At 41.0% G+C, this 61,200-nt stretch overlaps 2 protein-coding genes across 2 annotated transcripts; one reads left to right on the forward strand and one right to left on the reverse strand.

Moving 5' to 3' along the window:
* Window positions 1-23,490: 23,490 nt before the first annotated feature.
* Window positions 23,491-56,371, forward strand: LOC111236008 (visinin-like protein 1). Its single transcript, XM_022764596.1, has 4 exons — window positions 23,491-23,760; window positions 31,123-31,289; window positions 52,661-52,876; window positions 54,062-56,371. The coding sequence occupies exons 2-4, from the start codon at window positions 31,128-31,130 to the stop codon at window positions 54,257-54,259; spliced, it is 576 nt and encodes a 191-aa protein (XP_022620317.1). The 5' UTR covers window positions 23,491-23,760; window positions 31,123-31,127; the 3' UTR covers window positions 54,260-56,371.
* A 1,509-nt stretch (window positions 56,372-57,880) lies between these two features.
* sf3b6 (splicing factor 3b subunit 6) lies at window positions 57,881-60,161 on the reverse strand. Its single transcript, XM_022764607.1, has 4 exons — window positions 60,025-60,161; window positions 59,215-59,333; window positions 58,509-58,647; window positions 57,881-58,322 (listed from the first exon to the last, which is right to left on the reverse strand). Exons 1-4 carry the CDS (start codon window positions 60,052-60,054, stop codon window positions 58,233-58,235), a joined length of 378 nt encoding a protein of 125 aa, XP_022620328.1. The 5' UTR covers window positions 60,055-60,161; the 3' UTR covers window positions 57,881-58,232.
* Between the last annotated feature and the right edge of the window lie 1,039 nt (window positions 60,162-61,200).

Consider the following 61,200-nt stretch of genomic DNA (forward strand, 5'->3'; position numbering starts at 1 on the left):
ACTGTACAGCAGGACAATTGAGCTGTAGCTCCTTCTGAATTATATTACATTGAAAAATTATTTACAAAATCCATTTCATATAATTTCCCTGATGAATCTTTCAAATAAAACGCAGACATTAAATTCTTTTACTAGAATCACCCCCACTGGTGATTCACACCAAAACAAAAAGAATAAAGCTTTAGATCTTAGAGCTTGTTTTGATCTTACGACAATATGGAGGTGGACATGGACAGCTGCGGGCACCGCTGGACCTCTACACTTACTAGAATTAAGGGTCTTCAACAACAAGAAAAAAGCCTTGGACCTCTGTTTGTTGTATATGGCTGAACAGCACAACAAAGGCAAAAAAAAAATAAACACAGCTTAACGCTTTACGAGAACAGGACCAAAGGATGGCAAGCATGCAGTTTGCTTCTCTAACACATGTGCAGTCGGCACACCGGTGTGCAAACCTCCACATAAAATTTACATCATGCAGAACCTTGTGGCCGTGTGGATGTTGCAGCCATGATCTGGCTTTAACAGACGGTATTGATCAGCAGCACTGAACCCTTTGCTGTGCATCAGCCACCAGTGTCTTTCTAGCCTGTCGCTCTCCTGTTTTTTCTGGGAGCATTTTAGCATCTCTCGGCTCAGTCTTTCGGTTTTACAGCCTTAACTTAACTCTTTTTTGGTTCACTTTTTTCCACTCCCCTATTTCAGCAAAAAAACGATTGTACACAAACCTACCCATCACCACTCTGCAACGTTAGCACCTAGCTAGTGAACACAGTAAAGCCTCAGTTATACTGGCTTGCGGAGGTGTACACGGACAGCTGCGGACACCATGGACGCATAGTTGTTTTCATTCATTCTCCACTTGGAGGACACGTTCCATACATGCAGTAGATCCTCCTCAATATATCCTGTGCATGCGCACTACGAATCAAATAAAACTGGCGACATCCATGCAAGAAGAAGCTTCCATCTTTCTTTTGGTACCCTTGTAGCGTGCAGACATTAAGATATTGGTGGGTATGTGGACATCCACACCAGAACCTCGCAGACAGCCTCTGATGACAAAATTTATGCCACACTGAAACTAACAGACCCTTACGGCAGTACAACACTGGCTTAATGCATTCAGCAAATAAAGAGCCAGATGTTATTCTTGGCAGCGAGCGGAGAACAAAACACTGAGTATACAGTATGTCAGAATTACATCAGGTGAGGTCAGAGTTGCCTCGGAGTAGGCGCTGCCTTGAAGGCTAAAGTTGGGGAATACACAACAACCACCACGGATTCATGAGAAATTGTGAAATGATCGGCTGCAGTCTTGCTCTGGAAGATGCACAGCGATGCATATACAGTATGTGGCTATATTGATATAGGTATATGATAAATTCCCTCCTGCAGAGATGTGTATACACTGCATACCTGTTTATACACACACCATTACAACTCTGAGCTTTTCTCTTCTCTGCTCTCCATCACGGCGTGCCCCGCTGCCACAGAGAGCGCTGAACGAGGAGAGAATTATTGACTATCTCTGTGTGGCACATGGAGGCACAGCAGCCTCAGCTGACTGAGGTCAAGGAAAGAGTAACTGATTTTGACACGCAGCCAAATTCTCCCACCCTCCCGACTGCTGGATGTGTCAGTCTGGTTCAGGAAGAGGAGGTTATTTGGCGTCGTTAGCAAACTCAAATGTTTGTGAACCGAGGCTTGAGAGGCAGAACGTCACTGCCGAGTCGGTTTTTCACATATGAGGAATCAGCTTTGGTGTTTTGGTGCATAACAATAAACGTAGTGATAAGAAACAAATATAAAGAAAGATAAAGACAGGTAGACGGGTTGGAAAATAAAGAACAGAGGTAGCCTATCTTTCTGCTCAGTGATCATCATGGCAGATCAGGCTAATAACTGCTAATATTAAGCTGAAGCTAAGGTCTGGGATTCAGAATATCATTCTTATTGTGTATATGTATCTTTGAAGGAACTTCATTTACATACTCTAGGTAATTCTGCTTTATTTTTTTTATGTAACACAACTTACAGCGTGAGGTACTATGAGGAAAAACAAAATTATGCTGTGTACTGTATATTTTCCTTATCTTCTCTGTACAGTAAGTCAGACATTTTTTTTTTTTTGGCTGAGCCATGAGTCTAAGAAGCAGTTTTTGTATAAGTTTGTATAATTTGTATGCACAGTACATTTGAAAGCTGTGGAGGAGTGTGGACGTGCAATACCTCTGGATGAATACAATAGGTGACAGACATAAAGGTGCGTTATCACATATGAACCTTGACGGGAACAAAGAACAACCTTGATCTGTACCTCAGCTCAGGCTGTACTTTACGTCAGCTCAACAGAGCACTGAGTTGAAATTGTGTCCAGCTCAATTCTGTGTGTTAATAATGGTCTTTTCAGTGAACTCCTGCGGTACAGCCATTGTGTTTTTTCCAATCAGTTCCTTGAATTGATGGAAAAATTGAAGATACATGATTACATGAAGTGGACAAGTGGATTTAGTAATCATTTTTAAATCAATAACAATCTAAAAAAGATTCTTCTTCCAATCTCCTCATTTAGCATGAGTATTTATTTTAATGTCTGACCACAGTCAATCAGAGGGAAGGCAAAGTGAAAATGAGAAAGAGAAACAAGGGAGAGGCTACGTCTTGCAATCACAAACACTTAACAGATTCTCGCGATTTGCTTTGCTGCATTGCAGCAGTGGTTCCCTCATGGCCCTTTCTCTGGAAAGGAGGGAGAGTTGAAAAAAAACAAAACATGGCAGTCTAAATCTCAGTTCAACTCCTCGCATTAAAACACGCCACGCCAACACATTATCGTCTAACCTGGATTTATCTGTTGTTCTCATTGTGAATTCATACAAATGTTGAGATGATCCTGTAGCTTTTGTTTTTGCCAGTTTCTTGCAAAAGAGGCCGTTTTATCTGCTCATCTATGAACTGTCGTATCCAGCCAAGCTTTTTTTTTTTTTTTTTTCTCTTTCTTTCATCTTTCTAATTCATTATTGTCACGGTTCTGAAAAAAGGGACCAAGAGCATGACTCAGGAGGCAGATGTCAAAGAGTCTTTACCTAGAAAAAAACAAAACAAGGATGCAAAAATCCAAGCAGACAAAGTTTGAGCTGAGCAAAAATCAAAAGAAAAAAAAGAGCTGGGCAGCATGGCGCAAAGACAATCTGGCAGAGCAAGTGGAAACAGACCTGTGTTTGTACTAGGGAGCTGATGAGGAAACAGGGAACAGGTGAGTGAGGAGGAGGGTGAGGTCAGGTGATACTACTGGCAGGAAAAGCAGGCAGGTGGCAGAGGATGAACGTGCATAAACAACTGGACTGAATGAATGAAAGGATGAATGAGCAGACTGAAACTCAAAACCATGACAATAGTACTTATCCCCCCCAATCCACCATATTATGTCATCAGTAGCACTAACACCCCTATTTTCCCTGGCATTTCATTCTCCATCCAGGTCATAGCTCTTTATTAGCTTCTATGCCGACACAGACATCAATTCCAAAACCATCAATATTATTCTGTGGAAGGTGTTCCCTGCTTCTCAATGATTTAGACATATTTGCCAATTTTTTTCTGTGATAAATCAGGTAATCCCTGAAGAGACGGCTGATTGAAGAGGCGTGATCCTGGGTCGGAGTATTGACATTCCCCCCCCTGCAGCGGTCAAACCTTTTCACACTATACTGGAGTACAGACCTCATGACAGGACGTCCTGCGGGGGGGCGTGAGGATGGAGGAAAAGGAGGAAAAAGCAGAATATGAAACTGAGGAGAACGCAGGTTATTCTATTTACCTGCACAAGCCAAGATATCGTGCCACTAAGAGTAAAAACGTTCTAAGACCAAGACAGATTCTCCCTAGGTGTTCTGACATGCTCAAAACACCTAGGGAGGCTGTGATTGTGGTGGCTGAAGCTACTGAAGAAAGTAGTTGTTGTTGTCCATCTGAAATCGGCTCCAGCACTTTCAAAACATATAATCATACTGAAGGTGCACTGGCGCAGCTGTGGCATTTATCCCATCCCTGATTGGTACAATCAATGAATGATCTGTTTGAATGAGAGAGTGATGGGAAATCATCATCATCCTCAACCTTTATTCATTTTCTCATTGAGGGGTGACCCTCATTTTCAATGACGCAGAGATTATGTAAACAAACCAAACAGCAGAAATTCAAAAATCAATTCCTAATCAAAACAGTTACATTCAAAGACATTTAAAAGCTTATTTCTAAATTGTTATCAGGGAATCAATGTTTGATGCGTTGTAGGTTATTCCATGAGTCCGGACCACACAATCTAAAAGCAGTGTTTCCATGTTGACCGGAGGATCCTGCAGTGTGATCCCGTCCTGAGAGCAGCTTTAATAAGCACCTACACTGAGGCCTTTTAGTGAAGTAATTCACTTACTTTATTTATTTAAGAGTGCTTTGTAAATAAATATATACCAGTGTTGATCTCGTCTGACAGAGAGAGAGGACCATTTCATAGAGAGTGCAACGACGGGTACTGGAGGCATCCCCAGTAATAAATCTAAGAGCAGAGTGGTATACAGCATCTGACCGCTTCAGGGTGGTAACAGCAGCGTGTCTATATATTACATCACCATGCAGGACAGAAAGAAATACAGCTTCAACTATTTTTCTACCATACATGAAAGCCTGTAAAGACGATAAAGGTTTCATCTCGCTTGTATAAATGTGAAACACCATGGACAGCATGTAGATCAGGAAAACCAAAAATGAATCGCCATCAAATGGTTAAATGGTTCAATAATTGTATTAGTGAGACCTTTAAGATAGTAGCTCATATTTAAGAAAACTGTGACTGCTGGTAACACATGGGCCAACAATGAGCCAACAAGTTGCACCTGTGACTGTTGTTGTATTAGCTGTTACTTATGTTTGTTTTCTGTCTGTCTACCTGCTGAGTTCTGCCACAGTCTGATGAACCAACAACATCATTTCTTCATGTGGAACAGGAATAATCGTTTTCTACCAAGGAATTATTTGCAACCCGGTCTCGTCGATGTTTATATAATACTAATGTGCAACAGCAAATATGTTTTGACATTAATATAATACAGTTTGATCAAAACTAAATAAGAATATGCCACATGTCAGACATGTTCTACATCTCCTTCTCTATGCAGGTGCCCCCTCCAACAGCCCCAGTCTTTAGATGCCCAGATGTCTGGTGTTGGTTCTAAGCTGTGAAATGCTTTGTCATTAAGTTGGAGACAGACTGGGTCAGACCATTCAGAACAGCTTAAACCTTTGGTATTTTAGTGAAACAGGCTGGTTCTGTAGCAGAAGTGTTTCCCAGCGGGGCGGCCCAAAGATTAAAGAGTCTCTCTCTCAAATAAAAGTCAGTTTGTGCAGCAGCCGGAGATAACGCTTCAGTTATAAATTGTGAAGTGAAGTCTATGCATAGAGTTATTTTTGGTGGACGATGACAAAAACTGTCCAGCATTAAATTTCCCAGACTGATGCAACACGGCGGCGATGTTCCTATTCTTACTTGTAATCAGTCATTTTCACCTCTCCGCACTATCTCATCTGTCTCTGCTTGCTATCTCCACGGAAATGACAGTGTATGGGAAAAAAACTGCAGTATGTATATATCCATCATTACCGTGTGTTCTCACAAAAAAGCAGGCAGCAGCAACAATTGCAGCAAGTGTCCAGAGATGTTTCATCATGACTGTGGTGGAACAGCACCCTGGAGATCAATGAGGGAATAGACGTCACGTGGTGAATCAGGGGGGGTCTGTGTGAAATGAGAATAATCTGAAGGATCAATGCACTATAAACAATTTCACGGACTACACCCTCACACCCTCCCTCCGCTCCCCCTCCGCTCCCCCTCTGCTCCCCCTCTCTCCCACAGCTGAAATAAATACACCTAATTAAGTACCATGGGGAATGCTGACTCCAAGGCCTCCAGCCAGTCAAATTAAAACAGAGCAACAGATACTGTATAATGTAGCTCTGAACAAATCAAACATCATTGATCAAGATCAGGATCTATACTGCTGCGCTGCTTAGCGCATGTTTCTTAATGGTGCCACCTCAGCAACTTTTGCATCGGCAGGGATGCGACTGAAAATCAGGGGACGGAGCTTTTCTTTGATGTGACTCATGCAGCGACACTGATCTCAGAACAAAATCTAGTCTGTCTCCGCTGGTAACAATAAACAGCCTGCCTGGTCAGCCTATCAGCAGAGGCTTCATCTGGAGACATTATGAAACACTTTTACGGTCAGTCGCCCCTCTGATTTAATATGTCTGTGCCTCCAGGTTTTGATTTCCTATTTATACATTGGATGATTTCATATATATATATATATATAATGATATATATACCAAAACTCTGAATACAGAACATTTTCTTTCTCAACAAACATCTTCTTTCTACCTGCATTTGCCTGGATATCAGTCATGTCATAAGAGGAAAAACACAGGTGTTTCTAATAACATTAATGCTGGCTCGTTTGTATTCAAGAGTCATGACAGTGTGACAATGAGCACAACACGAGAACTCTGAAACTCAAGCAGCTAAACGGAATTCAATCATCATTTTTATTGTTTACACCTGGATTTTGGCTTTGCATTAAACGCAGACTGTAAATAAAGATGGACGTCGCCTCAGTGACGTCATGCATAGGAAGAGTGGTTTTGAAGCTCAGAGTGGGCTGCACTGCTGTCGCCATCTTGGCAGTGTCTGACTCCGCCTATCTTCCTGCTAATCCAAAAATGGGCAAAGAGATGGGGAGTGAGTGGAGCAGATACACTGGTGTATGCTGGGTTAATAACTGTAACAAGCATACACTCCCATTAGCATCTTTAGCACAGCTGAGTGTCTTGATCGAAAGCTAACCCAAGGCAAATTCATTTGTTGGCTAATTATCTAGTTAACGAGCCAAGCTAACAAGCCAGATATGATGAGTGAGGACAACAATACCTGCTAGTGGACTGTGATAGCACCCACTTGTCACTCAAAGTGGTTCTGTCTCTGCCTGCACCCTTAAGCTTCTGCTCTGCAGTGTTTCCTCACTGGTGAACCAAGTCACAAAACTACAATAAACAGATTGCCCATTTAACTGGTACAGTGAAATGGCAGCCATGAAATATTTGATAATGCTGTCTTGGAAACGTTCATCGCTGCAGCACATGAGAATCAGAGAGCTGGCATATCTGCTTAGAAAAAGCATCAATATTCTGTTCAGTCTGGTCACAGCTGTGCTGAACCCTCCGGCTTTATCAAGCAGTTTCCCCAGAAGAAGAGAAGCTCATCCCATTTTAAAACATCATCAAATTTCTATGGCAATCAGTGCAAAGGAGCTGCTCTAAGATAGACTGACTCCCCAGGATGTGCCCTGACTGTTTTACCTCAAAGTGACTTCTCTTCTTTAATATCATTAAATATTAGCAGCTCATTAAAGTAGGTGTTGTTTTTAAAACAGATTAACAAAACCGCATTTATCTAAAAAGGAGGGAACAAATTCCCAAGCTCGTCCTCGGCAGATTAGTGCCCTCTCCCATCATGCCTGTGGGGTTAGCTGAGAGGCAGACAGCGATTAGTCACTGGGTTCAGCAAATTTATGACAGCCCCTCTTTTTCATGTCAGCTCAGTGACTGTGCTTCAGCGCTAACGCACACTTTGAATATCTTCTTGTTTAATCAGCCCAACGTGATTGTGTTATAACATCTGCACTGAGTTTGCAGACCTCCGTCTGCCAATCAAAGTCATGAAATCCTTCTCAGATCCTCGCATATTCTAATGTATAACAGCATGATGATTATTATTAATTTTATTTTTTTTACATTTTGCATATCTGAAGAGCAATGTACAGCATTTAGCTTCAAGCCTGAACTCAACTCTGGAGACAGCTGGGATACAAAAGGCCAGTGTTCAGAGTGTGGGTGGATTAAAATGGTACTGGAGCATGTACGTAATGAAGTACCATAATGGAATTATGAGAGATTTTGGCACTTGTTAATTCAGGCCATTACTAAATTGCCCCACCTACATTCTTTTAGCTGATAGGCCCTGGCCCTGATTCAGGCTCCACACACTCATCTGGACTTCGCCTCACTAAAATAACCATCCGCCTCATCGTTCGGCAGCAGATTCTTCTGATGCCCACAATGGCACTCGATGTTATGGAGCCTAATGATGATTTATTGTATGGCAGAGACTGTCCTGTGTTCTGACCTACAAAGCCAAAGCAGTGTAACTGTGAGAAATATCATAATTTAGCTCCATCCATCCAAAACCACCTCTGAGGTAGGTAGAGTATATGACTTAATAGAAGTTATAGCTGTTACTTTAGCTGTACAAAAGAAAATGTTAACACTACTCACGACCTTTTGACATTTAAACCACTCCAGCAGTTAGTTGCATAAAGAAGCAGTATACTGTAGGTTTACCAGGTGTGAACAGAGAACTAATGGACGTCCTTCAGATGCAACCTCTCAGCTAAAACTAGATGAATTATCGTAATTGTAATCAACTGCAACTGCTTATATAACTGACAACCTTTGGGCTAACCCTAACTTAAAGTGCAGATCAGGAGTACTCACTAAGTGCTTTAAGTAGGAAAGTGACATGACTTAACATAATATTGGAGCTAATATTATTACCAGATTCCTACTTATTAATAGTATTCTTACATTTAATTACCAATGGAAATTCACATTTTCTGAAAACTCTGATATATCAGACTTGGAGCTTGATAACACAGAAGTTCCTGAAAAACAAAAATGAATGCCTTACATCAGCAGCATGCTGTCAAAGTAATCAAACCCAAATTTAATGGATATAGTATCATATTGTCAGTTCACAGAACGTGGTAAACATGGGAGTCATTCATATTATACCATCAAACCCATATGTCGTGAACGCAGCATTAACAATACGTTTTTTGAGCAAGGTTTCAGACAGCACTCTTCATCACCATCTATCAAAACACCAATGAGTGGATACTTTTTGAAACAGGTTCCAGAGGCTTGAAGTAAATGTAACAAAATCATGATCTCCTACTATGACCCAAATTATCCAATCAAAATACCACATGAAATGACACATTTTCCAAACCTAGAGAGATGCACTAGTTGAAGTTGCAAAGTGATGACATGTCTCTGCTTGCACCTATTTACAATGCAGAGCTACAATTCAACAGGAGTCTTAACATGCCTCAAAAGTGATATATTCTGGCACAGACTGCCACCAAGACTCTATTAGAGCCATTTCCCACAGGGTGACATGCTATGAACTTGTAAGACTGCTTATAGGCACCTTGAGACTCTTTATAAAGTTTTTTACTTTCATTTGTATGTTTTGTGACTCTCTTGCTGTGTCTCAAATTGCATACTTTCATAGTCACACTTGCTGTTTTGAATGTGTTCACATTGTTAAGTAGCAGCAACATGCAGTGCACGTACCTGGATGGTGCACTCAAAACGGTCAAATAACTGAGTGTGGAATGCTGGACACTTCTTACCTTCGCCATCATGGCGATTTAGCAAAAAGGGAGGGACCACTGTATTTTTAAACCTGTGGAAACTGCGACTGAGGAAGGACGACACATCGTTGGCGCCAGTGGTGGCCAAATTTCCTTGCTGCATAACAAAGGGGGCACACACAGGACAGTGAAACGTTTATTTTCAAGTCAAGTGAGCAAATCAGGCGGCGGAAATTTTGGCAATATTACCACTGACGAAATGCATGCACTACGCCTGTGACTGTACTGAGTGCACAAGTTGGATATAGTATCATATTGTCAGTTCACAGAACGTGGTAAACATGGGAGTCATTCATTCAGTCAGTCATTCAGTACTAACCGAAGTAACAGATTTAAGACACAGCACCTGTTTACTGCATAGTGCACTATATTTGCAAACCGCCATTTTAAATACTTTAATCTCTATGCTCCGTTTAATACTTTCAAAATTTCCCACATGGAAAACAATAGTTGTGTACATGACACGGACTTCTTTATAACAATCCCACAATGCAACACATCATGTTTTACATGTAAAAAAAAAAAAAAAAAATTCCATTGTGGGTCGTAGCATCTGTCAGTGATGCTGAGCGAGTACTGCTCACTACAGAGTGAGCTACTCAGTGTCTTTTTATACAGGGAGTAATGAACGAGCAAACAAAGGTTAAGTAAACTCTTAAATCCTTGGGCATCACCGTGTAAACAAACAAATTTGTCTGCATTGGCATGTTTGACTTTGTTCTCGACCGTTCGCTGTGCAGACCTTTAACAACACTTCAGGACAGCTCTTCTAGTCACAACCTCATCCCACCCCCCAACCCCGACCAGGGACTCTGTAGTTGAGCTTCGCTCTGTCATGAGTCACTGAGGATCCTGTTTATTCTACCAACACTGCTGTTTGTCGCGCTCAAACAGGTCTCCTGTCCAGTCAACGCCAATTTAATTAAAGCTTTCCAGGAGCGGGCAAAACAATAACGCAAAGTTGTGTCATAACACTCGAGTGTGAAATCCTCTTATTGTCCTTCCTCTTGGCCCGCTACTCTTCATTCTGCTCCGCACCAAAGCAGCAGAGATTACTGTGCAGGCAGACCGGAAACAGCAGTTGGGATATATTTCAAGTGTTCAAAAATGGAGCACTTTTGAGGCTTGGGTGAGATAAATCAAGTGTGATTTGACAACTTTAAATTTGAGCCCCCCTTACTGAGCACTATTTTTGTCACGGTCCACTTAAGGCTCTCTGTCAGAGCTGCTTTTAAGTGATATCCCATCAGACTAAAAATGAAGTGTATCACTTATGAGAAAAAGCACCCATTAAATGACATTTGTGGAATTAGAAGTGTGTAGTTGTGGTCACTTTAGTAGCATTACAGTCCAGCAGTGAACTCAGTAGTGTACAGGGGCAATGGATATTCCAGTGTATTTTTAGTCTCCAAGTCGATCATCTGATTCTGCTACTGTGGCCCAGTGATTGCTATTGATTTGTAAAAGGCAGCAAATACATGCAGGCTTAGTCTGTGTGAGTGAGTGAGTGAGTAAGTGAGTGAGTATACATACAGTGCTGTAATGTGTGTGAGTGTGTGTTTGCTTTGGAAAGATGCTGTAGTCTGCAGCAGACGGTTTGATATCGCAGCTCCTCCTGTGATAATAATGCATCAGCTACTGTACTGAAGCACTCAACAAACTAAACAACCTTTTGATACAGACGGATACCTTAGGGCCCCAATGTGTACTCAAAATGACAGTGGAGAAGATAAAGCTGTAGTGTTTTTCCTTGCACAGGAAAAACAAGCCCTTATTTTCATGTTTGATGAACAGTTTTTCCTTGTTAATGACTAAATCCCTCACATTTTCTCTTTATTCCCTATTTGCAAGTATCCTGGGCCAAAGACAAATCAGACATTCACAGCCATGTAATGACTGCTTTTGCTAGCCACTGAAATATTGAAGACATATCGGCTGATTCCTATTAATTATCCTCTAACTTTCCAAGGTTTCTAAGTATAGGCCTTGGTGGTTCTTCCTACACAGAGGGGCCATGCACATGATTCAATGGGCGTAAAGGGAGGAGGAGGTGTGTGTAGTCTCCATCTTCAAGGTCTCTCCACCAGCATAATAATGTTACTTGGACTCTCATGCTGGGATAATGTCTGTCTTTTCTTTCGCTAATGAAAATAAACAAATGTGTTCATTCCTAATCCCTTTAATTTTGGTGGTGGGGAGGAAAATTAAAAAATACAGAAATGTAAATCACTGTCAGGATTCATTTGTGGTATTGTTATACATTTTGGATCCCTGGGTTATGCTACGATCTTGGTAAGTGAATTATACAGTGAGGCTTTTGTGTGAAGTGGGAGGAGTAATTCTGTAAGATCTTAAAAAGAAGAAAGAGATAACTTCTGGCTCCACTGGAGTCTTTGAAGTCTCTGCTGTTTCTAAAGCTGTGATGTCTCTTTCATGTTACATAGAGAGGCAGCACTTTAAAAGAAACCTAATATCACATCTAATGTAAAAGGGAATGTTTTAAAGTGGAAAAAAATCCCCCTTTCTTTTTTTTAAATTGGGGTCTACTGATAATGTATTTAATGCACATGATAATGTATTTTATAATTAATGGGCATGATATATGTAGGTTAACGACTCAGCCCTGGGATAGACTGGCGACCTGTCCAGGAATACCACGCCCTCGCCCAATGTCAGCTGGGATTGGCTACATCATAATAAATATATGGAACCGTCTTAATGACACCCGAACTGCACAGTGTTGCCTTCAGGTAACAGACGGAGAATAACAGTTAAGTAAAAATCAAATATGTCTGAAAACCATCAGTCCCGCCCCCCCCATAGTTACTGTTGCTATGGCGGTCACGCATTCTGTTCTTGCAAGATACATGATTCTGCCACAGTGATAACAGTGGCAGATTTATCATCGAAACACTGTTGTATCATGCCAAAAGACTGAGGCTGAAGCTGCATGTCCCAGACAGTCATCCTCACCAGATGATCGTTCAGGCAGAAGACAACATTTAAGCAGTGTAGAGCTACTTAGCTAGTTAGCCCAGGTATAATAAGGAAAAATGTAAGATCATTCTAATGTAATTCTCTTCACAGATTTCAATGTATAAACATGAAAATATCTATAAATAGGAGGGTTTGCGGGTCATTTCTGCTGCCTCAGGGTAACAATATGAAGTAGGTGAAAAACATTTGAAGCTTTGCTCGTTAGGCAGTGGAAAGGACATTAACATGTTATAATAATATGCTATAAAAATCTAAACTTTCTAATAACAGTCATTCGGGTGAACTTGTGATTTATTTTGCTTATTACTGTGATTCTTTAATGGACAAACTTTTTATCTGCAAGCTGCAGCAGCTGGTGTATTTTCCAATTCACAAACGTCTACTTTCAAATTTACCAACAGTATGTAGGGAAAATAATTTTTGGAATAGAACAGACTTTTAATAATAATAATAATCTGGTTCATTAACTATAAAACTGTCTAAAATTAATTTCCCACTCTCATGAAAATGCATGTGGCAGCACCTCATCATGCTTTAATTTTGAAATGTGACAGTTATGTAAGAGAAGTGCATAGGTAACACACTCCACTGCACTTCAAGTGAAGTGTTACTAAAGGCAGAGGATTACTGGCTTGTGTGTAATCAATAAGAAATAACAATAGATGAAATGCTGCTGTTTTCGCAGCTGGAAATGGAAATCTGAATTCATTAAAGACAATTAATGGAACATTAAGTTATTATAATAATATAAATTGATATATGAATAATGTATTAAGAAGTTGGCAGTTTGCAGGAATAAAAAACTGTCATTATGAGTCGAATAAGTTTTCAGCTAAAAGGGGGAAAATATCCACATCTATGTGAAGATTAAGCCCTGCAACAAATCAGCAAACAAATAGGGCCAACAGCATTCAGACACAAGTAGCACTGAAAAAGTCATTATCAACCAAAATAAAATCTAATTCAACACCCCCAGCCATCACAGACTCTGCCTGATTAAAAAGGCAGATTGAATGTGTAGCGCCTGAATCCAATTATTTTTGGAAAGCTATACTGTGGCGTTGTCTCTTTTTGATTTGCACTTACCTATCTGCCAGCTGAGGCACCTTGCACATTGAAACAAAACTCTCATATTTACTGAAAAAATCCTTCTTTCTTGATTCAGAGATGTGATCAGGTCATGATAAGAATCTTATTCCTAAAGTCCTGAAAAACATCAGTGAATACAACAAATTGTCTTGATAAAATACACTGAGGAGACTCCTGCTAACATCAAATGAGCTGGTTTTAAGAGAAAAAGTCAAAAAACAAAGTCAAAACAAAATGTGGCATGTAATTTATACTTTTTCATTTTGCTCCTAATTACAAAGACAAATTCAAGGCAATGAACAAAAGATCATCAAACAGAGCAGTGGGCAGGTTTAATGAGGAGGCCACTGGCAACTGAAGACTAAAACAAATTGTCTTTTATTCTGTTTTAACTTCTAGCTGACCAATTTGGAGCAGGGCTGCCCAATTATGAAAAGGAAGCACTGATAATATGCTAATATGGTATTAATTTAAATAGGTGCAGTCATTGAATCTGCTGCCAACCTGTCCTCCATGTGTGAGAAAACACAGCCTGACTTAAGAATAAGAAGAAACCTGTTGTGATCTGTGAGTGGCAGGTAAACAAACCCAAACTGCACTCTTGATATTATTGTTATAACTTGAAATGTCACTTTGTCTGCCTACAGCTGACTCCATCAGTTCAGTATCTCTGTACCTGTTGTATCTTGAAACCAGTTCAGCTTTAAGTGAGGTATACTGTGTTTCTATGACACTATCAGCTTTTCAGCACCCACTTTAGTCTTATCAGAGTTTAAAGATCTGGAAGAATTAATTTAAAATCCGTTTGTTATGCTGAGCTTCAATAGTGGCAGGAAGTTATTTGGATGCTCAGAAAAAGAGTGAATTTAATTATGAGATAAAAGGTGTATCTTTCAAAGAACAAACAATCATTTTTGCTTATGATGACAGGAAATGTAGCCCACAGCTGAGAAACATTCACTGTCTTTCCTAACTGATCGAACAACATCAAAAAAGTGAGAAAATGCTCCCTGTTTATCAAACTAATTAGCTTAGAGCTATGTTTAGATCAAGATGGAGTCATATATACATATACAGTATATATAGTGTGAACATAAAAAACGCATTTTATATTATATCATTTATTTCTTAGGGCAAACATTTTTTGAAATTCAACTCCAGCTAACCTCCCACAGAACTGCTGAAGGATGTTTTACAACGGCTACATGTGAACCCATTTAATTGTACAGTAACAGAACACACTCAGCTCATTTACCAGGACTAAATACACCCACACATGACAGGAACAAGTAGCACATTGTAACAATACTCCAAGAATAAAACACATAAGGACCAATTTATGTAACAGACCTGACTATAATTGTGAAGGTATTTTATACAGTGCGAAATAAGTAAATAGTGTTTCATAAAAACATATAATTGGTATATAAAACATATTCGATAATAAGCTAATGAATAAATAAATAAATAAATAAATGAATGAATAAATAAATATTGGGAAAATGTTTAAAACCAGCATATTATTACAGCTGGAGAAAACAGCAGCAAACTGGGATTGTATGGGAGGGTGCATGTGAATGTGCACATGTGAAACATTTTGTGTAGTTAACCTTCTCTAAATAAAGTTGCAGTTAAACTCTACAGGAACCAGAACCACTCACAAAAACTGAGAGTAGAGGTACATGAAAACCATGAACAATACACTGTAAATCAGAGAACAACATCTAAGCCACTGAACATGGCAACAAAAGAGGCTTTTAAGAGCTTCATTAACATTCATGCACACATCACCTTGATTGCATTTCCAATGTTCATTTGTAAGGGTGGGGGCGGTGTAGGTGTTTGGTCTTGGCTCTCTTTGAAAGTCCAACCCGGATCGGCCGTGTGCATGTTCTCAGAGGCTCCAGTCTCCTGGGCGGCTCTGGTGGTCCTGCAAAACGAAAACACCACATAAATACAACAGCACAGCATGAATCAGTCATGCATGCCTTCCAACACTGAAGCTTGTGGTCTGTAACTCACAGCAGCATCATTAGCGACTTCATCCTGTACTCTACACTGAACATTGGGTATGGATTTGTTTAGGCCCAAAGGCCCCACGGGGCATTCAGGCTTTTCTTTTCTGTTAATGGTTCATCACATTTAACAACAAAAAATGGACATCCTGTTTTTCCTGATGCTCTTTTCCCCAAGATTACCATAATGCTTCTCTCTTTGCAGACAGAGTAGTCAAGCTATTAGACAGATGTTTTCCCCTCAAACTGACAAGGGGAACACATTGCACATCCAGGTTGTTAGACTGACTCTCCTCTGAAATATTCATCCCAGTTTACTCCCAGGAGACACACTCGGATTTATAAGCAGAGACCAGCAGAATGAGGAGGAGATTGGAAGAAGCAGGCTAATGTGCTACACTGTGTACTTCAATGCTTATATTGTTTCTGTCTCTTTTTGATACTTTTTTAAATTTATTTCTTTATTTTAATGTCCCTATATAGTAAAAAATTAAGTCAAAATGATCAGTCTTACTGACTGATCTATACATTAACCCACAAGTTAGTACAAAATATAAAGATATTATTAATAATGTTGAAAACCTCTCAAATGATTCTGTACGGTGCTTTTTTTTAATTTTTATATATCCAAAGAAAACCAGCCATTTTATCAACAAAATGCTCAGAGGCTTTTCAGTCTTGTCCACCATTACAACAAGAAACTCACTGAGGCTCAGTTCTCCCAAGAATGGTGGACACATGAAGGATGGAGACCACATTTTCCTCCTCTGCTCCATCTCCTGAGGCTCTGAAAGTAACATATTGACAGTCAGCGAGAGAGCCAGAGAGGAGTGGCTAATTCTGTCTTATTTGTTGCTCTGTTTACCCTTAAACAATGTTTTTGCATTCAAGGCGGTGTTATCATTCCACTGCAGCGTATTGAGAAAGGGAAATGAATATTTGAACATTCATGAGAGGAAGCTGTGTCAATTTGAAAAGAAATCAATAAAAGTAATTGTATTTCCTCACTGAATTAACCTGGCAGACCCTGTAAAGCCTATAACCTAACAACACTCTGGTAAAACAGTGTTTTAACTATACAAGACTGAAAACAATGGAATAAAAGAACAGTTAGCTTTAATTAAATTTTTATTTAATGTGTTTCAGACTTGTCATTGAAGAAATAGAAATTTTCTGGGTGACCAAACCACTATCTTACTTTAAATTTAGTTTCAACTTTGTTAATTGCTTCTTTTGCTCCTGAAGATTCAACAGGTTTATTTGTGTTTTCCTTTTATTGTTTGAACAATGGACAAATATACTGAATTAAAGTAAACTTTCTGAACCTCTGTGTTTCTCTGCAGTGGACTCGGGTGTCTCCTGGCACATGTGGCTGCCAACAGGCACCTCTTGCTCGCTGTCACAGCTGCCAGTGCTACAAGAAACCACTGGATTACCGCCACACATTTCTAGACAGTCTTCATCAGCACCATCTAGACAACAGACATGGAACAAGATATTTTCCTGGCATTATTATTTGAATATAATCATGGTGTCAATAAAGAAGGTTAATAAAAACTGACAGCTTGGTCTTCAGCTTCATTTTCCACTTTTCAGAAATTAGTAGAAAACTGCTAAATTGACTGAATTTCATGTGCACTGTTTTTCATAGTAGCAAGGTGTAGCGATACATCAGTTTAAATAGTTACAAAATGTGACATTTTGGAAATATGCTTGTTCACTTTCATGCTGAGAGTTGGATGAGAAGATTGACACCACTCTCTGGCCTTTATGCTAAATATGATGCTACAGCTAGCTGCTGATTAGCTTATCTTAGCATTTAGACCGGAAGCAGGTTAAAACAGCCTCCTTGTGTCTGTCCACAGTGAAAAAGGATCTGCCCTCCAACACCTCTAGGGTTGAGTAGTGAACATGTTATATCTTATTTTTTTAGTGCCTACAATAAAACTAAGTGTAAAAACAGCAAGCTATGGTTTTATAGGAGGTTATCTGCTAGAATATTTGACCAGGCTCTGTGACTTGTTATCACTGCAGCAGAGACTCTTATTTCAAGATTTGTTCAAGGAAATATTTCACTTTCACTATCTACTGCTCTGTGGATTTTCTACATGCACACTGAGACAACTTATTTTTTAAAACTACATTTGAATGATTTGTATATATTTATATATTGTATACTGACATTACATTTGTCTAGTGGTGAAGGGAACTACTGCTCAGGTTGTAATAATATTTAGTTGTTTTATTTTATTTATGTATGTATGTATGTATGTATGTATGTATTTATTCTCTCTCCCTCCTTTACTTATTGTGATTGTTGTTTGTATCAGGATAGACTAGTCAGCAGCAGCAAGAAAATAATGTATTTTAATAATATTTAAGTACAAATTGTTTCAAATTTGTCATGGTAATTAAATAGTGAATAGACAATAAATATAACTGATTTTTGTAAATTATGAAACATTGATAGTCAATTAATCTGAATGGCCAAAGAAATATTTCTAATGGTGCTTACTGCTTCAACTTCCCTTGTGGGAGCTTTTAATATTACTAGAACCAGTCCAATGAAGTGACTAAATTTATTCATTATATAATGTACAGTAAAGGTGAATCTCATTATTTGTAATTACCTGAGGGTGTGTCTCTGTGGTGTCCCAGCTCTGGGCTGCTGATATGTTCTTTGCAGTTTGAGGCATCGCCCACCAACACTTCAGCTGTATCACTACACTGCTCTGGTGTCGATGCTCTACTGTCGCTTGAAAACTCATTTATACTGATATCAAAATACAAGTTCAGCTCTTTCAGGACCATGTCGAATTGCTTTTTCATCTCAAACTGAGGGCAGCCGTTCACATCAGATGGACTGTCACTGTCAGTGGAAACAGTGGAGGTCACCGACTGAGGGTTGAATTCATCCTCAATGTGCTCACCAGAATCACAGGCTGATTTACACTGAAGCTGTTGCTCTGGCCATGCGAAAGCAATAATATCTGCTTCTGAGATAAAGTTTGGCATTTCATTACAAGTGGAATCAGTGCTCAAAATTTCATTTACCATGTTCTCAATGTGACACTCCAATCTTTCCACCTCCTCCTTCGCGTCTTTCTCCTCTTCCTCCTCTTCCTCCTCTCCTGGTATCTCATCGTACTTGTCACTCTCTGCCCCTGGCATGGAGTGGGAAAGTTGTCGCTCTGATGTTTTCAACAGCTGCCCGGGCAAGCTGGTGAGGAGAGGCTTGTTGCCCAGGCCAGCAGCATCGTCATCATCATCACCGTCTGGTGAGAGCTGGATTTTTTCGAAAGTGTCAAAACCCCCCGGCACCCCATCATAGAAAGTGAAGGCAGATGGCACTGGGGAAAATCTGTCATTACAGTTAAGGGCTGTGGGGTTCTTGTTAACATTTTGTGAATGGCTGAGATCATGCTGGCATGGCACAACTGCATCACTTGTTGGAGGAATGGTGAAAACTAAAAGTTCATCTTTATTTTCATCCATAAATGTCTTAGCTCTTTTTTGGTAATCAGGGAAACGGCTGAGTTTATCTCCTTGTTCAAGTTGACTAACTTGGCTTACTTCGCTGTCCTCTGTCCATTCACTGACAGATCCCACATGTGAGACTTCAGTCATGTCTGTTTTGTGTTCATTTCGTTGCTGCAGATCATTGTCTATTTTCACCAAAATATTCTTCTCCACACCAATATTTTCTTGCCCATCAGTTTTCATTTCTTCTCCAACATTTGTCACTTCTTTTCCTTCCTTTTCTTCAGTTTTTGCTTCATCTTCTGTAAGAGTTAACCGGTTGTTGCATTCACTAGTTTCTCCCTCTGTCCAGTCACCGATGTATTCCCCGGTTGATATTTCGTTTGTGTTTTCTTTGTTTTTTTCATTTTGTTGCAGAAGTTCTTCCTCTGACTCCTTTGCTTTCTCCAAGTTCCAAAGTTCATCAGCTTTTATTTGTTCCACAAAACTTGTCACATCCTCTCTTTCTTTTATCTTAGTTGTCTCAGTCTGTGAATATTCAACCTTGTGTGTCTTCAGGTGGTCAGGGCTGACAGGAAAACAGCTGGATTGATCCTGCTCTTTCAACTCATGTCTCACAGAACTGTGGCTTTCGTGTCTACCGACCCCAGTAGGAGGAGGCTTCGTGGGCCCGTGTGGACTGCTGCTGGGACTAGATTTCCAATGACAGCTGCTTTCATTGCCAGTCATGTTGTATGTTTCATTGATGGGGATGGAACAAGCCTGTGGTTCTGTGCATGACTGACATAAATCCTCTTTTTCATCTTTGCACTGCTGTGTTGTGCTTTGCTGATTAAACTGCCTGGTCTGGCCGGGAGATGAAACCACATGTGATGGCCTGACGTCAGAACACAGTGAAAGAAGCATTTCCGTCTCGCAGACTTTTACTGATGGAGATAATTCTACACCTGCACTACTCTCAGAGTTACAGCGTTTCTCTTCACCCTCCCTGTCAGTTTCACTCCAGATTGCAGGGTCAATTACACCGAAAGGGCCTGGATCATTATCTCCTTCAGCGGGCTCTTGACTGATTCTTGCAGGCATTGGAGTCTCTGTTGTGTGATCAGCCGTCTCACTCCAAGCTTTGGCTATCATATTGCCAGCAGCATTCTCTCCCTCTGCTCCACAGAAGTCATCAACTTCAACACTCACATTTACAGCTGCAATATTTCTGGCTAATACCACATCATAAGAAACAGTTGATCCTTCAGCACATTCAGCAACAGTAGGGATCGAATTTTTGCTCATGCCATTCTCATTAACGTTGCCTTTTGTTTCCCCATCACAGTTGGCAACATTTTCATCCTCACAAATCTGCAGTTCTGATATTTTTTCCTCATTTTTTACACCTTCTGCCAAGTTCCCAGACTCTTCTGGGTTAGAGTAAAATGATTTTGAGTCTGCATAATCACTGGGAGATATATGACTGTTACCCTCTTCCTCTTCTTTGCTGAAAAGGATATTCTCACTAAATACCGGCTTGTTCTTCTTCTGATTACTTGCTTGATCTTCAGCAGATTGGCTCCATATATTACAGAAACCTGCGTCATGCAGGGCATCTTCATAAGTGCAATCAGACGGACATTTGACCTCTTCATCACTTAAACTAAGGGTGAATGCTTGGATTTGATTGACATTATTTTGCACCTGTCTCCCATCTTCGTCATCTCCAACAGGAAAACAGCAACCACCAGGGGGCTCGTCTTCAAGTGATTTCCCCAGCCATTTGCAATCAGGATGACTGGACGTGTCAGCGCTGGCGTCGTTTGAAGTGTGAGACTCTGCTAATGCCCCACCTGCATCATCAGGCGGGTATGAGCTGAGCTTGTCAGTTTCAGTAAGTGGAGGCTGCTCATCTTTCCCCAGATGTAGGAGGTGTCTCTCAGCAGTGATAAAACAGACTTCAGACAATCCTATGTGTACATCATCTGTGAGTGCAGTAATAGGGGTGACAATAAATTTAGTGTCTTGTGGTTGCTCATAAAGGTTTTCATTTTGAATGTCTTCACTTTCTGCTGTGCATACTCGTACCACATTCTTCTGTAGGGTATTTTTTGATGATGGGGAGCCAATCATTTTCCGAAATGTCAAAAGCTCAGGAAAGTCAATGCTTCTTTTCCCACACTGGTTGTTTGTCACTGTACAATCCGTCCTTGGCCGTTTTGGAGAGAGTGGTGAAGTTAGCTCTCCCTCTCTTTGTGGACTGGTGTCTTTGTGTGTGATTTTATCCATTTTCTTCTATCTGCTAAACCAAAAATAGAAACAGCTTGAGTATGAACAGCATCAGAAAGCCACGCTGCTCAGATCAATAAACGTTACTGTATTAAAAGAAAGCATTCATGTCAAAAATGTAGATAACATACAAACAATTCCACTTTTGAAGAAGACTATTCAGACCAGAAAAGAAAAAAAGGCTGGTGGGTGATGGTCTTGCAAACTTCAGCCTGTACTGTAGTCTACATACCCATCTGCATTTCCACAATAGCGAATATGCTTTGTTGTATAATAGCTACAGTAACTCACCTCGCAACAAACCTGCAGCTCAAGTCACATTGAAGTAATCTCACAGTGAACCTCTGAAAGGACATAACAACGTAATATGCAGTGAGAGGATTTCCTATACCAGAACAGCTTGTAACACAGCATGACACTGATTCACTGTACAGAATACAGAAATGGCTCTATAGCACTGTCATTGTTCTGATGCTTCCCTACTTAAAACAACCCCCATCAGTTCCTGACAATGTTAGCTTTGTTACCATAAACACAATAGGCCTTTTTCACAGCAAACATTTTGACTTTTCATAGTGGGAAAAGCACAGGTGTTATTAATAACATTAACAGCAGCTCTGTTCTATTTAAGTGTACCAGTAAACCAGGACAGTATGACAGTGAGCCACGCAACATGAACAATACCTGAAACCAAAGTAATTCAGCCCTCACTAATTTTATGATTTACTCCTGTGCTTTCCCTACATGTTAAAATGTCTTCAGTAGAAAACACTTCTCATACTCATGCAAATTAATGAACTGTTAGAAAGAAAAATTTTAGGACACCAGGGTATGGGCATCAAACATGTGATGCATCTGTTACCTGGCAGACCAGCCTGTCACACACAGGCACATTTACGGATGTTAAAACACAAGAGGGTATTTTTATTTGTTGTATAAGTTTCTGCACCTATTTTCTCAAGCACTCTAAAATGTTATAACAAAAAATAAATAAAATGATAATGCTCCTGCTGCCATATCCATGCTTTGTAGCAAAATGAACTTTAAAATACCACATGATATTCTACAACCACTCAACATTACACAACAATTCATACCAACAGGCCATCTCTTTGTGGGATAAAAAAAACTTATTCTAAACTGATTATTTGCTGTTTGGGCTGATTTGTGTCACCCACGTTACCTAGAAAAGCTTTCGCTTCCTTTTAGCTAGCTAAATTTTGCAAGAGAAAATCTTTTGAAGCTAGCTCGATGCTAACATTAGCTTCTGTTTATACTTGACTTTCTATGATAGCTAATAGCTTTGGCCAGTTAGCTAGCTAAAGCAAGAGTAAAAATGGCTATACAAAGATGAGCTGCTTTTTCAGACGTCGGTTTTAATTTCCTTCAACTACCAACTATACTACAGGCCATTTACAGTATGTTAAATAAAACGACTTTAGCATTACGAATCGCACAAGCTAGCTTACCGAGGTATTAAGATAAGTAAACCCTCCATTAGCTACACCGTACTTCCGGCTATTGCCTATGACATTATCTGAAGCTAGAGGTATATTTTACGTCTTTATCCATCTATTAATTGTTATTCACGTTACTAACCTTTATGAATTAGTTTGTTACGCATTAAAGTTGACACACCCAGCCAAGTAACTTGGGTTAAGTAAACTGGTTAGCTAATGTGACTGTGGTTTTCCTGTTATCTTCGGTGTGGCGCGAAACTATTGCGGATGATAAGCCAAACAGATGGCTTCTAGTGGTTTAGCTAATTTGAACATTGTGGGGATTTTCCTCTCATCTTCAACAGATTAGAGCAGCAGTTTGCCTTATTTTTAGCGCTGGACGGCACCGAAAGGTTATGAAATAGCTTAACTTTAAATATGAAAACTCGTGCTTGTGTTTGACATTTCTGGTTGTCTTTATTTTTCTTAATTCGTGGCAGCATCATCCGAGAGTCAACGACCACACATATAGTGAGTGGCAGCGGGAGAGGCAGAGATGTACCGCTCACTCTCTCTCTCTCTCTCTCTCTCTCTCTCTCTCTCCCTCCCTTTCAGTATCTGTCTCCTCCTCTCTGTTCACTGGCAGCAGTGTGTGTGCAGCAGCATCATCCTACGGACCTGCGCCGCTTACTTTCAGTCGAGGCTGACTTTTCTCCCGCACAAAAATAAAAAATAAAATAGAATCATCACAGAATTAAAAAAAAACACACTAAAGAAATATTAAGCTACAAGTGGCTCGACAGAGGAGCATTTTTAGTCGTCTGAATCGCTTGTTTTTTTTCCGTCTTCGCAGGTTTTTGTGACCACTCCAGACATCACACCGGACTTCTCCCGTTCACTCCGCACTCTCGCAAGGTAGGATGGATGCTGTGGATAAGATATTGAATGATGCATGGAAAAAACAATTTTTTTCATCATTGATAACTCAGTTTTTATGCATATTGGCATGATCCAACCCGGTGCGTCATCCTTTTGGTTTCATAAGTCTAATTTATGTATTTATTGACGTGTTAAGTCCATATAAATGAGACGCAAATTACAATAAGGACATATATAATTTATCAATAGAGCATCGGCAGTTGTTTTATTCATCCCTGGTGCTATTTGCACGTTTTGCACGCAAACACTTATCAACATTAAGATGATGTGGGTTTGTCTTGCTTGGGCTTTACTCTCACTGCCTACACACACACACACACACACACACACACGTCAGGCTTTTATTCATCAACAAAGTGAAGACAGACAAACCAGCATCGGTCAGACTATTTGATTTTGGTCGATTATAATTAGCCTCTGCATGGATTGGCTTCTACAACATGGCACTATGTGGTGTGATATATCCTGTTGGTAGTTTGGCACTGGTGCTGATGTTGCAAGGGTGTGTGTGTGTGTGTGTGTGTGTGTGTGTGTGTGTATGTGTGTGTGTGTGTGCAGGAGGAAGGTGGGGGTGTGGTGTGTCTCCTTAACCCACATCATCCTCATTGGGAGGCTGCTTTTTTGCAAATCAATGCAGGCATGACCACATCTCATCCACCAGCGCCTCTCCTGCACACACGCACACACACACGCGCACACACACACACACACACACACACACACACACACGCACACACACATAGAGCACACACACATATATATTTTTAGACAATAAGGAGAGCAGGATTACACAGAAATCTACCAGATTTACCAGAATCAGACCCCTGCCATGTTCCTATCAGATGGTGCCTCTGGGCCGGGGCTCTGCCTGCCTCTCAAGGTCATCCCCTGTTGGCAAATGATGGTAAAGGGACGGTGTTATGTAATAGCCCATCGCCTGGCTCAGAGGCAGGTCTGCTGCTTGTTACAGGACCGTAAAATTACTCATCTGACAATATATCTTTGCGTCAGTCTACACCTGTCTGCTCATGTGTAACTACATCCATGTTTTTTTCTTTCTTTTCTGGCTGTGCCAAAGTCCCAATGGACTGGGAGATACAGGGCTATGACTCAGGTTTGGAGTCAGCATGGTGCTCTGCTCTGCATAGCGCTGCAGACTGACCCAGAATGTCTCGTCCCAGACTCAATGTCTCGTCCAGCTTAAAGAAAAGCACTGACATTTTTCAATTATGCACCAGCTGTCTGTAGATGTGAGTAACTGGTGCAAAACATTGCCATGCATAACATTAAGAGCTAACAGGGGGGGCGGGGTGTGTTCAGTGTTTCGTGCTAACAAGAGTCATGCCTCTGCATCCGTCTCCAATCACACCCTGATTACTTTCATCTCACTTTCCTTGCATGAATCCTTTACCTCCTCTTTTCCCTGTTTGCTGCTGGTGCACTTTTCTCCCGTGTTTATCTGGTGAAAATGTAACAGAGTGAGCTGGAGAACGTGGAAAAAAATGTCATCATTATCACATTTGTTGGCTGCTGACGAGCGATCGATCTGAGTGGAGACATTTTGTCCAGTTATCTCACATTTAAAGATAGTTTTGAGTCCATTCCTCATTTGTTGCTCAGCCAGGCTGATGGTGAATGGAGACAGGGCTCATTGGCAGCTTTGAAAAATTACAGTGGAGATGACTGTCTTTAAAAAGGATATTTAAAACTGTGAAGGAAGATGTTCCAACATATCATGTTGCCACTTGCGTCACTTCAAAGGTCGTGCAGTTACAGGTTTTACAAAAAGTGAGCTGAGGGGGGCGGTATTAAAAATGTGTGATTTATTTAAGTGTCAGATAGTCTTTTTGTACACCATAAATTAATCACTCAAGGATTAAAAGTAATTGCATTTTGTCATATACAGTATAAGCTATTTTTTGGCAGTAAGGCCCAGATGTGACTGTATGATATGGCCCCCCCCAGCAGCACGCTGACACAATACAGATGCAGATCCTGCTCTGCTGCTTGTTGCATGAATGAAGGTAGACAGAGTCATGAGTAACACCTGCATTATGATGCAGTTCCCAAGAACATTGGGAACATATTGGAAGTGAATGAACATTTAGTACCACACCAGAAGCTTGTAGCTGTAGTGTTCACTCCTCAGAGGTTTTCTGTATTGTGTGTGTGCTGCAGCATCACCTATGCTGACAGTATGCTCATAATGCGCTTGATGATTCGTGTTGTCCCAGGATGCAAAGTGCACACACATTCACAAACATGCTCAATCTGTAAAGATAAGTCTTAAAGACAATGTGCACATATTTGAGTTATGGGTTGGAGATATATTGTATATATATAAGAACACACACACACACACACACCCACACACACCCACCCACCCACCTACACAGTGACATAACAGCCAGGCTGTCACACATCTTGTGCTCTCATCTTTCCCGGGACACATCTATCTCCTGCTGCAGCTGCCGTCTTCAGGTTCAGCCCATCTTGTCTCGCAGCCCATATTGTAACAGAAAAGTGTTGGCAACGTGATGTCACGGTGCACTGCCTCCTCAGTTCTACTGCAGTACTGAGAGAAGGAGAGGGTAGTTTTCATTTGAGACATTTGGACATAATTGAGTTAAGTTGCTGCCTACATAAACTGATAACACACTATACTGTGTGCTGTGCAGGACTGTTTGGATTTTTATTAAACGAGCAGTTGCAGTTCAGTCGAAATTTATAAAGCATCAGATCCACTTATTGATCATACTGAATCCCTAATTGAATGTATTTGAGTAGGTAGTCTGTTTGGGAGGAGATCACTTCGTTGTGATCTGGTGCTATAACAAAATATCTTTAACGGAAAGTTAAGTTTGAAATATCTGAATATTTAAAAACTAAAACTCAAGTATAATTTACCAAGAAGTAAGACTGGTAATTTGCTGGCTGAATAACAACCTAAATATTTGGTATATGGCTTGTACAGAAAGAGAGAGGAGAGAGAGAGAAAGAGGGTAGCTTATCTTGTCAAATATGAAAACATGCATTCTTTGCAGCAGCATCAGCATTTTTCAACAAGACTAATAAAACCTAATCTTCACAGAGCCCATACCACTCTGGCTCAGTCCTTGCCATTCAAATCCAGCCCGGGTCCTTTGCTGAAACATTAAAGGCAAAAACTGCCCAAAAAATAACTACTAAATCTTCTTTGGAAAGATGGATTGCATTATGGAAAAATAGGTTCCAGTGTTTTTGAATTTTGACCCATATTAGGGAATAATGTCAGGATATCTCAGCCTCTGCTGTTTTGATTCTATTTTTAATCTGTCTCTCACAAGTCTCTTAACTTTATGGACATGCAGTACTAAATCACTGGATTACCCTTTTAATGAATCCAGCTCTTTTACTTCCTTGGATCCAATCCAAATATCAGTGCACAACCCTGCTAAAAAACAAATTCACGTAGAACCAAAAAGGAAAATTGTCATCCATTATTCCTGGAGCAATAAAACTGAAATGAGAAGCATTCATGCGAGGCTCTGCAATGAATGCTGTAGCATAATTTTCACTTATCACCAAGACTTATTGTGAATGCTACATGAGTCAGACGGATATGAGTTTGTGTTTTGAAGGAAAAAGCTGCAGTTTTGCTGATCCACTGCTACTGTGATTATAGTTGCTGCCAAAAATATCAGGAGACAAATTTAGTTGATTTTCACAATGAAACTGCAGTTGATGGATCACAGGGTCAGTTGTGAATGAGAAAATAGTACAACTTCCTCTCGTTTTCAGAAGCAGCTGAATGCACTGAGAACGCCCAGCGGGTCATGTTCACATGAGGGTGTTTTTCTGTGCTCTTGAAAAGCTCCTATTTGAGCGATGGACACTTTTTTGTGCTCATATTGTGTAATCTGTGTCATAACAGCCGGACACAATATGGCCTCCTCACACACAGACCATGGTAGTAGATGACCTGCCGCTCCAGGGCTACAAATGTAGGGGAAAAGTTTGGATGAATGGGATGTTGTGGTGCTGTGGCTTTGTGTCCCGGCTCCGTAAATGATCCATAATTCTTAGCTGAACTCCCGTATTTGGGAGTCAAAAAGCAAAAAGAATAGGGTCTTGATTTGTGCAAATGCAGGTCATCAAAAGCCTCTTGAAAATTAATGACGGCTAGTTGAGTTGATTTTCAGCCATGCTCACATACAGCTTGAAAATGTGGCTTTTCCCTTATTAATTCATCAAAGATCAGCTTGAAGTGATGTTTGTTGGTGGGCAGCGGCTTCATCAGGGGCTCAGCTGATAGTGAGAGCTTCTTCCAGTGCGATATTTGGTCCCGAGGGAAGAGACTTTTTAGTCGCATGAGTCTTTTCCAAAGGGAAATACACAATAGAGCAATAGATAAGTCAACCAGGTTGATATGTTGGCAATATAAGTTTATTGCCAATATATTAGTATCAGCGTATATGTCAGCCCAACCTTCAAGAAACTGGAGCACAGAGATGCTGAGCTAGATTTGAGCCACATTATATAACAGAGTGTGTCAACAAATGTATTTTTACACTATAAAATCAAGTTTGTTTCTTGATCACAATAAAAATGAAATAACATTTGAAAATAGTGTAAGGTACCCGTATCAAGATTTTAGTTTATGTTATGTTTATGTTTAAAAGACATTATTATCAGCTAATATATCGTTATTCTTAACCTCCCAATTATTGATATTAATATCAGCCCTAAAAATCCTGTATTGGTTGGGGTATAATGGATAATACAGTTTTTTTCATACCTGCAGCTGTTTAAGTTGTAATAAGTTCATTTATTTGCTGTGTTGCCCATTTGGTTCACAGGCGGTGAAGAGCCATGATTAGTCATTACATAACTTCAGTTTTGTGCATTATTAATCCAGAGTTCCTCTTCAAACCTGGTTCCTGCTGTGCCTGGCTGAAAGCATTTTTCAGAAGTGAATTTGGGGGCAGAGTATATCCCTCTTCCGTAGACAAATGGTTTCCAGATTGTGTCCCAGGGGCCGTCTGAGCTGCTTGCGAAGGTTCCAGAGGTTCTTATGGAATGAGGAATTAATTTCATTTTTTTCTACATTGGCTGAGGCTAACTTTTCTGATCTGACGTGTCACTCCCTCCACTGCTCCCGCTCTCTGTCAACAACAACCAAATTAGATGCATATACCCACAGTACACACACACACACACACACACACACACACACATACTCACACACACACACACACTCTCATATCTATATGCTAAATATGATGCTACAGCTGGTTAAATTAGCTTAGCATAAAGTCTGGAAACAGGTGAAAGCGGCTTCAGACCCAGTCCACAGGTAACAAACTCCTGTGTTATCGTCATTGTGAGGTTGCCAGGCAACCGGTGCACACTCCAGGAAGTCCATGTTCCCAGCCCCAGTTATACTCCGACCTCTAAAAGTCACATTAGTTATCGTTGTTTTTAGGCTTTCTTTTCTGAAAAGAAAAAAATGGACAGGCCCTTTGGCCAGGCCATTGGTTTCCCTTAGTTTTCAGTCTTATTGCTATGCTAAGCTAACTGGATGCTTACTGCTTCAATTTTAACATACAGACATGAGAGTGCTAACGATCTTCTCATCAGAAAGAGAGCTACCGCATGTTTTTCCTAAAATGTCCAACTATTCCTTTAAAGTAGCACAGTGTTTGATATGTTTTAGCCGATTATGCTGCCTTCCATTGAACTGTTCATTACAGTAAGAACTTAAACTTGCAGAGGCTTGCATAAGATAATGTATCACAGAGGACCTTTCTACTTTATTGTTATGGTGTAGTTATGTTATTGACCTGATGGAGCTGTCAGCAGGGACCGTTTTGGAAACAGTGTTCGTGTTCGTGCGCAGCGCAGCGCCGTGACAAACTCAAACTCAAACGATGATCAGCAAGCGAGCCTGGGTGCTGTGTTAATTTAGTCATTTCTTGCAGTAACAAGGTTGCTGTTTGGCAGCCAACTTCAGAGTTGGATGTTGGAGCGTCTTTGAATGCACCACAGGGAGCATGTTTAAAACGGGCTCTGCACTCAGTGTCATTGCAACACAACAGTAATGAGACGCTGGTGTTAAAAACAGGCTGCAAAATGATGCTCTACCGATCTCAAGTGAATTTTAGCTGTGTTGATTTTTTTAGCATATCGAAATAAAAACTTAGGACGCGACCATAAGGAAATGGAGCTTAGTAAAAACCAATACATAATGGCAGGCCGCAGCAAATGACTGCAGCAACTCTTGGATGTTTGCCTGACTCTCCCCTCCTCGCGCCTGTGCATGCAGAGACAGATTGGCACCACACATACTGTTGCTGCCTCATATCTCCTTTGGTCTTTTCAAGCTAAAGAGGTTTAATAAACCATCTCAGCAAAGAGAGCAAGAGTAGAACATGTTCCAAAACTCTTAACCATCTTTTGCAAATTATGATAATTAGGAGGTTGGCTGATGAACTAATCGAGGCCATAAAGTGGCAGCATTAGCACAAACAGCGAGACACAGAGGCAGCTGGGTGCAAACAGCTGCAGTGGAGAAATTAAGGGACATTAAACAGCAAAACACACTTGAGTTCCTCTCAAAAGTCACAGCGGGCCAACTACTTTAAGATGTCATTATAACCCATTTCAAAATGCAGAGATGCTCGCCAAAGGCAACAACAGGAAACCGCAAAAGGTTTGATTGGGGAAAAAAAAAAATCACATTACAATACGCTGGGGCTTGTAATATTGAAAAAATGAAGGAAGCGGCCAATCACTTTTCCTCACAACAAACTGATTGAAATTATTGGGCTGAAAACCTAGTTCTATTACTCAGCCCTCAGGCTATTTTATTTTGGAATGAAAATTAAAAATATACAATTCCACTCATGTTTTATAAAAGAATTTAATGTAAAAACTCAGATTGGATTTAAAAGGTTCAGAGTTCCCCTAAAACTAAAACAGCAACAAACAATCAAAACTAGGAAAGGCAGCCGCTCCAAGAACGACAGAGAAAGAAAGTTGCATGTTTTGTTAATAGGACTAATTTCCCACGTGACACTATTCCTGTGCTTCATGTTACAGTCCATTTGTTTTAAAGTGTATGTTTAGAAGGAGCATTGGTTTTCACAGTTCCCATCCCATAGAAATCTGTTTTTTAGCTTTGATGAATCACTCTTCCGATCACCCACCAGACTTTTACTGTAGGTTCATATCAAGTAGAGGCACTTTGTGTTCTGTATGAATTGAAAAATTTCTAACATGAATTATTTTCTGCATGTGTGTGTCTGTGTGTGTGTGTGTGTGTGTGTGTGTGTGTCCGCTGCTATCCCCCGTTTGCAGGCAAAATGGGGAAACAGAACAGCAAGCTGACCCCTGAAGTGATGGAGGATCTGGTGAAGAACACAGAGTTTAACGAACACGAGCTGAAGCAGTGGTACAAGGGATTCCTGAAGGACTGTCCCACCGGCCGACTCAACCTGGAGGAGTTCCAGCAGCTCTATGTCAAGGTGAAGCTCCACTGACTCACTTTTCAGGCCGGCGACAGACTTGATGGATTAACACACGTATGCCTTGACAATCGTTTTCATGTGCTCACACACACAGAGACTGTGAGCATATAGATCTGACTTGAGTTCAGAAAAGTCACTGGAAAGTTCAGCCACAATAACAGGGTCCAGTCCAGTACGACTAGACTGTTCGCTGGACGGTTTATCAGACTTCAGCTGAGAATAACATATTGTATATGTAAAACATGGTCAGGGAATGAATATATTAGCTACATAATATTAGCTGTGAATATATATATATTTTTATTATATTAATGATAAGTGAATGGTTTATTTTTGAAGACAAAGCTAAAAATAGAAGTTGTACAAACTTGTAGTATAGTTAATTTCTATAAAGATAATTGGTTCAGTTTGCTGTCAAACTTTTTGGGTTAAGGTTCAATAATTTTTGTCAAAGCAGCATTGATTGAAGTTTTTTCTGGGGGGTGGTGGACACTGACAGATCATCACCATATAGTTGTAATGGTTAGCGTGTTAGCGTGTTAGCGATGAGAGTCAACAAAAAAATTAAAGTTTCAGGTAAATTCAGGTTTAATGTGTCATTTGTTATGTTAATGGTTAGGTTTTGATAAAGTGTTTCTGAATTTAATGTAAAACGGGCCAGGTTGAGTCTGTAATGTCGTTTGGATTTTTTTGAATTGAATAATTCACTTGTAGTACAAATTAGTACAAATTTCCCATGAGGTGAAACGGTCATAGTTGCAGTAACAGTTGTAGAATAGTATCGTTTCATTAGCAGACGCATCAGTGTGTGTTTTGAGCTGAGTGTTTTTTTTCCCACAGTTGGTATTAACAGGGTTAACAGGGTTTGTTTGGGGCCACAAGAACACACTCTGAATCACCACACAAACCACTGAGGGAAAATTTAATTCCCATTATAAACCCTGCTAGATTTCAGCCAGCATCCTGCCACGTTCCCACTTTCACCCCTCCTGTATCTGGGCAGAAAACCAGCAGAGAGGCAGATATCAGAGGCGCTCAGATGATTATCTTCCCATGCTAATATGTAGCCTAGCGTATCTCATTACCTCTGACAGAGCAGTGTGAATTTATGCCATGATTTATTCATTTAGTCTTATGAAAGAGAAGAGGAACACACTCACAGAAACAATGATGATCTCATAATGAAAGAGAAATGAGAATAAAATGGCTTCAAGTATAGACTTAAACAAATATTCCCCACTGTTAGGAGTTCTTCTTCAGCTATTACTAATACCACTGTCTGCTCCTGATAATACAAATGAATAAAGAGGGGTTTCCTGGCTCAAAATGAGGCACATCTGAAAGCTCAGCTGAACCTTCATTTATTTATTGATATGTTATAGAAAAATATATTTACACATGTGGCAGGTCCTAAACAGATGCACGAGGAAGCCCTGACTGTGACTTATAATATACTATTACATTATTAAATGAATAAAAGGAATATGAAGCAGCCACATTCAACTTTGAACAACAACAAAAAGAAGAATACAAATGATTTATAGTCCATTAGTGTATTATATTATAACACAGTGTGAGTAATAAACTTGCAAAACAACGGTAAACTCATGCACTTATCTGTAATGTTAAGTTGCTTTAATCAGTTCAATCACACTCATAATACTGTATAGAGTAATACTGTATATGCCTGTCTTGCATTTGCACCAAGTGTTCTCATGGAAGGAAGTGCTCTGAGTAATGTAAGAATAGGTATTAATCTTTTATCACTGGTGCCAGGAAATGCCTCATAACCGGAGGGGGCTGTGGTTACATAAGGCATGCTTGGGCACTGGGGGTCATGGGTGCACTTCCTGTAAATGCCATTGGATCTCATGCGTCATCCGTACCCAGAGGAGACAAAAAAAAAACATTAAAAAAAGAGAAGGTATGGCTGAAGTGATTTTTTTGGAATGTGAAGAAAGCACATCTGTCATCGCCGGGAATGAAGTTTTCCATTTTTGATCAATTTGTCTCATTAAAACCTACTGGAAGGCATCAAAATACTTTTAAAATTGAACTACTAAAATAACCTGGACTCCTGGGAAATAAGAGCAAGTTGGCAGCTGTGATAGAGAGACACAAACACAACAGAGATCAGATGGAATATCCCCTCAAATCTCTTTACAGCACAATATGACAGTAGGCAGGCAACTGTGGCAGGGAAATCTGCAGCTGCACAGAGGGGGCAACATGGCTCACATCTAAAGGGGTCTTGTAGGTTTCTAGCGGGTAAATCCTGATATTGATGCATCCTATTGTGTTTCTAGGCAACAGTGTATCAGTGATAGTGCTTTATTTAAATCCAGAGGGCTGATAAGTGGAAAAACGGTCTGCCATGACCTCACATTAACGGGACAGATTGTTCCTGTGAAGAGTGAGTGTGTGTGTCTGTAAGTGTGTGTGCGTGTGTGTGTGTGTATGTGTGTGCGCGTGTGTGTGTGTGTGTGTGTGTGGTAGGGGGGGTTGTATGTTTAGTAGGAGGGAGAGGGAGCCAGAACAGTGTGTTTGTGTCAGTGGAAAGTGAGAAGCAGAGATGGGAAAAGTAGGCAAGTTGAACAAAGTGTGTATACATTATTTATTAGTCATTAGCTCCAACAGAGTCGTGCGACAGAGTGTTGAAATGTACGAGATGAGTGTGTGTGTGTGTGTGTGTGTGTGTGTGTGTGTGTGTGTGTGTGTGTGTGTGTGTGTGAGAGTCTGTGTCCTCGCTGTGCATGCATGCATGAGATAGGCTACTTTCAGTTTACACCTGTGCACCCACCCGCCCCTGCACCTTCGCCCACGTTTGCACAGATCTGCACCTGTGACATTCGTCCAGCAGCCGTCCCCGCCACGGCGCTAAACGCAGTGTTACCTCCACTCGGCTGCCTGCCTGCAGTTAGTGTATTGTTTTTGCTTGGACATATAGACACGCTGTTCTCTCGCTTTTTTTTTTTTCCTTCCTTCTTCTGTGCTCTGTCTCTCACAGCTTTAATTCTCACTGCCTTGGTGGAGGTAATTATCTCTTAGGTTGTGAGAAGCGAGAGAGAGGAAAGGAAACTGATAAAGGAGAGGCATCAGAGAACAGGAAGAGAGGAAGAAACAGGAGGGAGAGAAAACAGGTGTAGCATGTCGGCTGGAAATAATGAGCGCTCGTGTCTGAGGGCAGTCTGTGATATTCATGTGTGATACAGTGTTGTAGCAGTCTGCAGTTTTTCTTTGTGTGCTTTAACCAGTACCATCACAGTTTCATTTGATCAGGGCTCGGGGCTCATGAATGACTTGGTATATCATTATAAAAGAAGTCATTAAAAGGAAAAGAGTTCAGGTCCTTCAAACAGTCAGATTGCAAATATACATGTTGTAAGAATTACTTTATGATGTGCTGCATTCAGAGGTTTGGTTAAACAGATGCATTAAGACTTTAGATTGAATTTTGATGGTTTCCAAATGATAATCACACAATTTGATTGGCCATTAATATGGAAAATTCATAGGGAATAGCTTATTAAATGGATGGATGGATGGATGGATGGATGGATGGATGGATCCTCTGGCATTTTATTCTTGGTATTTCACTCACTTTCAGTTATGGAGTAGACAAACGCTTCTCACTTGGTGAGAAGAACTGGTGTAAATTTACTTTGTCCCCACAAGTGAATCCACTGAAATGAACTGATTTAGCAACATTAGCAACCAAGGCTGTTGTGACCGGGCCTTTATAGGGCTACAATCCACATTTTTCCAATATATATTGATCTATTGATATTTTTTCTGATTAATAAATTGTGTTTATATTAGTGTCAATGAACAATCAATAGTGACAGCACAGTGTAACATTTTCTGATGGCTTGTTTTGGTCTAAAAACCAAAAGATATTTTGTTTACAGTGATATAAAACAGATCAAACTTTACCCTCAAGTATGAAATTTCTTCATTTTCTGTGTATCAGCTATTTGAGTAATGAACTAATTGTCTCCGGACTAGTCTTTAATGTCATGATGAGACTTTATCTGAGCTGTACCACTGACGATGAATCAGTAACTGACTGCTTGGACTGTGTGGACTAATGTCATCATGATACCAAGAGTTCAGAGCGAGAAAACGATCCTCTACAGGTTAAAAACATTCCTCTACACTCTCAATATACACCTAGAGCGTTAGTGTGATGACACCTTTCTCTGTCTTGGTTTTCGGTTTTCCAAGAGGAGCGTCGCTATTCATAAATCCTGGTCAGGCCGTCCAGGATCATTAAACAGATTTTTGTTTCCTGGGGGATTTTCACTTTAAGTGGCGTTGCCAATGCCAGACAGTCACATAAAAATGGAAGAGTGGCTTCCGTGACGATTTGCACTCAAGCTCCTGCATGGCACAGTGTGTGAGATTTCTCATCCCTGACACGCCAGCCGCTCTGGGAGCCATTTGTAACAGGATAACGACACCCCCTGAAATGTTAAGGTGATAGATTTTGTCACAAGATTTTTTTTCTCTAGTTTGATGCATGCAGAGATAGCAGCCACACACACTCACACACACACACACACATTTACCAGTGATCCATGGGCATCCACAAAACATTCATTCCTTTGTTTAAAACAGGAAAATGCTAGTGAATTTCAGTGCTTGCATCCTGTTGTATATGTTGTGTGTCTCTCTATAGAGTGTGTTAGTATGTTGACAGTTACATGAAATGAGCATCAATACTGTTGGTCTCCTGCCAGCTGGTGTTGTGTTGTTATTGTGATGAGGTGATGAGTCAGTACAGTGGACTTCATTATGGTTTCTGCTACACACAGCAACTCTGTGTCTCTTCTCCTCACGTCACTGGTATTGTTTCAGTGGAGAACACACACACACACACACACACACACACACACACACACACACACACACACACACACACTGACATACCGGGAAAGAGAAAGCAGGTTTATATGTTGACTTGCAGTCGTTGTCATGGTTTCTGTGCAGGTTGGAAAGGCTCTGGAGGTCATAGGTGATAGTTTGTAGAATTTGACATCTTGAAATGAGAATTGTGAACATTTAACTCCAGGTTTGTTGCTTTAGATGAGATGCGATATAAAGGGGGGAGAAGAAGGGCTTGCTGTAAGTTGGAAGTTGTGACACTAGCCCACACACACACACACACACACACACGCACACGCATACAAACACAAACACAAACACAGACACACAGATGCTGACCCGAATATAGATGTATGGATGGATTCCGCTCTGTTGCATCTCGCTTGCAAGGCCTCAAGGCTTTTGCTGTTGATGGGTGTGTGTGTGTGTGTGTGTGTGTGTGTGTGTGTGTGTGTGTATGTATGCACCACTGACCATTCAGCAGCGCTGACTGTGAGATTCCCCTTTGCTTCCCCACACAGACAGACAGACAGGTCGCCGGGCAGACAGATAGGAAGGTAAATGTAGTGACAGACAGCCACTGACATCATCTGGCCAACAGCCGGTTTCTGTGAGGAAACATATGTCGCCTGATCACAGGAGACAAAAGACAGGGAAGAGAGGCAGGGTTAGATTGACGTGCTACATTAGCTTTGAAAACCTTTTTCAGGAAGAGCTATTTGGAAATTTGTTTTGTAATAATTCGGAAAGACGTAGATACGGTGGAGTTTGGCAAACATGCTGTTTTTAGTAATGCATGTTACACGTTGACAATAATACAACCATAGTTTAGAGCCAGAAGATTAAGATGAAATTACTATTCATTTTTTTTTCTGATATTGGTAAACCTGATACGACCAATGGAATATGTGTGTAAAATCACCAAAAATCATAATCCCCAAATAACTAAACTGGTGTTCGGTGCAATAAACTGTGACCCGATGTTGACATTACATCCTAACAGATACTAGACTTTGAAGCTGAAATCAATACTTGACAGTTGAGACAAAAAAAATCTGATAAAATGTATCTGCCGTTTTTAATTTTCAAACAAGGGTCCCTTAAATGTTCGTAGCAAAGTAGAAATGTACCAAGCAGAACTCATCAGTGCACTCTGCTGGACAAACTATGTCATGGTGCCACAGTTTGTGTTTACGGCAAACATATCTCAGGCGTTCATGTACTGAAAGTTTTTGTGTCAGACCAAACACACAAGTGAATACTTTGGCGATTCATTTAATCATACAGAGCAGCTGACCGGGACTTATCCCTGTTACATAACTCAGAGATGCACAAAATAAACTTTTCCAACATTCTTCTCTACGTTCGAAACATGGGAAACAAAGACCAGTAAGAAGGACTCATCACACCATCATACCATCACAATAAACAACAGTTTCACTTCAAAGTCGCTGAACAATGACATGGAAATATCACTCCAACCCCCGTGTAAGGAAGGGTATCAGTTTTTAGTGCCTCTTATCTCTCTAATAATACAGATATTATCTCCTCTGATAATATGGTGACACAGTATTTATACCCTTTTATTACTGATTTATTATTCCATATTATTTATGCTCTCTTATTGGCATCAACATAGGATGATGGTGTGGGTATGTGTGTACTTGTCTCTGGGGGGGAGGGGGTTACACTGCAAAGGTTGTATTTACTCCTCATGCCCTAATAATGATGCATACTACCAACTGTCCCTCCCCCTTCTCTCACTGTATCTCACTTTCTTCCTCTCTTCCATTTTTCCTTCCTATCGCTCCTTTCCTCCTTCTCTCTCTTTGCCCACTTCCTCTCTCACCTCCCTTCCTCTTTGTCCAAGTGGGCTTGTGCCTGCCATACTCTAAAAATAGCCTTTGTCATCTCAGAAGCTCTCATGCCATCCTCCATCGCTGTCACAACGCAGGCACACACACACACACACACACACACACACACACACACACACACACACACAGAGCTAAGTGGTGTATATGATGGCTCCTGCAAGACATTGTGTTTATGTGGTTTAACAACACAACACACTTTGTTTTCACTTGACAAAATCTCTGTTTATGAGTTGCACTGAGCTCAAATACACAAACAATCCTGATTCTTTATTCCGGTTAGAAGACGATCAGGTGTCGGATGAGCTCGGAAAATTTGAGTCACGCAAACTGTAATGATAAACTCGGGACAAAACGACTCGCTCATTACGATAGTGAGTAGTTTACAATGTTTAGAAAGCACAGGGGGAGGGGATCCTGACAGTGAATCAGCAGACTGTAATTTTCTCAAAGGCAAACATTGTTTTTTTTCCACTGTGGATTTTCTCCAGTCTTTCAGAACAGAGAAATTGGTGTTAATTGCAGAGGGCGTCCGTGTCAGTGTTTACAGACGAGGTGTATCGGAAAATGAGCTAAAAAACAAATGGACGGATGATTAGATTTATAAAAATGAATTTGCTTGTGACCCATCCGCTGCTCTCTGACCTCTTTGCATCTGCAACTTTGAAGTTGTAATTGAATTATTTAGCTCTTTGTCTCACTGCTGCTGCTGCTGCTGCTGCTGCTGCTGAGGTGTGAGAGGAGGAAGTTAGTGTGTGTGCCTTTAGATGCATAAAGTAAGACAATAGGGCCTGTTCTGTTCTGGGGTGAAATCCTATTCAGATTGAGCTGCGTAGAACCATTAACACAAGAACAAATCAGAGAATGACCTTCAACTGGTTAACAAGGGTTCAAGCATCCTCCAACTGAATCACTAAAAGTCTGACCTTTGACCTTCATGTGGAAGGGAACAAGCGAGGAGAGAACTTGTTTTATATACTTTCAACTTCTATCGTGTATGAGTAGAAAGATTGTGACAAATAAATTGTGTGTTTTTAGCAACACAGGCAACGAAATGATTCAGATTTTTGTTAAAGTCTCATCGCTGTATTTGCATCGGTAAATACAACATAGGTGTTTTTAAGTGCATAAACTATGTCCAGATATCAGGTGGATTTAAATTTGAGGTCAACTCAGGTTATCCTGAATTTGTCAAAGTACTCTGTAAATAAAGTGGCCTTGTTAATCAGCGGCGTGGCCCTCCTCTTCCTTGTAGTGCTCTGGAGGAGGACATTATTAGATAAGGAGCGTGGCTTTCCCCTTTCCTCTCCTCTCCTCTCCTGCAAAAACCACAACAACATCATCATGTTTAAATTGTTTTCAGTGAAAATCAAAAGTGCAAAACCATGACCATTCCAACTGAAATCACAACTCATATCGCAATCGCAATATCTGCCAAAGTAATCGTAATGTGATTTTTTTTTTTTTTGTTTGTTTTTTTCAACTGTAAGATAAAGACGTTGGTAAAGTTGTGTGAATCCACTTGTGGTTATGTTGGGAGTCTCTCACCCAGCAACATCTAGATTTCATTCCTCATGGGCACAGCATGTCAGATAATGCGGCTGCCAGATCACAGACACAGGGAGCTTGTGTTTTTCAGATACGGTTGATCAAAAACATTTAATTATAGCAGCTAATCTGAACACAACCACAGTGACTTATAAAAAAGATTTTTAAAAAACTGTTTATTATGTTCTGCATCAGCACTGAAAAGTCAGAATTATTTTTTACTTGGACAGTTATGAATGTTTCAGAAGTCATTTTATTGAGTACTAAGGCTGATAACAGGGGTTCAGTAACATGTACAAATACCCACAGAGACACGTGACTCAACAGCATGTGAAGACACATGTCGTCCATGTATCAGTACAAACACTGACCTTCCGTCCTCACAATGAGGTGTGTATTTAAATGGGACTATGCGTCCTTCATGTAAATGTAAATCTTTCAATTAGGGACATACTAATTGAAAGATGCACATTCTAGCTTCTGTCTATGAGAGAAGCAATGACTGGTGTTCCTGAGACGTGGATGGGGTAATCAGTCATCGATCCTGAGATCAGTTTGCCAGGCTGCAACCAAAAGACCTCGAGAGCTGGATCAGGACAGGATCGTTGATGGTGATAACAAGACGTGATTTATAGAGGTTTTACTGTGACGTCATCAGTGAAAGTACGACTCGGCGATATTCGGCAGTATGATCGTGCTACAGGTGATTCGACAAATTGATGGTGTTACCTCCATGTTGCATTCACCGCTGTCTGCTAGTCGCGACTGATAAGACCCAATCAGGAGGTGTCACTGTGGGCCTCATTGTTTCGAAAAGTCTCCGTTTCTCCCCGTCCCGACTAAAGTGCGTCCAGCAGCGTTTCGAACAGTCTCCAGTGATGCGTTTCTAAAACTAAAAAGGTATTAGTGTGGACACAGCCTGAGGCTCAGTGTTTGTGCTCATGTTAACCGTATCACCAGCTTCGCTTTGAGTGACCGCAGACTAACGTTAGTTGGACGGGGGAAGAGGCACGCGACTGAACACACAGTTCGTGAACACACAGATTGAGGAAAGCGTTAACAGAAGCAAGATTATCACAGGTTCTAAATGCCAGTTTTGACACATTTTCACTTTATTGCCCCGCCCTGAGTGAAAGTGACATCCACAGACTTCTGAATGAATTTAATGTCATAAATGTGGTTATAAATGTCAGGAATCTAATGTGAAGGAGAGATGGCAGCAGCAATGGGAACAGAGAGGCGAACAGACCCAGTTACCTCTCAGACGGTCCACACAGAGTGGGTGAGGTGCCGTACCTGGGAGAAGCGAATAGAGAAAAAGGGAGAGAGAACGGTTCGTACTGTTCATCTTAATTAACACATTAATTCACTACGCAACGAAATCAGAGCACAGCTGATTATTTATAGCAGTCAGCTGGCAAAGCTACAGACTGTTTGTAGTGCAGGTGTGCTTTAAATGGGTCACAGACTTGTCTGTTACTCGTGGGTCCCTGTGTCAGGAGAATACAGCTGGCTCTGTATTTGCATGCTCCTGAGGGTGAGAATAAATACACATTAAAATGAGATCCTTGACTTTAATAAATGGGACTCAGATCTGAGCCATTCAGACAGCTTGCGGATGTTTTACTTCTCTCTGAGTTAGATGGAGATAAGACTGAAGCAGCAGCGAGCACAAACGCATGAATGTTTGCATGCAGATTCAGAAGTGTGATGGGTTTTTAGACACACACACACACACACACACACACGCACGCACTCAGACGTGACTGAGCAGCCGTAAATGCTGAATTCATGTCTGAGGAGGTTCGATGAGTCGTGCAGACTGGAGGCACGCTGTAAATAATGAACCGTACTCTAGACATTCAGAGAGAAGCCGAAGGAGGTTGCGTGTTCTGTTCTGTCGTGTGGTATTTTCTCACCGTCTCCCTCTCACTCTTCCCTTTCCACCCACGCCACCGTCTTCCTCTTTCCTCCTCTTTGGTGCCGTCTTTTTGGCCCCTGAGCGGAGCTGGGGAGAGGCTTTTTAAAAGGTGGCTTCAGACTGCACAGGCATACTGTGGATTTATCTCGCCAAGCACTAGCCATTCTGGACACACCACTGCTGAGAGAAGATAAAGTGAGCAAGTCCTCCTCTTCTTCTCTGTTTCTCTGCCTCGCTTTGGCTTTGAATTGCATCACAAGGAGCAGAGGGGTAGCCCTCAGGTCTACCTGCCAAACCCGGCAGCCAGCAGTGAGTCACACTCTGCTTCCCGCTCTGCTTGGCTGCTTCTCTGTATCTGATTAGACTCTATTGAAAAGGCAGAAAATGGCAGTGGTGGAATGCGACAGACATGACATTTTTTGTGCCGATAGGATAAATACCTGTCTTTTTAGCCTATTCCAGCAGCAGCTAGACTGATCTGGGTTATTGATAGTCTGATGTATTAACCTCTCATGCCAGCCTCCTCTTCTCAATCTTTTCCTTTAATGCCAACACCTATTCTCCTCGCCCCCCCCCCCACCCCGAGGCATGAAATACTGTATGTTTCCACACTCAATAGTGCCATCTGCTGTCATGCTGTCAGCCATGCTCCTCGTGCAGAGTTAGTGCTGCCAGATGGGTGTTTCGTAACCGCCGATAAACCAGGGTCAGGGACAGGTTTGCTCCAAATTCCACTTAAATCACAAAGCAGAATGATTGTGCGCTGTCCAGGAATCTAAGCTGATTCCTGGAAGGTGCACAATCATTCATAATGGAGAGAAGAGACACCCGGCCAGCGATTCAGAGCAGGTTAAATGTCCTTTTGGTTTATCTACGATTGGCATGCGGTGTCACTTTGAAGGGCTGACAGTCTCCTCCCTCTCCTCCACCAACCTCCAAAACACACACGACCAGCGCGCTCGTCACGCTCATCGTCCGCGGTTTATGTTTCCATCAAGTGGCCCCTCTTCTTGTCAAGCCGACGGTGAAGCAATCTCACAGACCTTGACCATAAACAAAGGTCACGTGTATTAATGCTGTCTGATTCCACCTCCGTCTCATTACAGCGTCTTTGATCGCGTCAGACGCAGACGAGCCTCGGGCTGTTTTTCTCATGTGAGATAATCCGAATCAAATCTAAAGAGAATTTAAAGAGCTACTTCCATCCATAAACACACCACTGACACACTGCCCCTCTGTCACCCACGATTACTGACACTTCCTCCCCTCCCCCCTCCTCCGCGGCTCCTTCAGATCGATGCTCCAGCCTTCCTCTCTCGCTCCTGCTGTCTAAACCAATGTGTTTCAGCCATTTTCCGTGCCCTGATTTTTGCATTTTGGCAGTCACGTAAAATTCATACAACCGTTGTCACATGTGTAACTCTCATTTCAACACTTTAAGTTAGGTCCGGTTAAACATCTCAGAAGACAACGGCTGGCGGGTGTGGGCGTTACACGTCGGCGAATCAAAGCGTTTCTGTCACTGGCTGAAACTGAAGCAGTGACACTGACTTCAGTGCTTTATTTGTACTGTATGTAGGGGGCTGGGGTTTGTGGAGGGGGGGGTGAAGGAGGAACTCACCCTGAAAGTGTTGGGGCGGGGCGTCCTTTGTCCAGAAGACAGAATTACTGGAATTTCTCTGGAAGGAGGAAAAGAACTTCTGCTCTAATGAAGACCACAGTCTGGGACCAGGATCTAGTGTGGATTGGGTCTTAAGTTACTCCGTCCAGAGTCCAGTTCCCGGGTTGATTTGGTGACACCTATGGTTACCGCGGTAACAGCAAGCGCATTTTAATACAGCAGCAAACACTCGTTAAGCAGCTGCTTTGATAGAAATACAACAGAGGAGCAACTGGTGCATCTGCCAAGCAAGAAAGAGAGTCAGTCAATAATCTGCCCTTTTTTTTCATGTCATGAACAACTATCTGATTTCATGCTGCACGTGTGAGTAGTTTTTCTTCCACAACAGGGCACATTAAAGCCGGTTGAGGAGTGGGCGGTGTGCAACCTGTTGCCTACAACTCTTGAACTAAAAGCTCATTAGAGCTGCTCCTTCTTGTTCCTACGCAAAAAAAAAAAAGAACTCATCCGTTGACGAGATGTGCACAAAATGACGCAGTTTCGATGAATAATCTTGTTCGGCTATCATCCCTGTCACAACACCTTGACTTTCCCGTGACACCTTAACAATGAAAGCCACCTAATGTTTTGTCATTTGAGTGCTATTAATGTGAAGCAGCAGCAGCAGCAAGAAATGTTGGGTTTGCATTAGCAGTAACTTAACATAACTTATCCGGCTGCAGTCAGACCAAACTTCACCTGACAGGAAATAGGGTGAGTAGGGTTGTAAACGTAATCTGCAGGAGCTTGCATGGCTAGCAGGCTAACAACAGCAATCTGCTGAACTGCAAAATTACACAGTGGTTTATCAGACATTTACTCATTACCTGTGTCGCCTTCCCACTGCAGCCAGGCGTCATCCTTTCTTCTTTGCCTATTGTATTAGTTCATCTGCAGCTGTAAAACAGAAGAAGAAGAAGAGAAGAGAACAGTTAACAGTGAGGCTGATAGTGATGAATATAAAAAGACAAAGAGTAACGCCTCATGAACAGGAATGGCAAACTCCACAATAAATAATTATGAATAAAAACTACAACATAGAGGCAATTGAAAAGCTTCTGCTGAAGAAATGCTGAGCATAAATAGTGTCAACAGGGTGTCAGAGGAACGTTAACATGCTGTGTAACATTGTAGTCAGTGTGGATATTTATGAGGTTCAATAAGATTACAACAAGGTGACGTGTTTATTTCAGCAGTTATTGTTAAAAGCAGAATCACTGCTAACTTGTTGAGCTTTGCTGACACTGATATCACAGCAGACACCTATCTGAGAGGAACAAGAGGATGATTAAAAATGCATCTTACAGAGCATGTGTTTGTGTTTGTGTGTGTGTGTGTGTGTGTGCGTGTGTGTGTGTGTGTGTGTGTGCGTGTGTGTGTGTGTGTGTGTGTGCGTGTGTGTGCGTGTGTGTGTGTGTGTGTGTGTGTGTGTGTTTATCTGCAGACCCTGGAGGCTTGGAAGCAGTAGCAGCTACAGCAGCGAGCTGGCTGGGTTTCTGTAGCTGCCTGGCATGTCACTGAGGGTTTATGTAACAGCACACGCAGGCTCCGTCTCTCTCACGCAGAAACACACACACACACACACACACACACACACACACACACACTGTAAATACCCCAGCGATGGATTATGCATGTACTCCTCTTGCACTCTCCCTCTCAAGCCATTGCAATCTGCTTGCTGAAGTAGCATCTAAGCGATGCTTTGATGAAGCAATGTAAACAGCCATATGCAGAGACAGCCAGTCCTGTCAAGCCAAGGTCCTGCTCGTGCGTTTCTCCAAATAGGCTTGAGTGCATCTGACAATGTTAGCAAGGGGATGCATGAAACATAAGGCATTATGTACACAACCCTCTGGTGCCACGGTGGAGTGGCAGAAACCATAAGAAACATGTCAAAGCCAAAGCCTCATTTCTGAGTGTATCGCTAACGGGAAAATACAGACCTCAAGTGCTTTGAAGGGCAAATTACAGTCTCAGACCGACCTTTACACCTGTGCTTGTCTGCTGGGGAGATGAATAGCCAACGGCAAAGCTGCTACATATTGTTGATAAGAACAGCAGTATCCTGTAGGACCCTTAACCGAGGAGATATGACCTTGTGGGCTTCATGGAAGCTGATTGGAAATATTAGACCATAAATTCTGATAAGATCTCAGATCTGTTCTGTTGTATTCTATTTTCATCTATTCTGTGATGCTCCAGTTTTGGTGGTCACGGAGCAGTTAACAGCAAAGGATTCATTTTTCTGTGGCACCTTCTGTAGTCCTGCAGGTAATAACATTTATCCATGGGGCAAAAAAATATTCAACTATCTCCGTTGCTTAGGGAGAGGGAATCTGAGCAGAAATGAGCTCTGAGGCTCCCAAAAGAGTGTGTGTGTGTGTGTGTGTGTGTGTGTGTGTGTGTGTGTGTGTGTGTGTGTGTGTACGCGCACACTTATGTTTTTATCATGAGTCTCTGGACTATGGAAGCAGCAGGGAGAATATAGAGATGGATAGATGGGGAATCAGACTCTATCAGTGGAAAACAGAGCAACACACGACAGAGCGAGGCATCATCAGCGCGGTGGTGCAGGTCAGTTCATTATGGGAGAGTGAGTGCATGGAGGATCACTCATAGGGTCGTCCTCTGGGAGAGAGTGAGGACAGGGACAGGTCTGTTTAGGCAGGTCTGTCGCTTTGTCAGGTGTGATTAATGACAGCAGGAATAAACAGATGCTTCTGGGTCTTAATTAAATTATTTGATCAAGATAAGATAAATGGAACAAAAGCTTAAAGTTATAACGTGGCGCTTACGGTATTACTGATATCAAACACAATTTTTTGACTGTTTATATCCGATGATGTTTTTCGTTCAATCATGAGTTCAGTGTTTCCACTTCATGTTTTTATACAACTACAACTGTAAAAACCAAATGAAAAAAATATTCTGTCTATTAAAAAACAAAAGATTAGCTGCTGACAATATAAACAAAGTAAAGCTAAGTTAGCAAGGCTACCAAAAAGGTAGCCTTGCTAACTTAGCGGAAGGAAGTAGTCTGTCTTTATACCTGTATATTGACCACTAGCATCAAGGCAGACACGTTACCATGGCAATACAGTGGAAATAAGACTTTCATTATAGATGGAGCTGTAATTACACGTTGTAGGCACATGATTATAAAAAACAAGCTGCTCATGATGTGTTTGCGCCACCTAGCGGTAGACTGACAATGTAATGTTATGATTTCTGATTGCAGCTTTAAAAACTAATAGTGGCTTCCTTCTGTGTCATTATGGAACAAAGACTTTTGAGTTTAGCTTGAAAACAAATGATTTCTTCACTTTGGAAACAGAAATTTGACTAAAATCTCGACTCAAGGTCCACTTACTAGTATTCCTCAATGGACAGATTTAGCTTAGTTGTCATGAGGAAGTCTGCAAGATGTGGATTGAAAGCTCAGGAATAATCTTAGGACTCAAGGGGTTTTGGTCTGCTGATCAAATGATTACATCTCTACATAAACCATTTGGCTCTGCTAAGCTCTAAGTAGTGATATTATCAATTTATAAACCAAATAATCAATTAATTAAATGATAAAAGAATCAATAGATCAACTGAAAATGAAAGTAATTATTAGTTAATGGTCCAAAGAGCAAATAAAACTGAGTGATTTATGACTGCAGGCTGTGAGGGGAGATGTCCTCATGTATCAGAATGCTGGAAGCTGTTTCAGATCAGTTTCACTCATGAAGGCTTACATCGACCACTTTAAAAAAAATTTTTTTTTTGGTACTCAGATAACAGTAATCCAGTTACACGCATATCCCAAACTGCAACAGAACGCACATATAGTAAATAAATCTTCATCGCGTTTAAATCCTGACCCTTGCGAGCTCATCATTGGAAGCTTTTAAGCTGCAAGATGTCTGTACAGCTTAACTGTTATCTGAAGAGCTGGCAGCACAGACCGGGCAACGCAAACACAAATCTGGATCGAACGCCGCTGTTACCTAACTCGGACGTTATTTTCAGACCCAAACACAAGTCGCTCCTTACTGACGAGCTTCTCATTTGAGGATTTCTGTTGAATCACCGCCTTGTGCTGTATTATTCATCCGTTCTCGTGGTGTAGCGGTCAGTCACTGCTCTGTTAGTGTGAAACGGCCTTCGTTAAAGTGGGACTAGGGAGGTGTGTCTTTCTCTGTCGCACTATTACTCTCCCACTCTCTCTTTTTATTTTCCTTTCTTCCTGTGGTGCCAGCTTGCAAGCTGATTATGAAGGCTTTAATGTTCCATTTAACAGCAGCATGTTTTGGGTTTTGTGTGTGTGTGTGTGTGTGTGTGTGTGTGTGTGTGGTTGTTGGGTATCTGTTTGACAGAATAGGCCTCACTGACGCACACAAACGCAGCGACATTAGCTTTTATTAAGCCAGCTGTGCCTGTCCGCCTGGCTCTACCCTGAGTGGGCAGAAGCAGTCTGGCATTCAGCCTGTCCTTTGATGGCCGGCTCCAAACAGCCATATCAAACAGCCATAATGGCAAATAGGAGGCAAATCAGAAGAGGAATAAGACTTAATGGAAATGTTAACAGCCTAATATCCATAGCTGTAAAGGCGAGGAAACAGTAGCTTCGAGTCCTGACTGGGTCGTTTCGGTTGTTAAACGGTTATTGTGTGCCATCTAGTGAAGGTTTTGTTTTCCATCCTGGACGTTTGCTGCCTGTTTCCACGTGTTTTCCATCTGTGACATCTGACAACGCTTTTACATGTGGCAGAGACAGGAAAGATGGAGTGAATTTCACAGTCTCATCCCCCTGCCCCACTTACTTTCTTTCTTTCTTCGCTGAGTTTTTACATAACAAAGTGTTTCGTAACTTGGCAGATTGTCGAAGAGCCGCACTGGCTTTCTCCCCTCCTCCGTTAAACATCCCCCTTTCCCTTCTCTGACACCTTTCTTCCTGCCCTCTTCCTTCCCTCCCCTCAATTTTTCCTTCCCACGTCGCCCTGTCCGTCCACGTGCCTCCTCCAGGCCCAGGCAGATGAGCCGAGGCAGGGCCATACGGGGACAGGCAGGAGGCAGCGCTCATGGGAAGGAAGCCACGTCGCATTTGTGCAGAAAGTGTCGGGCAGCGTCCCGTTCATCCTGGCAGATTTGCGCCAGCCCCCTCCCTCCCTCCTTGTCCCGAGGCGGGTTCCTCTCCTCAAATTAGTTTGGCTTCTCCTGAGCAGATGAGCAGATCAGGACCTGGACCGGGGGAAACTGAGCTCCACCGCCGTCACACTCCCTCTAACACGCTCTCTGTCACTCTCATTTTAGTCAGCTCCTCCATCTTTTCTTTCCTGTTTTCATTCATGCTCCGCCCTCCATGTCCTCCGTCTGTTAACTTCTCTCTGCAGTCTGATGGGTTTGCTACTGCAGCAGAATTTACATGGGTGGGACCTTATTGCAGATGGGCAGCTTTGCAACCTGAACTGACTCTCCCTGCCTAACCCTGCCTCCCTTTGTCTCTATTTCTTTCTCCTCCTCCCTCCTCTCTCTTTCCTCTCCCATCTACTGCACTCTCTCCTTTCCCATTAGGATTCATGGCCTCGCACCTCCCACCCCCACGCCCCCCTTGTCGTGACTCCAGACAGTTTGTGCGTGTTGCGGGGCTGTTGCTCTAAGGAGAGGCTAGGGCAGCGTCCTTGCCTTTTTCTGTGTATGAGCCTGTCTACTGCGCTCACGGACAAGGACACAGTGTTGAACAGCCTTGTACTGCCTAAAACAAAAGTACACGTGCCTCTGATGGCTTACTGAGACCGCAGCGGATATTTTTTCATCTGCTTTTGAAAGTTTTGGCTTCTTTGGAGATCAATATTTTTCATATTAATAATTGATCAAATGAATGTGTGTAATTCAACAGTGGTCTCTCATAGTGACGAACCCACACATAATTATCACCTGACCCTGAAGTCCCCCGCGGCTGCAAAGCTTCTCAGAAATTCATTGTTTTGGTTTAAGGGCCCATAACTTTACTGTTTGGATTCACTCTCGACAACATTTCGAGACGCAACAGGAAGTGAAAAAGCTCTAAAAACTCACCAAAGAAACAAATATTTCCTTCTGGAGTTGGAGGGAACCAAAGTACAGCTCAAAGGAGAGTGAATACGAGACTTAGATTCTTAAAGTGACAGTTTGGGTTACTTGACGTGGGGTTGTGTGAGGTACTTATCTATAGTCAGTGTATTACCTGTAGTAGATTTGGATTTGCGCGATTCCAGGTTGTAGAAGCACGCAGGAGCACCGGCGTAGGAGCTGAGCGATGTGCTGCTGTGGGCGGGGCCATTGGCAAAAAAACGTTTTTTTAGCCACTTAAAAACATGTCCACAGAAAAAAACAATATCACTTTAAGTGTACGCTTTATTTTGAATATTTCCACTGCTTTGTTTGCCGTCGAAGTGTGCCTTTCTTTGGAACTACATTTTGTGAACCGTTGAACTACCATATTAATACGCACAAGCGCAACTAAAGCGGATCTACTGCAGGTGATACACTGACTATATATACAGTAAGTACCTCACATGACCCCACGTCAAATCACCCAAACTATCACTTTAAAGGGTCGGAAACATGACTCCAGACGAATACTCTGCTCGTTGTAAATAAGCGACTGTTTTCCATCATGTTAGCCNATTGAACTACCATATTAATACGCACAAGCGCAACTAAGGCGGATCTACTGCAGGTGATACACTGACTATATATACATATATACTCCGCTCGTTGTAAATAAGCGACTGTTTTCCATCATGTTAGCCATCTCGTCTTTATAAGGTGATAATAATATGTCAGTATCGAGATTACACTGTGTTTCCACTGCTCTCACGTAGACAAAAGAAATCAATTAATGCAGGTTTAAGATTTACAATAGTAGAAATTCCAGGAACATGTCCAGCCAAGCACAAGGTTAGATCTATAGTTTGCATATCAGTTATTAACAACATTTAACCTTTTAGGGCCTTACTTATAAAACCTGACTTCCTTCTGAAAATGTGCGGTTCCTTTTAGTTTTAGTCCAGCAAATGTCAGCACAGGATCTGCTGACATTTGCTGGCAGATATATTTTAAAATGAAGACGGTCCTTCTTTTCCTCTGAGTTGATTTTTGCTGACTTAAATTCATGCTTGCAGAATTCACTGTATATGAGCAAACAAAGCCAAATAGGTAGCACAAAGTTCAAGAGCACCTGGCTTTCTTTTTCAGTGATTTCTTTGTTTCTGTCCTTCCTGAAGATGTTGAATATATATTATTTATTTAAAAATTAACATCTCTTCCAGTTTGCTCCATTTCCTCGATGAAGGCTGTTTCTGCAACACCAGCTCTCTTTTGTTTACACAAGTCCTCAGAGAGCAGCCGCGCTCAGCTTAGATTACCCATCGGCTCTAAGAGTTTTTACCAGAGAGGTCAAGTGGAAGGTTACATCTGATGAATCGCTCGGCTTCTCGCGGCCACCCACGGGGTTCATCGTCTACAGTGGATGACGAACCGAACCTGGGCTCAGCGGTCAACCACAGAGTTACTGCATTAACCTCTGATCTCCTGTACATGTGGCGCTGGGATGCACGTAGAGGGGCTTTAAGGTTCTGACAGCGCTGTGAAAAGCTGATCCATGGCATTTCTCACTAAGTTATATACGGTCGACTTGGGCCGTAGATTGTGGTGACGTTGGACAGAAGCAGATCAAGGTTGAGTATGATCAGTATCCTTCTACATTTGTAAAGGACAAAAATAAATTCTGTTGTCTTGGTTTAGATTTGATTTTAGTTTCATTCATTTCTCATAGCAGATGAATGGCTCCTGGCTGCTGTGTGTCGTTGACCCCGACCTATTCAGTCCTGGTGCTGGACTGTAGAATCACATCAAAGGGAAAATGTATTTTATCATGAGTGTTTGATATATTTGAAAAATCTTGTGTATTTGTGTATGTTTGTTTAGAATTTAACAAGCCTTGCTAGTAGCTCTTAGTAACTGTGGTGATCTGAGCTAAATGCTAACATCAGCATGCTAACATGCTCACAATGACAATTTTTAACATGGTTATGTTTTGCAGGTAATATTTACCATGTTCTCCATTTTAGTTTTTTTAGCAGCATGCTAACAAACTAAAATGTTTGTTTTAGTTTGTATTTTAGTTTGTTATCAGCATGCTAACATTTGCTAATTAGCACTAAACACAAAGCAGCTGAGGCTGATGTGAAAGCATAGACTGTAGTGTGAAAGTCACTTTGCAGGTACTTTGTCATTAACCAAAGTATTGGACAAATCATAATTTTGACCTGATAATGGCACTAGATGATGTTAAGGGGTTACCAAGTTATTACAGTTTATCAAAATGAAATATAACAGTGAGAATATGAGGCTGATTAGACCCACAGGACCCATTAAAGCCCAATTTCATAAGTCTATTTAGCCTGAATACAACACCCATGTATCTTTAACTTTCAGGAAACACACAGTTTATAAGTGATATACAAATATAAGACTTTGTGCACAGACACAACAGGAAACTACTGCAGTGGGAAGTTTTGAGTTTTGAAAGAGAAGCTCTTATAACCTGAGGACTCATATTCATGTCACATGTGTCAGGACGTATTCAGTGTGGGAAAGTTTCTCCGAGCAGATGAATGGCCCCGCCAGCTCCTGGCTGCTGTGTGTCGGTGACCTGACCTTTCTGTGTCGGGGCCTAAGGGAGAAGACAGCTTCCCTTCGGGGATCAATAGAGACTACACTGTTGTTGTTGCCAATTTTAGAATTTCATATGCATCCCTGAGGAAAGACTGCAGGCTGTAGAGGGTTTGAAGTGACAGGTTTCTCAAGGTAACTGACTGTACGAAAAATCTGTAAGACGGTTTTAGGCCACCTGACAGTGTGGATGGTGATGTAAACATTCACAAGCACTGGATGGTAATGGGAAATCAAAGTTCACTAAATTAATTTAGATAATGAATATCCATTGATTTTAAATGCAGATAATTATTTGTCATTCCCAAATAACCACATCTGTTTTCAAAATGTAAACTTCCACATCTGACTGTGGCCTCACCAATTTTTATTTTTCACTTTTACCATACCGGGATTTTCAGCCTCTAATCCCCAATCCATGTGTTTATGACCTAACAGATCACAAGGTACATGCTAGTTTTGGAGTGTGAGTGCAAATGTGGTTTATTGTGGCACTACTGTCTTGCTTATGTTCCTGTTGGTTGGTGTTTTCATCAGTGAGAGAATCAAATTTCTGACTGTTAAAGTTGTAATGTAAAGTTTAGAGGCTCGTTTTATAGACCTGAAACTATTGGCAAATGCTACCCAGCAAGACGGTGACATTTTTTATTTTCCTACGCTTTTCGTAAGCTCATGAAAAGGTTTGGGCGAACATTATTTTATGAGCCGATCGCAAAACAAAGCCAACATTGAAAGATATACTTACGTTTCTACCTTTTTTTCTTTTTCATTCCAGTTCTTCCCTTACGGTGACGCATCCAAGTTCGCCCAGCACGCCTTCAGGACCTTCGACAAGAACGGCGACGGCACCATCGACTTCAGAGAGTTCATCTGCGCGTTGTCCATCACATCACGAGGCAGCTTCGAGCAGAAACTCAACTGGGCCTTCAACATGTATGACCTGGACGGAGACGGCAAGATCACACGGGTGGAGATGCTGGAGATCATCGAGGTAAGCAAAACACAGTGTATTGATTTCACATATGTTACATCTGTTAGATTAATGTCCAATAAAATCCATACATTTCAGTCAGAAGCACCATTTATTTGCCATAGTTTTTACATTCATCACATGCAATATTATTTTTAAATATTCCCTGCTGTTAGGTGGCTACAGCGTGTAAGCATGTGACACATTGACACATGCCTTGTTTTCTCTACAACCTGCTGAGTCACGAGGATGCAGCACATTTTAGTTAAAGGTTGTACAGCAGAGGGCCGAGCCCGCAGGGCCTGACAAGACACTGATTATTCATAAACACAAAGAATATGAAACAAGCAACAAGAGGCAGAAGTGCCCGTTTAGAGCCGACTCATCCAGAATTATAGGCACTTTGTTTGAGGAAGTCAGAAAGCTGCTCCCTGCCCCTCGCTCTCTCCGAGTTCATCCCAGTTCCCTTATTGAATTATTCATGATCTGTCATTTCCCCTTTTAACCCGTCTCGTGGAGCGAGGAGAGACTTTTTGTTGTTCAGCAATAAAATTTACCTGTCTACCAACTTCATTTCTATTCGCTCACATGTGATGCTGTAGAAAGTATATTTTGATGAGAGATATATTCACATCTCTGTAAAACATTTAAGATACGAAATTATTTTTGCAACCTGGGTTATTAGATAATGGTTTTACAGAAAGAATATTCATACGTGCAGATGGAAGTAATCGATCAATTTTATAAAAAAAAAAAAAAGCATTAATTCCTTGTTTATATTCATCTTTTGAGTAGTAAAGCCCCAAACTGGATGGACGTATCTATAAATAGAGAAATAATTGATAGTAGAGATAGAGAGTAATAGATAGTGAATTGATAGTTCACATTTAGTTTAGACATACAGTACATGAAACTGCAGACTGTAGTTACTGTGCACTCTTATTATATATGCACATCACACTCTCTGTACAAATAAAAACTCCAAAGTGCTACAGAGCATTTAACACCTGATCCAGCTGTCCCATGTCTTCAGATAATGGTTCAACAGCAGGACATTTCATTTTTATTAAAAATGTGTTTCCTTGATTCCTGTTTCCTCACATTTCTCAGGAAACAACAAGTGAAGGAAACACGGATACATTAAACGACTTCGAGATGTTTCATATCTCTTTTAAAAAATCTGCTGTCCTCTTTCTCCCCCTGCAGGCGATCTACAAGATGGTGGGTACAGTGATCATGATGAAGATGAACGAGGACGGCCTGACGCCCGAGCAGAGGGTGGACAAGATCTTCTCCAAGATGGATAAGAACAACGACGACCAGATCTCGCTGGAGGAGTTCAAAGAGGCGGCCAAGAGCGACCCGTCCATCGTATTACTGCTGCAGTGTGACCTTCAGAAATAGGCCGGAGGGCGAGCGGAGCGCTCCACCAGCCGCCACGGACTGCACAGAAAGAATTTCATGTTCCATTCAGTTTGCAGCTATTTCCACTGAAAAAAAAAATATATGCTTGGACTACCTTTCAATGGATCTGCTTCTTGTGTTTGAAACACTCGTGTGCATGAGAATGTTATTTGCTATAAAAAGATCTACACACAACATACAAGAGTGTGCGGGTGCAAGAGTGCGGGTGCACACTTACACCACAGACAGATACACTAACAGAACACACACACATGCATACACAGTCTCTCACTACATATTAACACCTCGCACAAATAATATATATAGATATATAAATATGAATATATATTTAAATTATTTAAAGATCAACTGCCAAAATGTGAAGTGTGCAAAGTATTTTCCATACAGTTTCATTTTACTGGAGCTTGCGCATCAGTGATGTGCTACGTTGAATTTGCCGCTACTCTATTTATTGTTCCGAGTTTACTGATGCTAGCTGTATGTGTTTCATAATACTGAGTAACGTCAACCGAACCAAATTCCTATGATAATGTATCCGCCTCCAATACAACAGTCTATCCATCGTCTCGAATATTAAATTAACTCTAGAAGAGATGGATTAGCGTTTGTCCAACTTTTCCTTCCAAAACATGCTTGTACCGTCGGTAAAATAAAAAAAAAATAAAGTAAATGTAGTTAATTTGCATGCCTTTAGGTTCTGCCTTAAAAAGCTCCTCCTTTTGCATCCTGTAATGGAAGACAGAAAGCCTTATCAAAGCAGCGCGGCGACACTTGTAGGTGGGAGAGGGAGGGAGAAAAAAAAATCATACTGCAGTAGGTCCTTCTACAGGTATCGTCGTGTGGGATGTAACTCGTGTGATCTGTCGAGGTGTTTTCTTTTGACTGCTTTAACTGTGGGAGCATGTTTCCTTGTAGATTAGCTGTAGTATATGTTGCTAAGAAATAAATTTCCTGCCCCTGCATTTAAAAACACACTATCTCATTACAAATTAGGAGATGTTGCAAGTGGATGAATAAATCATTTTGAGACTATCAGAGATTTAAAAAAAAAAAAAAGAAAAAAAAAAAAGGAGCTAAACTGATTAGTCTTTGAGAGAGAGATCGAACATTTAAAACAGGATTCTCCGGAGAATGAATGAAGCTTCCATTAGCTGGAGTTAGATTACATTAGAAACAAGGCAAAGTATTCATCTATAGTTGGAGAGCATCGTTATCAAACTTAGTTATAACTTAATGTGTCACCACATCCACTTATTTCCAATTAGCCTGCAGGCTGCATATCAATATGATGAATCGAGAGGAGTGTTTTTTTTTTAGACTCTTTGAGTGTTAAAATAAGAGCAGAAATAAAGGCCAGTGCAGCATTTTAACTTTCTTGTTTGTCTTTTTCAGTGGAAGTAAATGAGTGCTAAAGTAGAGAGAGGAGCAGTGAAAGGCGTTTCATTACACACTGTAACTACTAGAGGGCAGCCCTAACTGTAAAGCCATGTGTTTAGTAGGTTGAACAATTCACCCTCCCCAACCTCCCCCCTCAAAGTATTTCTCTCAATCAGTCAATCTTTTGTACTTTTTTACTCCCTTCTCTCACACATTGTACACGTACTAATGTATACTAAATGTAGAGAAGTTCAGTGAAGAGTGGTACCTCCTAGAAAATGATTCGGAAATAACCTCTAAGCTCACCTGTGTCTTTAACTAGGTTTACCTGGCTCTGTCTGAAAGCACCACACACACACACTTTCCAAACCTGTATTAATACTACCAGTGTTTTAAGAGCTAAAGGGGGCTAAAGGAGATGTGATATGTCATAATAGACAGTATTGCAATAAAGAGCTAGCATACCAGTCATCATCGTCATCTCTCAGCAGCGTGGCTTGTCCCTGTCAAGTTTTTAATCTGAACTTCTTTACATGAACATCTTTGGCCAGACAATGTTTCTAATTACAACCCTGTTATTGCTATCAAGATACCAAATGTAAGCAAAGGCAACCGTGTACAAGGATTCTTTTGTAGCATGTATTGTGTCCCTGACGACATGGCTGCACTACTCCCTGTGTTGTGATTTAATCTAATAAAAGGAACTCTATGGGCTCTCGTCTGGTCTGATAACTCAACACACCCTCGTTTCAAGCAACATCACATGTAGATCTACATCTATAGGCCAGTGGTTCTCAGCATTTTTTTGTCTGATGTAGCTCAAGTACCACATCCTTCCTGTCATGTTCATTTCAATGAAGACAACAAAAAAGTGCATATCGTCAATAATTTTTCACACGGCTGAAATGTCACTTTTACTTTTAGCTATCTCAACCACTTAAACATAATTTTAAGCTAATTAATTCAGCTATCTGCCTGTTACTTTTAGCTAATTATTTCAACCATTCATCCATTAATTTTGGCTCATTCTGCTAATGTTGATCCATTACTTTTAGCTCTCTATTTCAACCATTTATCCACCATCTTTAGTTTATTATTTCAACTCTTCATCCATTTAATTTGAAGAAGTTGGCTAATGTTTATCCGCTGTTATTAGCTGACAATTTTAACCCAGACTTTATTTTGACTTTTCTGCTTGCTTGCTAACTAGTTCTCATGCAATTGCTATGGCAACAGATAAAATTGTCTTGTGACTTTACTGTATTTTCTAAAGATCTGAAGAACATATCAATGAGTAATTCTATTTGAATTATCCACTAGTTTGGAATCACTGACATAGACTGTAGGTTGAAAGTGAAAGTTGAAGTGATACACTTCAAACAACAATGGGTTCCTACAAAGTCACTCCTCCAGTGGAAAAGTACAAAGTACATTCACTCGAACAGTTACACTTTTATGTAATGTTACATTTCTACTCCTCTACAAATATTGTACTCATTACTCCACTATATATATATTTTTTTTTACAGTTGATTACCGGTAGATTTAGATGGTACAAATGAATTATGCTGGATCATTTTCAGTTGATCAACTCATTGTTTCATAAACATTTCTTAAACAAGAATAGAATATTGTTTTCCTCGTTTCTCAATGCAAGGTATACATTTAATGACTACCCTCCAATATTTCGGATTGTAAAGGCTGTGCGGATGCACTGCACATTTCTGAAATAATGGCCCTATCCAACCAGTAGAGGTCACTGTTGAGACAAAGATTTTGTTTTGATTTTCTTAAAGAGCGGTGAGAAGCGTTTCTATTTTCCATATTTCTCTATGGAAACATGATTAGATGTTTGTTTTTCAAGTGGGTTTACACTGACTGAAACTAGAAGGTAGAAATGCAGTTTTAAAAGTACACCCCAAATCTTTTCAGGGGAAATGACTGAGAAAGGCAGCAATGTTTACCCATGACTCTTAAGCACAAAACCACTGATTGCACAGGGTTCACATAGAGGTTTGTATCCCCACACACAAACAGAAATCTCCAAACTAAAACCCCAGAGACTACATCATCACATGCCATTGAAAGCTTCAGGCAAACTTAATAGGACGACCCCCTAACCACTGCAAATGTGGGAAATGCTTTGTCTATTGATCTAAAAGGGTTCGCACAGAGGACAGCACTTCCACATTACATATACAGTATGTAGAAGGGAAGAGATGAGAGCTTTTAGAAAAGGAACATTTATTTTACAGAAACCTTACACTTTCATTACTGATCAACTCAAAATCAGATCGCACACTGCAGGCCATGGTTGGCTTTAAATTAAGTTTGTAAAAATATGAGGCTGAAAAGAAGATATCAGAAATCAGAGTTTAACATGTTACCCATCCACTGTCTAAATCCTGGTAAAACCTGTTTGTTTATCAATCACTTTTCTTGGAACATAACAAAAATGAAGTCCAAATACAGCACCCTGACACAACATGTGAAGTTTGTACAGACTGAAAAAGAAAAATTCTGGTTTGGGGGAAGGGAGTAGGGGGTGGTGGAGTGAGAGGGTTTCCCCAGAATGCTACTTTGGAGGGTCTGTGTTGATGCCATATTTCTCTTTTAGAAGCTTCAACTGCTCTTCTTTCTTCTTTGTGTCCATCTTCTGGAAAGCCTGCAAAGAGAGTTGATAAGAGAAAACTATATTAAAGATGGAATAATTGCACAAGGGTACGGTGTCCAGAAACCTAATATTTTCATTTCCAGAATAATATTTTTGTCTGACATTTATTGAATGATATTCTGAGTGCCATTTGACCTGACCGTATCCAATCACAGACACTGTAATGCTCATACATACTCTGTTTGCATTGTAGTAGAGAACCACCAGGTAGCGGTTGCAGACGTTGAAGCCTGAAAGGTGGTCACAGGCGTTCTTGGCATCAAAGATGTCTTCATATACTACATAGGCTGTTCCTCTGGTTTCAGGCGTGTTCCCTCTGAGAAGACAGAAAAACAAATCATAAAGGAAGTGATTAAATGCCCATAATGATCAGGGTGCTAACAACCATTTAGGAGAAAGTTAAGTGTGCATACAACAGTAAAGAAATTTCATGGCACCAAAGCAGTTTAGAATCTATTTTAAGTAAGATGTTATAGGTAAATGTATATATATGAGCAATACTGATACAGTATTTGATTCTTTCTTATCTACAAAGATGTGCAGCATCAATTACACTTGTGTTTTAATTCACCTCACTGGTGGTCTCCCTGCTAACCCAACACAAATTTGTCAAGTTAATCACATGAAAAAGACAATCCAGTCTACTTGGATTTGTGGATGTCATATATGTAGTCTTCCATCTGAGGATTTTTAGAGTCATAGTCTGACGCTAAGATGACAATTAACAGAACAGAACTCTTGCTTTCGTTTCCTTCATTTTAAAAAAAAATGGCTGCTGCCAAGAACCTATACATCTCTATACACACATGAATGGACCCCATGTAAATAAGTGTTTCATTTGGCCCTATGGAAATCCAGAGATCTACAGGGTAAAAACACTTACGTTCTGATTTGACGTATTGGTCCATATTTCCCGAAGATATCATACATTTCCTCAGCTGTGATCTTGTAAGGAAGGTTCCTGACATACAGGATCCGGTTCACCTCCGGAGGTAATCGTATCTGCAAGGAAACAGAAAAGAAACATATTGTCTGACAAAATAATATGTTAAAACAGAAGGGAGTATTCAATATAAACCTTAGCATAACAAACAAGACGTAATAGCTACTACTAAGGCAATTCAACATTAATTCCATGTCACACATCAAACATACTTAAAGTGCTTTTTAATCTACTGGAAACAGTAACTTCAGATCTTGCCAATACCGTAGTCGGGTTAACAACTTTCTTTGTTTATCTGACTCGATTCTTTCTGAAATGACCATTAACTCCCTGAAATTCTCTTCTTGGACATTGTATTGGCATTGCTGATAATTTCAATTTCCCAGATGCCATATCACCACCCCTGGACTGGATTATGTGCTGTATTGAAACGACAACAAGCTAACAACTTCAGGCTCGGATGTTAAAATGTTTACATGGGCGTTCATTTTGCTATATTTCAAATGTTTGACCACATATATTCCCAATTAAGCCGCATCAACGAGTAGTGCTGTCACTTAGTAATATAATCAACTGAAAGTCACCTCAATAAAAAGCAAGTTTTATATAGTGTGATTGTTTTCAATTCGATAGCATGCTAAATGGCTAGCCGTATGCTAACGCAAGCTGACGCTAGCTCCTAGCCAAGCCGCGGTGATACTACAAGTTATATTTATCATGGAATATACAAGCCGACTCGCTTGGACTTACATTGGCACGTTTTGCTGCTTGCATAGCCATGGTGAAAGACTTTGTGTGTTAATAAGATCGTTGAAAAAAACGAACACGCAGTTTCCCAGCTCTTCTTTCCCAACGTCAAAATGGCAGCGGTCGCCAACTGGTGACGAACTTCCGGTTTCCGACTAAAAGCGCAGTGCTGTCCCCTGCAGGGTGACTGTAGACCTACAGAGGACGGCAATACAGTATTAGTGCTAAAACCACCACTGACTCATTTACAAAGGCCACATATTGTATAATTTGAATACAGTTAAAAGTTTGAATCATCATTTACAAACTCTTACAAATGACAATGTCTGTCTATCTTATGACAAACAGACATAATCTCTGATTATGACTATCTACCAATAAAACCAATTAATACTTATTTACACATTAGCAGGGCTTTTTTTAATAGACCATGTTGACATTTCACAGTAGGAAAAGCAGGTAAGTCATAAAATTATTGGCTGAATTCCATTTAGCTGCTCTGGCTTCAGGTATCATGCTGGCTCTCTGTCACACTGTCATGGCTCACTGGGACACTTGAACAGAACGGAAACGTGTTGGTTACACCTGTGCTTCTCTTCTCTTACCATAACAAGTGAAAACCTGCTGTGAAAAAGGCCACAAACATTTTTCACAGAGGCATCATTAGTAACATTACTGGCTGTATTCCAATTAGGTGAACTAGTTCCAGGGTGTACACACCGGCTCGGTGTCATTATTTCACCTGTGCTTTTCCTGCTATGACAAGTCAAAATGTCTGCTGTGAAAAAGATTGGCTATATAGGTCTTGGTGACATTGAGGAGCAGTTACCTCCACACCAATCCACCAAATGATCCACCAGGTGTCTGTACTCTGCCTGCTGCTCACCACTGATACACCCTTACACAACTGCAGAGTCAGGAAACTTCTGCAGATGACAGAGGTCAGAGTTGCACAGGGTGAAGAGGAAAGGTGAGAGGATGGTCCCCTGCTGCACCCCTGTGGTGCTCACCACCACCTGTTCAGATACACAGCTGCTCTGTCAGCAGTCCAGGCTAATTGTATTGAAGGCCTTGAGGAAATAAAAACAAAACATGACAAAAAACATGATTCTCACAGTGCTGCCTGTCACTACCAGGTGAGCTGTGATTGACAGTGCTGGTAGAGAACAACCACAGGAC

This window comes from Seriola dumerili, unplaced genomic scaffold (assembly GCF_002260705.1).
Source record: "Seriola dumerili isolate Sdu_G_001 unplaced genomic scaffold, Sdu_1.0 BDQW01000025.1, whole genome shotgun sequence".
NCBI lineage: Eukaryota > Metazoa > Chordata > Actinopteri > Carangiformes > Carangidae > Seriola > Seriola dumerili.

Excerpts from the sequence above, each read along its gene's own strand:
- sf3b6 (XM_022764607.1), bottom strand. The coding sequence starts at position 60,054 with ATGGCTATGCAAGCAGCAAAACGTGCCAAT. Across the intron at positions 59,334-60,024 it reads AAGCAGCAAAACGTGCCAAT|ATACGATTACCTCCGGAGGT; the intron begins GTAAGTCCAAGC and ends GTTTCCTTGCAG. Across the intron at positions 58,648-59,214 it reads CCAATACGTCAAATCAGAAC|AGGGAACACGCCTGAAACCA; the intron begins GTAAGTGTTTTT and ends CTGTCTTCTCAG.
- LOC111236008 (XM_022764596.1), top strand. The coding sequence starts at position 31,128 with ATGGGGAAACAGAACAGCAAGCTGACCCCTGAAGTGATGGAGGATCTG. Across the intron at positions 31,290-52,660 it reads TCCAGCAGCTCTATGTCAAG|TTCTTCCCTTACGGTGACGC; the intron begins GTGAAGCTCCAC and ends TTTTCATTCCAG. Across the intron at positions 52,877-54,061 it reads AGATGCTGGAGATCATCGAG|GCGATCTACAAGATGGTGGG; the intron begins GTAAGCAAAACA and ends CTCCCCCTGCAG.